Genomic DNA, 72,089 nt, shown 5'->3' with positions numbered 1-72,089 from the left:
GGTTGGGTTCCCCTTCCATCTCCCTCCTTCCCTCCCACATGAGTCATGCCCTCATGACCACAGAGAGCTCAGCATGGCACATTTCCCACACTTTGAGTCAGTCAGTCAGTAGCTTGGACAAGACAAATGTACCATGGTAGGCAGAGTTTTCAGTGAGACCAGGCAGGATACAGCTAGACAGGGCAGTTGCTATGAAAGGGTATTTGATTAAGTTACTGCAGTATGCCCCTGCTCATTATATACATAGTGTTAGGGGTCTCCATCAGCTTGCCTATGAGTGCATTCTTATAAGGCACTCAGCATATATTAAGATGTGACTCCTCACTTCATAGTGAGGCAAATACTTGGTGTTACAGTTTATTATGTAGGCAATTTGTCTGTGTATATTTTGTTTGTTTAATGCTACTGCGATCTGGGGTGTTCTCAATGCCTTGAGACACAGAGGATTAGTGTACGCTGCCTTGTAGTAGATTATCTTCCTTCCCTGGGCTGTGTCATTTCTTAAAGGGGACAGAGCTTGTCTTCTAGGAAGTTGAATATCATATTGCTCAGGAGGAGATAGTGTTCTACAGAAGTGGGAGGATTTTGTCTTGTTGTCTGAAAGGGTGGTATTCTGTAGAACATTATAATCTTTATAATTATGTGTTTGTCATTTGTTGAAACTGTCTCTCACTAGAATGTGGCTGACGATTCTTTCCCAGTTGTTGGAGTTAGTTGTTATTGTAATATTTCCTTGTCTGTGGGTGGGAGAAACAGACTGACAACCTCATGTGTGTAACCTGTTGTTATGACCATCTGGTAAAGGGTGCAAGAGTCTAAAGAGAACCTTGTAACCCATCTTAAGCTTTGTACTCAGTCACATAAGGGATGACTTGGGGGAAGCTAGTCCATTTGAGGTAGCTGTGGGAAGGACAGGGATTTGTGCTCATAACAGAAAATGACGACCTCGCCAGGACTGTTAGAAGCTTCATAGCCATGTGTTGGAGACTGGTGTTTGTTTGTTTCATTGTTCTTTGTTTTCCTACACTTAGTTTACACCATGGAGGGCAAGGTTGGTAGCTGAGGTGACTCATGACCTGAGTCTCCAGCTTCTGCTGGGAGTGGCAGTGTAGATTAGACACAGATTGGTGTCAGGAGACAGAGTCCTACAGGTAGTGCCCACAGACATATAAGTCCTGCTCATAGTACTGGTGGATATTCCCAGACAGAAGGAATGCCTGAGAAGTTGAGATTCAAGTTGAGATGAGGAGAATGGAGCTGGAAGCAGAAGTCAAGAAGAGGAGATTAAAGACTAAGGAGACTAGGAAAGCTAGGAGGCTTGAGGCTGAGAGGGAAGCCAAGAGGCTCGAAGCAGAAAAGGAGGAGAAGGAGAAGGCAAAGATGTATGAGAAAGAAATGAAAACAACTTGAGGCAGAAAGGGGAAAAGGAGGAAGCTGAAAAGAACTGGATGTTTGAGTTGGAGAAGACAATAGCGATAGAAGTTAATTCACCTCATGGCTTGAGAGAGAGGAAGAGAGAGGGAAGGTAATGTAGAAAGCCAGATGGTAAAGAGTTTAAAGTTAATTCTGGAGTTTAATGAGAAAAAGGTAACAGAATGGTTTGGGTCAGGGATGTTGTGTCTGGTGGACATGGCAGGTGCCAGTTTGTCTAGAGTTATATACATTATACTACATTATAGTAGTGGCTGTCAGTAGATAAGTTGGGATGAGTCGGCCTTGTCTCTACCCAGCCCTCAATGCAGACAGACTGGGAGCAATGCAACACAGCACTCCTGCGTACAGAACCCAGCCCATGTGCCATTATTGTAAAAATACTGGGCCATTTTAAAATGTAAACTGCCCCCAAGTTAGTGACTGCCACTGCTTCCAAGATCCCTCAGAAGCCAGTGACTTTGGTTGTGTCTCAGGACCAGGAAGGCAGGGAGTACCGTCCCCTCATCTGTTGTTACCTCATTGGCATCTGTGAGGTTTGGTTTAGACTGGTGTCGTCCATTCTTGTGTCCAGGCACTGTTGAGATTCATGCAGTTGAATACCCTGTCACTGTTTTGAGAAACACAGCAGCACAGCATCATTGATGAATAATAGGAAGAGAGTGGGTGACAGGACAAAACCCTGAGGAACAACACTGTTAATAGATTTAAGAGAACAGTGACTGGTCTACCACAGCAGTAATAGAAGTCAGAAAGGAAAACTTAAGAAGAAGTTACAGAGAGAATACAAGCTGTAGGAGGGTAGTTTGGAAATCAAAGCTTTATGCCAGACTTTATCAGAAGCTTTTCGATATGTCTAAGGCAGCAGCAAAAGTTTCACCAAAATCTCTGAAAGAGGATGACCAAGAATCATTAATGAAAGCCAGAAGATCACCATTAGAGCAGCCTTGATAGAACCTATACTGGAAATCAGATAGAAGGTTGTGACAGTGATAGATGTTTGAGGATAGATTAAAAACTTTATGTAGGGAGGAAATTAAAGCAATAGGACAGTAGTTTGAGAGATCAGAACAATCACCCTGTTTAAGAAACAACTGAATGTAGGCAAATTTCTAGCAAGAAGGAAAGGTAGATGTTCATAGGACAAAGTTGAAAGAGTACGACTAGGTGAGGTGCAAGCATGAGGCCACAGTTTCAGAGAAAAATAGGAGCGGATCCCACCAGGTCCATAAGCATTCTGAGGGCATGGAAAACATCACTGCAAAGGATCTTAATAGGTATCATGAAGTAGTCAGAGGATGGAGGAGAAAGAGGAGCAAGCCCTGAATTATCCAAAGTAGAGTTTTCAGCAAAGGTTTGAGTGAAAAGTTCAGCTTTAGAAATAGATGATATGGCAGTGGTACCATCAGGTTTAAATAAAAGAGGGAATGAATGAAGAAGCAAAGTTACTGGAGATGTTTTTGGCTAGGTGTCAGAAGTCACGAGGAGAGTTAGTTCTTGAAAGATTTTGACACTAAAATTTATTTAGTAATATTCAAGATAATATCACAAGTATACTCTGATTTAAAAATAGTGTTGCTACATTTAGAAAAGCAGCTATATTATTAGCATTTCTACTGCTAGAAGTAACTTTTACTTAGAAAGTAAAGGTTGCTTATAGGAACAACTTCTAGGAGCAAAATCAAGAATGAAAGCACTGTTAGGAGTGATTCTAGTGGTACTTCTAGGAATCTTTAATTAATATGGGCCTACATCTCTTGCCTGGGGAGAGAGAGAGAGAGAGAGAGAGAGAGAGAGAGAAGAGAGAGAGAGAGAGAGAGAGACGAGAGAGAGAGAGGAGAGAGAGAGAGAGAGAGAGAGAGAGAGAGAGAGAGAGAGAGAGAGAGAGAGAGAGAGAGAGAGAGAGAGAGAGCAGGAGACGAGAGAGAGCCGCCCAGTGTGGCAGTATCCTTGCTTAGTGAATGTGGTAACGCTGCAACAAAAAATTCATAAATGGTAATTCACACCAACAGGACGCAGGGTCAGCCAGCCCAGAATCCCACTTTTTCCACAAGTGCCATACAAAGTAATTCTATCCTGCCTCAGTGAGAATGCCCACACATACCTGGTACTCTGTACTTGTATTTCATAATACATTTTACTTGAAATTATTTGAACATGCTAGACATAATATATTATTATATATCTTATTATATAAGACATTCCTGTTATATGGATTTATCACATACACCACAGAATTTAATTCATCAAGTAAAACTTGTGGCTGGCGGCATCAGTTCAGCAATCACCTGCTTAAAGACACCTTGTATTTTCTGCTAATGACTAAAATGTATCTGAAAAAGACACATATACATACCTTTTGGCATCTGTAAGGAATAAATCCAGCTGAACACCAAGAAGTTTATGGCTTTTCTTGCCACACACACACAGCAACAGAGGCATATATATATATATATATATATATATATATATATATATATATATCTATATATATATATTTATATATATATATATATATATATATATATATATATATATATTATACACTGCCATATAAGACACCTTTTTTCCCCCAAAAAATGCTCCAAGAATCAGCTTGCATCTTATGGCCCAATGGTTAGGTTTCAGTAGGCCTATGGGTTATGGTGATTGACAGATTGATTGATACATTTATTGTTGCATTAATAATGAAATACAACAAAGGAGGAGGACGGACCTTGCCACCCCACCCCCTGCGGCAAAAGACTTACAGGGTAGAGTATCAAAAATATAAAAATATAATATACATTACAAGAATATAAGTAAATAAATAAATACAGATATTGCACACCTTATTGCATAAATATCCTACAGTCTGGGAGCAAACGTAGGATATTCCTTGAGTATAGCCCTGAGAGTGGCTGAGTCTAAGAAATGGTCAATGAGGGTATACAAGTCATGTTGACCTTGCAGCCTAAATTTAGCAATGAGGAGGACATTCCGTGACATAATGACGCAGAGTGTGTCCCCTTGGTGCAGCACACAGCACACGGCACATGCCAGGAGAAGCACTGACTTCCTAAAAGTATTTATAGCCTAATCTGAGCCCTCATTGCCACCCTATCATGTGATGCAGTGTGTCTCCCCATAGGTATAAGCACAGCTCTGGGAGACACGTACATAGTGAAGACTACTGCCACTGCCCTCTTATGGCTACAAAACTCCAACTGATCACTAATGCTACTATGTACAAAGTCCTTAATGCTACTCTTAACATAGCCTAGAGTGTATTCAGCACCAGGGTCCACTGCTGTCGTCCTGAAGGGCACATTGCAGCAAGGCAGTCTGCCCTCTTCATTAAGCGGGATACTTACATGAGAGGGTATCCAGGTGAAGTGAACCGTGGCACTAGCACCTTCTTAGGGTGTGGATAAGATCAAGACATTTATTAATTAGATCACATTCCATGGAGGAGGTAGATTGGAGTGCATACAGTGCAGCCTGACTGTCAACAAAGAAGAATACATCCTTACAGAGAGGTGCCACAATATGGAGCACCTCTAGAACAGCATACAATTCTGCCCTAGTGGAGGACATGTGTGCAGGGAGCTGCCTGGAAACCTCAGTGTCAGTGTAGCGATTGGCAGAAATGTAGTCGCGGATGAACAGCCCACATCCAGACCTGCTGCCATTGACTGAACCATCACAATAAACATGAATAGCCTGAACACTGGGGGTACTTGGATAATTTAGTCATGAACATGTCTTGCAGCACATGAGGGAGCCAGTACCTCTTGGGCTGATGCAGTGAGTGAATATCAAACACCGAAACGGTGTTTCGGCTTCATTCTGAACAAGCTCTAGGGGACGGAGCTGGGTGGCACTAAAACTGTACCTAAAATAGGAGCTGCGTAGTCAATGAGGGACCATACAACAGATATATAGAACATCCTTAGGACTGGAATGCCAGCCACCAGGCCCCTGTTTGCTAGCAGCCAAAGTGGCACTAGCCGTGGCAGACAGAGGTCTCAAACATAGTGTACAGCGTGGAGTGACTTCCTGAAACTCAGCTGTACCACCCAGGTACTTGTGTGTATGAACTCTAGGGATGGGAACATTATTTGCAGTGGGCAGACGAGAGACCTTCCCTTTGGCTTGAAATTTGGTTTTACATTCATTAATTACAAGTCCCATTTGAAACACACAATGCTGCTAGTTGCAACAGAGCTAACCAGAGAGTCCTGGGTGTGGGGCATTGGAGGAGTATGTCGTCAGCATAGATGAGGACCTGGGTGCCCCTGCGGGAAGGAACAATGCGCAATTTTGTCCATTAAAACGTTGAAAGGATTAGACTAAGGACTCCACCCTGTGGTGTTCCAAGCTCAAAGACTTCCTCAGAGGAGACTGCACCTTGAAACCAAACCTGTGCTGTTCTATTGTACAAATAGTCCATGATCCATCCTAATAATCTACCTTTGACACCTTTGAGAATGAGTTCCTTTCATAATAACATCTTCGTTGGCCCTGTCAAAGGCACCCTTGAGATCAACGAAAGCTCTGCAGGTAGCATCCTTATTTATAAGGCACTCAACAAAACAATGACTTGTGGAATGACCTTTTAGGAAGCCATGTATATTGCCAGAGAGTACATGGCCCACCTTATATATAAGCCTGTTCAATATTACCTGTTCCATCATCTTACACAGACAGCTGGTGAGAGAAAATGGGGCAAAAGGTGCCATCACCTTTGGGGATTGGGATGATAATGGCTGTTTTTCATGAGTGAGGAAGCTTGCCTGCAGTGAGAGACATGTTAAATAGGTCTAAGAGAGGGTTGTCTACCTTTATCTCCAGGAGGGTATTGAGGATGTCATAGGTGATGCCATCCTTGCCAGGAGCTGTTGACTTGCCCAATTTAACTGCTGAGAGAAGTTCATCATGTGTGATAGGCACACAGGTGTCATCTGTAACTCTTCAGCCAATTGTGGAACATTTTGAACACAGAGAAAGGCAGAAAGCAGCATAAGGTAATATCACAGTCATAATTGTTTAGCGACAGTTATGATCACGGATAAACTGGCGTGATATTTCCTACTCTTCTCTGCTGGTTTGAGCTGCAACTTGGACCAAAGCCTGGTTGAGAGATTAGCTATAAAGTTCAGGGAAAAATGGAGCTTATTGTATTTTTTAAAATATCCTTGCCAAATTATGGGTGCATCTAATATGCCAGGAAATATATATATATATATATATATATATATATATATATATATATATATATATATATATATATATATATATATATATATATATATATATATATATATATATATATATATATATATATATATATATATATATATATATATATATATATATATATATATATATATATATATATATATATATATATATATTGCTGCAGCTGGAGGTGCTGTTGGTAGCACCGTGCCACTGGGTGGTGAAGGTAGGCATTGGCAATGATGCAGTAGCTGCTAGCAGAGGCAGCCTAGAGGGACCAGAAGTTACATGGAAGGTGATTGGTCAGGAAAGCAGCAGTGTGCTGGCCAATCACAGAGGGACTGACCTTATATAAGAAGCTGCAACAGTCCCCATAAGAAAGAGAGCGCTTATTTATTGTCTATGGCACACTGCAATGCCAGATAGAAGTGAAGCCAGGAGAGAGCGAGCACCTGTTTCCTGCCAATGACTTTGACACCAAAAAGAAGTGAATCCAGGAGAGAGAGAGCATCTGTTTCCCACCTACACAACACCTGTGCCAACAGTCTGCAATATGCTCCCCTTGTGTTACACTACAACGCTAGTTGCCCACTGCTGCCACTCCGTGACTGTGTCACGGAGCATGCTGTGAGGATTGTGTGCCCTGGCAGTTTGAGACAGTGAGTATCTGACGCTGAGGTGTATGTGTGACACTTGCATGGTCTGTTACAGTGTGGAATACTAGAGGAGACACTGGTGCGACACTGTTGGCGAGCCATGACTCTGTAGTGTGCTGTGCGGTGCTGCTGTACTATTAAGTGGAACATGCTACCCAGCAATATATATATATATTATATTTGCTGGTGCATTAGATGCACTTTTTTCTTGAAAAAGAGGGTATCTAATAAATACTCCATATCTAATGCAGTCGTGGTACAGATACTTAGGCTTCTAAGCCTATGGCTATGGCAGTGGAGTTGAGGCAGAAGCACACTACACACAAATATTGTTACTACTAATAAAATTCTCTCTCTCTCTCTCTCTCTCTCTCTCTCTCTCTCTCTCTCTCTCTCTCTCTCTCTCTCTCTCTCTCTCTCTCTCTCTCTCTCTCTCTCTCTCTCTCTCTCTCTCTCTCTCTCTCTCTCTCTCTCTCCTTCCTTTTTTGCCCCATGTACTCTCCTTCCCCATATGTCCCTTCCTCTCATTGTTCCTTTCCTCTTTCTTCCTCTTTCTCTGGTCTTAAGCCTCCCTCTCTTTCACTTCCTCTCCCTTTTATCTGGCAGAGATAAGAGACAAGGGAGTCATACCTCACTCTCTCTCCCCTTCCTTCATTCCTTATTATTTTAACTTCATCCTTTCTCACTCTCTCACTCATATACATCTATTTTAATTTTCTATGTCTCGTTCTATTTATCAATTCTCAGGATTGTTCTTACTTTTACAGAGAGAGAGAGAGAGAGAGAGAGAGAGAGAGAGAGAGAGAGAGAGAGAGAGAGAGAGAGAGAGAGAGAGAGAGAGAGAGAGAATTTGAAGTAGGACAAGAGAGAGAGAGAGAGAGAGAGAGAGAGAGAGAGAGAGAGAGAGAGAAAATGGGAAGTAGGACAAGAGAGAGAGAGAGAGAGAGAGAGAGAGAGAGAGAGAGAGAGAGAGAGAGAGAGAGAGAGAGAGAGAGAGAGAGAGAGAGAGAGAGAGAAAATGGGAAGTAGGACAAGAGAGAGAGAGAGAGAGAGAGAGAGAGAGAGAGAGAGAGAGAGAGAGAGAGAGAGAGAGAGAGAGAGAGAGAGAGAGAGAGAGAGAGAGAGAGAGAGAGAGAGAGAGAGAGAGAGAGAGAGAGAGAGAGAGAGAGAGAGAGAGAGAGAGAGAGAGAGAGAGAGAGAGAGAGAGAGAGAGAGAGAGAGAGAGAGAGAGAGAGAGAGAGAGAGAGAGAGAGAGAGAGAATGGGAAGTAGGACAAGAGAGAGAGAGAGAGAGAGAGAGAGAGAGAGAGAGAGAGAGAGAGAGAGAGAGAGAGAGAGAGAGAGAGAGAGAGAGAGAGAGAGAGAGAGAGAGAGAGAGAGAGAGAGAGAGAGAGAGAGAGAGAGAGAGAGAGAGAGAGAGAGAGAGAGAGAGAGAGAGAGAGAGAGAGAGAGAGAGAGAGAAAATGGGAAGTAGGACAAGAGAGAGAGAGAGAGAGAGAGAGAGAGAGAGAGAGAGAGAGAGAGAGAGAGAGAGAGAGAGAGAGAGAGAGAGAAAATGGGAAGTAGGACAAGAGAGAGAGAGAGAGAGAGAGAGAGAGAGAGAGAGAGAGAGAGAGAGAGAGAGAGAGAGAGAGAGAGAGAGAAAATGGGAAGTAGGACAAGAGAGAGAGAGAGAGAGAGAGAGAGAGAGAGAGAGAGAGAGAGAGAGAGAGAGAGAGAGAGAGAGAGAGAGAGAGAGAATTTTAATGCAAAATAAAATTTGTGCACACAACTGTTTTCAAGACTGAAGATGCCAGGAACATTCGATGACTCACTGTTTTGAGGTTGGTCTTTATTTAGAATAGTATTTTGCACAAAATCTGAAGGTCTTTTTTTGTATCTGATGTATAGGATGACCTGTTTTTTGTATTTTTTTTTGGGGGGATGATTCAAGTGCCATCTTATACATTGAGGCATATGGCAATTCATGTTTTTGTTTAACTGTATTTTTTTTTAATCTATAATTAGGTTATTTTCATTCAATTCTATGTTTAGGACACAACATTAACCAATAAGAAAAAAAATAATAAAAATTCACAAGGTGCCACTGTGTGCATATATATGTATATATATATATATATATATATATATATATATATATATATATATATATATATATATATATATATATACACTACTACTATTACTACTATTACAACAACTACTACTACTACTACTACTACTACTACTAATAATAATAATAATAATAATAATAATAATAATAATAGTAATAATAATAACAACAGTAACAATAATACATTATTAATATTGTTATTATATAAGTTTAGTCATTTTCCATATGAATGAATATTCAGTAAAGTTTGTACATCACATTTTTTTTTATCATCATTCTTCACATAATTCTAGTTGTAATATTTTAGTAAATTTTCAAAGCATTAGAATGTGTGAAAATAGATTTACCTTATTCTCTACAACATATTTTTTGTTGAAATATTCAGTGCCATCACCACAAGCTGCCCTACCTCACGACGCTCTCTTCACTTATAAAATCTTTTGTTTTGTTAGGTATAAACTATTTTCTAAAAAAAAAATAAAATAAATAATAATAAATAAAAAAAGTGATACTTTCTCATTAGCTTCAAGTTTTGTTGAACATGTATGCAAGGTAAGAATGTTAAAAGATGGGGGCAGTTTCAGTTGTATGAAGGTGTGTCTTACCTCAAGGAATAATGACATCATACTAAGGAACACAGTGAATCTTATGTGTGTTGTCAGGTTTGGTGCGTAACTGACCACTATTTTGTTTTGGTACATGCAATGTAAACATCATCACTCAGTTTCTTCCTTACTGGTTATTTTTTTATAAATTTTATTTATAAAAAAAATATTATAATTTTATTTTATATAAATTACCAGTAAGTCTGACCTGTTGTGCATAATTATCTAGCAAAAAAGTGCATCTTCCCCATCTCTACAGCTGGGATTGCTGCCAGCAGCAGGCCAATCACTCTTGCCACAATTCTAATTTTTTCTTTCTGTCTATTGACTAAAAGAGAGCAATGCTGTATAATCTCATCCCTCCTACACGCCGGCAAGGTAACTGTCATGGCCACCAAATCTATCACGTTACCTAAATACTCAATACGCGTAGTGGGACATAAAACAGATTTCTCCACATTTATGCAGAAACCTACACTCTGTAACAACTGAATGTTGTCATTCATACAATCAAAACATCTCAGCAAAGAGCTACTATACAGAAGCGTATCATCAATATAACTAGTGATGTTGTGGCTTTTTATGCCTAAGTGTAGAGAAAATTGGCTTCAGAAGTTTTGTAAATAGACGAGGACCATCCGAAAACCCGTTAGGTAGACATGTGAACTGGTAAATCTTATCCAGCCATCTAAAACACAGATATTTTTGTTGTTCCTCTTCAATTTTTACTGAATAATAGGCTTTCTTAAGGTCTATAGAAGCCATATAATCTCCTTGACTAAGCAACTGTAATACTTGTTCAAAATTTTCCATTTTAAAATGAGTATATTCTACATGCCTGTTCAGTTTTTCAAGATTTAACACCATCCTATAATCCCCCGTCTTATTCTTCCTCAGAAAAACTGGTGAAAGTATTTGTTGATCCTGTCCATGTGTCTCTATGATGGCCTTTATCTCTAACAATTTTTTAACCTCCTAATGCATAATCAGTTTATCTTCCTCACTAAAGACATACTGTATATCCTCTCTAAATAAATATCCGATATTAGCTTCATCTATATTCAGATGATAATGTTCCACCATATCCAAAATGAACAGGTCACTTGTAATCACACACCATTTATTGATAAACTTGTGAAGTTGCCCAGCCTCAAATTGTTCTTTCACTTGGGTTAACGCCGGGGGTTATGTTGACCCCGGCCTCTCACAGGGTAGGAGCAGGGTAGGAGCGCCTGTGTTCACCACTGGAGGGCATCCTGCGAAAACCATACGGCTGATATCTGGATGGGAATCCACAGGAGGAGGCCTTGGCAAAAAAGTTACATTGTTTACCTCCACCAAATCTGCCACTGCTTGCAGTCCAAGATGTAGGCTTCTTAAAAGTGAATTTGGTTTCCAGCCTTTCTGCCTCCTCAATATTTCTGTTGGCTCGTGACAGGTCATCCCCAAACAATAGACCCGTCATGGGAGCCTTGTCAGCACACAAATGAGAATATTTGGGATTAATGTCCCTCTTTATGATATGTCGCCTGTTCAAGTTATTTCTGTAGTGGGCATTACCCAATAATGCCAATGCACCATTGAGCATGGCCACCTCATTTGCAATAATTTGGTGCTCTTCATCATGTGCCACCTTATCTAGCACAATAAGCGATTTTACAACAATAGTAGCTGCCTTGGTAATATCTTTTTCCCACTTCCCTTAAGCGGAAGTCTGCCTTCTTTGCCTCTGCAGGCAGCGCGTCCAGGACCTGTGGGTTGCAATCCACTTGAGTTAATGCATGGCAGTTATTTGGTCTAAATGTCACCTCATCCTCTACAATGGCTTTGTAATCTTCCTGCCTCATGCCATTAATAAACAGGTGGTTCACCATTGCAGCAATTTCCTTGTCAAGTTCTTTTGAGACAGTTTCCATGGGTCCATAATTCTTAGCACCTTGTAACAATATACTATCATGAGGAACATCCCTCTGGATTTCCTCTTCCTCATCACTGTCCTCCCTCAGTGGAGTTCTAAATCCAGAAAATCCTGCCTGTGATTCCTGAGAATCAGGCATCAAAGTATTATTTGACACCTACAGGGGAGCATTGTTATGAACTGCTTTTGACTTCACAGCCCTATTTTCCTTCTTAAGCTTGTCCATGTCTTTCTTCAACTCAGTCAAAGCATCCATAATCATGCCCAAAGAAGGCGCAGTGCTGTCTTCACCAGCGTATTTTGGAGAAGGGGAAGGTGACCGAGAGTAACTTAACCTCTCATGACGAGTAGAACGGCTCTTAGATCTGGATCTTTCTTCATGTTTACTCCCCTTGTGTAGTTCCTTTACCTTAGCTGAGGTGCATGGCATGCTGGTAGTTCTGAATCTCTCAGGACTGGGGCAAGCATCAGAAGGCGTCCTAGACATGGCGGCTAATGTTAACAAGATGCCACCCCTTTTAACAGCAGTTCCTTTTATAACCCCACGGGTGCCTTAACCTCACACACAGGGTAACTTTAAATCAAAAACTCCTTCCTTATAGTAATCTGGGAAGTCAAATGCCCCCAGGCTTGTAAATAAGGCAATATTCCTCTTGCCCCAATAATGGGTAACAAGATGGAACCATCTCGCACCTATGTCGGCTCACGAGAGTGCCCAAATATTGTTATATATATATATAGCATAAAATATTTGCCAATAATCCGCCTTATACCAAGTAACGGATATCATGTAATCAATAATCCGCCCTTATACAAGGTAACGGATATTTATAGTCCATAATCCGCCCTTAAATCAGGTAACGGATTCAAATAGGCAACACTCCGCCCTTATCAGATAACGGATATCCATAGGCAATACTCCGCCCTATAATCAGGTAACGGATAACTAAAGACAATATTCCACCCTTATAACAGGTAATGGAAATCATAATACACAATCCAAACAAGAAAACTGTAATATTCCTATCACTCCTCGATAACAGAAGTCGTAACAACAGAACAGGAGGCGGGACCGACATCCGACTTGTGTGGTGTCTGCGTAGTAACTGACTGTGTGGCGAAGTGTAGTGTATCTCATGTGAACGGCACCATCTAGCAGACAAGTGATTTGCCGAAGTAAAATTAGACTGGAGAGAGAAAAGCATGGAACAAGTGGAGGGAAAATAAAAATTTACTTGTAGACTAATTATATAAGAAATAGGAACAAATATGTCAAAATACGCTGAGATGAGCTGAAGAATTACAAAAAGAATGTTGTGGATGAATGTAAAGATCTACCAAAACTGTTTTATAGATTTATCAATGGAAAATTGAAGATTAAAGAAGACATCAGCAGAGTAAAAAGTTGGAGAAGAAAACAGTCAGAGGCCCAGTAGAGATGGCAGAAGTGTTCAACAGATACTTCCACTCAGTGTTTACTAAGGAAAATTATTTTAGGGAAGAAAAGATAACAATAGAAAATGAGAATAGTCTGAAAGAGGTAATAACATCATCATCAGAAGTAGAGATTGTTGGAAGAGCTGGATGTAAGGAAAGCAATTGGACCTGATGGTGTGTTGAACTGGATTCTAAAGGAGTGCTGTTCACAACTAGCCAAAGTGATACACAATATAATCAGTGCCACCCTGCTGGAAGGAAGAGTACCTAAAGATTGGAAATGGGTGGATATTACCCCAAATCACAAAACTGGAAGTAAAGAAGACAAATTAGATCATAGACCAGTATAGATCAAGTGTGGCATCATAGATTTATGAAAAGATCATCATCAAGAGCAGATAGGTGAAATACCTGGAAGACAACAATGTGATAACAAAGAGACAATTCAGATTTAGAGAAGGATGATCTTGTGTAACAATCTGATAAGCTTCTTCTCAAAAGTAATGGACATAGTGCAAGAGACAGACAGACGCACTGACTGCATATACTTGGACCTAACAAAAGCATTTGATAAAGTACCATACAAAAGGCTAATATGGAAATTGAAAAATATTGGACTGGGAGGATCATTATTAAAAATGGATGACTGACTTTTTGACAGACAGAGAAATGAGGACAGTAATCACAGTTGAAATGAGTTCTACAATTATCATTAGTAGCACCATTTATGTTTGCAATACAGTAAAATCCCTCTTATCCAGCATCCACAGGACCACCGACATGCCGGATACTTGAATATTGCCAGATACTTGAATAGAAGTGAAATTATGTCCACAATCACCACCCTACACTCACGCATCTTATTACAACAAAGATCAGCTGATCGCCGTGCCGTGCGTCGCCACCCGCACTGCCACCTCACACTCACCTACACACAGTTGTAGCATTGGGCCTGTAATTGTGACTCCTTCTGATCTTTTCAAGCTGAATCACTCGTATAATACTTTGTCCATCATTTCACCACGATGATACTGCAGTGTGTGATGATTTTCCGCTGCCTTTGGGGTGTCAATGGCTTTCATGTAATCCCGCAACTTTTTCATTTGGGATTTAATGTCATAAATAGTTAATGAGCCCACACCATATTCCGCCATTAGTTGCAGTCTGCTTTCACCTCTCTCTAATCATCGACAAATGTCTACCTTCTGCTTAAGTGTAAGCACAACATGCTTCCTCTTTTCTACAACTTTAGCATTATGAAGGCGTCAGGCGATAAACAGTGCACACGCAGGACTGAGTCACTGAGTAAACACAGTGCAGTGGGCCGCGGGTGGCGCAAAGCAGTGTGCTCTGGTGGCGAGGGGACAAAGTATGCCTCGCGTGGGAATTTTAATTGATTTTATGGGTACACACTGATTTTTTATTGATTTTAAGGCTCAGGGAAAAATGTGCCAGATACTTGAAGCTGCTGGATACTCAAATGCCAGATGAAAGGGATTTTACTGTATATGTAAATGACATGACAAGAGGAGTGACAAGCTACATAAGCCTCTTTGCTGATGATGCTAAGATTATGAGAAAAGTAACAAATAAAAAGACTGTGAAAGTCTGAATCAAGACTTAATTAAGATAAATGAATGGTTGTTGAGATGGAACATGGAGTTTAATGCCAAGAAATGCAGTGTGGTGAAGTTTGGAAAGAGTGCAAAAAGAACAGAAGACAACTACTATTTGGGAAATGAGAAAATTACTTTAAGAACAGAAGAAAAATCTGGGATTAACCAATTCTAATAAACTGTTGTTTGCAGAGCATATTAACAAGATCACTGGAGAAACATATAATATGCTGAGAAACATCAAGATGGCACTCACCTTTATTGGTGAAGATATGATAAAAAAAAACTGATAACAATATGTCCAAGATTAGTGTGGTCACCAAGTATGAAGAAAGATATCAGAAAGCTAGAAAGAATTCAGAGAGCTGCAGCAAAAATCCCTACAAGCCTAAGAGGGTATAGTTATAGAGAGGTTGAAGAGATTGGGTCTGACTACACTGGAAAAAATTAAAGAGGTGATTTAATAGCACTATATAGAATACTGGAAGGGATGGAAAAGTTGGACAAGGATGACCTTGTGATACCAGATACGAGAGGTACCAGAGGACATGGAAGAAAATTGAAAAGGAGTGTTTGCAGAACAGACATTAAGGAACATGGCTTTTCTCACAGAAGCATAGCAGTGTGGAATTAACTTACTGATGAGACTGTGTGTGCCAAGACAGTTCATAAATTTAAAGAAAATTTGGATAAGTCAATATGGAGATGGGACAGCATGAATCTAGTGTGGCACTTATCCTGTATCTCACAACTAGGTAAATACATATTTAATAGTGCATGGATTATTTAGGTATCATTTTGAAAGTTTAATTCAGATTTATCTGTGAATGTTTAAATATTAATAATTCTCTTCACATTTGCCAGAGCCAAGAAGAAATATAATACAGACAAGAGACAATGCATGAAGACAGATGAGGGATCTCCAAACAAGAAGATGGATAATGTGAACACAGCTACTGTGCTCACCATCATTTCTCAAGAGTTAGACTCTTCAGAATTCTGGGAACTGACAGACCAGGAAGTAAGTATTTTCTGTAATATTTTTTTATCTGACAAAACAGAAGTAATAAGTACAATAAAGACCCTTAAAAGGAAACAACCGGAAAAATGTAGTCAAAAGTTTTAATTGAAAACTATTTCACATGATCAGAAAAGTCATAAGATATTTGCCTAACTAAAAACAAATATACAGGAATACAATTATATACAATTATATATATTCTGTATATTAGGAATATACAGAATAATTCCATTGATTATCTGCTGTCTTAGAAATATAATTTTAGCTCTATGCACTTGCAATAAATTTTGGGGAACCTGTTGGTCGCTTTAATTATCTTTTCTTGTTTGGGGTGGCCATGTAGTTTCTCTCTCTCTCTCTCTCTCTCTCTCTCTCTCTCTCTCTCTCTCTCTCTCTCTCTCTCTCTCTCTCTCTCTCTCTCTCTCTCTCTCTCTCTCTCTCTCTCTCTCTCTCTCTCTCTCTCTCTCTCTCTCTCTCTTGTAATATGACTGATAATATTCTTTTATTTTTGGCACTTAAGGCTATGTTCCAAGTACTGTGGTACTGCATGTCCCTCTCACAATCAGGCCACAAACTCGCAACACCAGTTTGTGATCACTATCTCTCAAGCATCTGTCACATCCTCTGCCTCTTGATCAGCTGAGACACCATCTGGATCACAATCAATTGAGATACCTTTTGCCTCTGGCATTAACAGGCACCAAAATTTTAAATCCCTGGCTTTGAGATGTCCTATCTAAAGGATATTTTGCTTGTCATTTCAGAGCAAGTGCTATGAAGACACAATGGAGTTGGATGAACAGGAACATGAGATGGATTTAGGAAATTTAGAATGAACAAGAACGCCTACTAATTGAAAAGATACAGGATGCGAAAGTAGAATTGCTGTGTTTTAACTGGAAAAATCCAGATAGAACTAGATTTTCTGCATCCACACTATTAATTCAGGATTTTCAGTTTACACTTAGGCTTCAAAGAATGCAGATCCCAAACAGAACAAATGGTTATGAGTTGCCTGAGGAGTGCAGAAGGAAGGTGATAGTTTACTCCATCTGAACTGGGATGACCAACAATGTCATCATAGTTGAAGTTGCCACTGAGGACAGTCCAGAGAATTAGGAAGCTGTTAGTAGATCCTGACCTTGATGTGGAGATCATGACTGCCAGAGACATGCAATTGAGGAGTGAAGAGTGGCAATTTAATTTTGTATGTGCAGCAACTCAATGACACTGATCCCTCCATCTCAATCCTTGAAATTTCTGTGTTTGTGCCATTCTGAAAGCATTCTGACTGAAGATCCTTGCAATAACTCCACAAAATGTGGATGGGACTGCTCACTGAAATGACAAAAACAAATCTTGTAAACAGCAAGTTTTTTTTTTCTTTTCTGATGAGAAAATCTTTTGCCAGGATGAGTGCACAACAAGCAGAACAATAGATAGTTGGCTATGTGTCCTAAAGATGTGCCCAGAATCATGAAAACAAAGTTTTCTGTTCACATTGTGGTCTTTGGTGTTGTCAGCAGTGACAGGCATGTTATGCCACACACATCATTAAAGAAGGCCTGAGAGTGAACCAAAATAGAACCAAAAAAGAACCAAGAAGTTCTAGCAACCATAATCAAGCCTTGGAAGTTGCTGCAGAAGACAATACTTGTTCTAGCAAGATTCTGCATCAGCACACAAGGCCAGGAAAAATCAGAAGTGGCTTGAGGATAATTTTTTTTTTTACCATGTTACCCCAGGTATGTTGCCTCTAAACTAACCTGACTACAATCCCTTTGACTATTTTGTATGGAGGAGCAGTTAAAAGGATCACTAAAAAGACTACCCATAACAATGAAGCTGAGCTGAGGTAGAGAATCTGCCAGGCATTTCAAAATTTGTCTCCTAGTATTGTAAAATTCTTATCCTCTCAATTTTGAGATGATCTGATTGTGATGATGTGGTTGATGCTGAAAGAGGCTTTATTGAATAAATTCTGTCAAAAAAAACACTACTTTGCTCTTGTTTCGTTTCTTGAATTTTCAATAAATGTTTTAAAATAGAAAACATTTTTCCGTAATACAGATTTGTGGTGTACATTTGTGGGAATTAACATACAAAATATAAATTAAGAGATCTACACAATGACATACTTAAGAATTGTGTATTGTGTATGTTATGTGTATGATATTACCAAAAAAATCAATCAGTGAAACACCTATGAAGTGGAAATGTAGCTCTCCTTGTGGAAGTGTGGCAAGCGATACACATTTGGGAACTTGGCATCAATATGCATTGATGGCAAGCCCAAGTTATAGTATGTTAGTGGCAGACCTAAGCTTAACTAAGTACCTAATAGTGCACAGGCCTGAGACTGGTCAGAGTACTTAGCTGGAATGTTGACTGGAATGCCCACCTGGAGTAGTAAGTTGAGTGGAGTACAGCAACTTTTTTGTGTGGTAGCTGGAGTGACTGCTACTCACCCCTAAGTGTAACTGCATGAGCCACACTGGGAATGTGCTTATAAAAACTTGGGTCCAGAGTTCTGTTCTTCTTGAGGCCCAGACCCTAGCTGATTAAAAACCCACTGTTTAAGATGGGTTGTTAAACTTCATTTCATGACAATGCCTGTCACCATTTATCATATACCTGTTAGAAATTAATGTTTCCAACAAAGCCCTTCCACTGAGAAAAGTAAATAAATATTTACCATATTTGCCAGTGCACTAGACACTTTTTTCTTGAAAACAAGTTTCTAATAATTACCGTGCATCTAGTGCAGTGGTAGCACAGATGCCTAGGCCTACTGGTGTGGAGTTAACCCATTTAAGCCGATAAAAAATGAAAGTTAGAATTTCATGTTGCTGCTTTGCTATATGCATAATGTGAAAGGAAACTGCAGAAATTTGATAAAAAAAAAACTCCATATGTGCAATTTCTTACATTTTATTGCAAAAAATCTATTGTTGCACAAATGCAACAAGTGGCGGTCCGACCACATTACATGTTGCGTAAACGCAACTGTTAGCATGTACTAACAAAAACATAAGAAAGAAAAAACCCTTGATTTGAACATATATGGGCACTATGGGAAACAAGTTTACTCTTTTTCACATAAAAAAGTCAAAGGAGGGTCCTAGGATACAATTCTTGGCAAGGAAGAAAAATTGAAAAAAACAGATACATTTCACTTTTGATACATGATAATAATTTCTTCACTAAAAAAGAAATATGAGAATTACTTCACTATAAATGAAAGAAAACCAGTGATTAGAACCCCTGGAGAGAGAGAGAGAGAGAGAGAGAGAGAGAGAGAGAGAGAGAGAGAGAGAGAGAGAGAGAGAGAGAGCTATAATATAGTTATCGAAAAAGAAATAGTACAACCTAGATACATTTTCATAGGATTCCGCTGGCCTACATGGTATGATACTGTACTGAACACTTTTGATGCAGGTATACTTTACATTTCTTGCATATGAATACAGTCTGAGTGTTACATAACTGACAACAGCAGCACCTTGGAGGATCTGTCTTCATGATGTGATGCCCAACATTATCATACCATATTTGTGCAGATATACCTGCAACACTGAGAACTGATTGTGATCTTTCTGGGTTATTTGGCTTTTTGCCATGATTCTGTAGCCATTCAGTAGCAGCAGCACATATGAATGACAACATATCCTCTTTGTACCCTCCTTCCCTTGCAAAAATCCAGGCATTATTTACACATACTGTAATCAGGTAAGTGACGATTGGAATGTACCACTTTTTCCCACGAATTAAAAGCCAGTACTGTGCAATATTTTGATCTAGTCTATCAACACCACTCATTTTCCAATTATACTGATGGATGGCATTTGGCATCAAAACATTCATATGTTTCTTTTGAGAAGCAACATAACGTTCAGCCTTCACTACTGGTGATACACCATACTCAGATGATGCAATGGTAACAATGCCATTATCATGCCAGTGTGCTGCAATTATTCCTGATTCAGCATCACAAAAATGTTCTTCAGATTCCTTAGGTAATTTCATAAACTTTGCAGGATTAGTAAATGGGTATTTTTGAATTCGGTTTTTTCTTAGTGTGCCAGTAGCATCATGGCCCCCTCTTTTGATTTTTTCGATAAGTTTGAGTGATGTAAAGAAGTTATCAAAGTAAAGGGATAACTTCTTTATTGGATAATATTTTTCTATAACATCCAAAACATCAAAAACAACTTTTCCACCAAGTCCATAAGCTGCATAACCCTTATTCTTAGCACCATCTTTGCCTTGATAAAACAGATATATCAAAAACATAACCATTTGGATCAGCTGCAACCCATGCTTTATAACCCCATCGCACAGGCTTTCCATGAATGAACTGCTTAGTCAGATATCGACCAAAATAGGGGATCATTGACTCATCAATAGAGATATTACTTGGCCCAAATACTTCCCTGTATTTGAGAAAGTTATCATTCAGGATTTCCATGAACAGAGAAACTCTGCCATACTTGTCATTTTTGGGAAGCTTTGTGTTGTCTGCAGCATGAAAGAACTTCATTATCTCATCAAAGCGATCCTGATGCATGGAGTCAGCAATAAGCTCATTGTAGACATCTGGCTGTCTCTGCAAATGCAGTCTGTGACGTGGAACACAACAGTACCCTGGCACCAACAAAATTCCTTTGAAGGTTTTCATTTCATCACTTGTTAACGTGAATGAATGTTTACCATTCTGGATAGCTTAGTTCACAGTTTGTTTCAGTAGGTGGTCAATTGCTAATACATCCAAGAAAAGCTCAAATGTCTGACTAGGCTTATGCGGAATATCAGCAACTGATGGTTTGCGTGGATAACATGGGACATTTCTCTTTTCTGGGAGATCTTGTGCTTTCCATTTTCTGAGTTTTATTATTTTCTTTTTCTGGGATTCTTGTCCTTCAGCACATTCATCTGCATTATCTTGTGACTCTAAAGATTCTATCACTGCTAAAGCAGTTAATTGTGTTGAAGGAAGATAAGAGATATCCACGCTTTCTTCTTCGCCAGAATCTTCACTGTCACAGCACCATCATTTGCAGGTATGATGTAAAGATCATGTACTTCAGTTTGTTTTACCATTCCACTGGGTTCATCTTCATCACTAACTTCACTCTCGTCAGACATGGTAGGTTTCTCTAGCTCGTCTAGAATGTTGTTCAACTTCACTTTTCTGAAAAAAAAAAAAAAGAGAAAATATATTGCGTAAAATTTGTGTACACAACATGTATGCTGTCAAAAAACAATGCTAGGCTACACATATATATCTATTCACTGCAATTACATGTGCAAAAAGATACTATGCATTGCAAAATAACTACAACAATGAAGAAGCCGGTGCTGATGCTTGCGTTAGCACAACATTGATGAACAACTAGGTGCCGATGGTTGCATTAGCACAACTTTTCTTTGTAATTTTTTTACACAACTGTCATCAGCATCCTATCAAATAAAACTTCGTTGAAAAGGGTTCCTTCATCAAAAGAAACAGAAGATTACTGTGAAATAGATATGAACAAATATTTGATAATGATTTTCTTTACTCATCTCCTTTTTGATGAAGACATCATTTTTCAGAAAGTGGAGCTTTTTTCACTGACTTTTCCCCTAAAATGGTGAGATGTCAGGAATCATATGGATCTTCCACTGGGAGTACTGGATGTCTACTGGCAACAGAAGCAGCTACAGGATGCAGCATGTTGTCCTTTCAGTGTAGCTCAACATCATGTTATAGCTTGTTTCGTGTTGCGTTGACGCAACGAGCAGCGCAAATGGGTTAAAGCAGTAATACACTAAGCACAAATATTGTTACTAGTAATAAAATTCTCTCTCTCTCTCTCTCTCTCTCTCTCTCTCTCTCTCTCTCTCTCTCTCTCTCTCTCTCTCTCTCTCTCTCTCTCTCTCTCTCTCTCTCTCTCTCCTTCCCTTCTCTTCCCTTCCCTTCCCTTCCCTTCTCTTCTCCCCCTTCCCTTTTCTCCTCTTCCTTCTCTCTCTCTCTCTCTCTCTCTCTCTCTCTCTCTCTCTCTCTCTCTCTCTCTCTCTCTCTCTCTCTCTCTCTCTCTCTCTCTCTCTCTCTCTCTCTCTCTCTCTCTCTCTCCCCCCATTCCTTTCCCTTGTCCCTTATCTCTGACAGATAATGAGGAGGGGAGGTGACAAGGAGGGAGGTTTGAGACAAGACAAAAGAGGAAGGAAGAGGAAAGGAAGAAGGGGAGGAAGGAACATAACTGAGGAAGGAGAGTACATGGGGCAAGGAAGTGTAGGAAGGATGAAGAAGGAGGATGGGAGGACAGGGAGAAAGTAGAGAGAATAAATATAAGCAGCAAGGGTGAGGCGTGAATGAAGAATTAGGAGAGAAGAAGTATTGAGAAATAAGTATTCTTTTTTCCTCTCCTCCACTTCTTTTAATTTTTCCTTCATCCATTTCTTTCCCATTTATGCTTCTTTCATCCATTGTCATTCTCAATCAATAAGCAGCAAGGGTGAGGCATGAATGAAGAATTAAGAGAGAATTATTGAGAAATAAGTATTCTCTTTTCCTGTCCTCCACTTCTTTTAATTTTTCCTTCATCCATTTCTTTCCCATTTATGCTTCTTTCATCCATTGTCATTCTCAATCAGTCTCTTTCAACTTAGCAATCCTCAGGATTGTTATTCTCTCTCTCTCTCTCTCTCTCTCTCTCTCTCTCTCTCTCTCTCTCTCTCTCTCTCTCTCTCTCTCTCTCTCTCTCTCTCTCTCTCTCTCTCTCTCTCTCTCTCTCTCTCTCACACACACACACACACACACACACACACACACACACACACACACACACACACACACACACACACACACACACAAAGAGAGAGAGAGAGAGAGAGAGAGTCAGTCACACACACACACACACACACACACACACACACACACACATACAAGAGTAATAGATGAAGTACAAAACAGAGATGGGTGGGTAGATGCAGTGTATTTGGACATCAAAAAAGCTTTTGATAAAGTTCCACATAAAAGACTATTGTGGAAGATTAAACATATAAAAGGACTGAGAGGGACAATGCTAAAATGGATGAGAGACTACTTAAAGGACAGAGAAATGAGAACTGTGATCAGGAACACCTGTTCAAGTTGGAGTAATGTAACAAGTGGAATACCACAGAGGTCAGTGTTAGCACCCATTATGTTCCAAATATACATCAGTGATATGCAGGAGGATTTTACCAGTTATATTAATCTGTTTGCTGATGATGCAAAATTGCTAAGAGTAATAAAGAAGCCCACTGATTGTATAGAGTTGCAAAGAAATATTGTCAAAAATTTATGGGTGGAGCAAGAAGTGAAAATTGGAATTCAATGCTAAGAAATTCCATGTGATGGAATTGGGAAAGAGTAAAAGACCTGCATGGGGACTATAAAATGGGGGAGGAAGTAATAATGAGGAGTAAGGAGGAAAAAGATCTAGGAGTTGGTATTTCAGGATACCCTAACCCCAGAATGGCATAAATATTAGGGTGGCATTTCATTACAATGATAAGGACTATGATGAAAAAAATTATAGCCACTATGCTATGTCCCAGGCTGGAATATGCAGCAGTGGTGTGGGTCTCCGCACATGAAGAAAGACATAAAGAAGTTGGAAAGAATTCAGAGGGCAGCTACAAGGATGGTACTGGAGCTGAGAAACCTAACATACAAAGAGAGGTTGAAGGAAATTGGACTACCAACTTTGCAGGTTAGAAGAGAAAGAGGAGATCTAATAACAATGTATAAAATAGTTAACCACATTGAGGAGACAGACAAGCAGGAACTGGTGTTGCTGGAAGAAGATAAAGCTGGATGGACGAGAGGGCACTCAGAGAAGATCAGGAAGAGTCAGTGTTTGAGAGACGTCAAGAAATACAGTTTTCCACATAGAACTGGATATCTGGAATAGTCTAAATGAGGAGGCTGTTACAGCACCAAATGTGCATAAATTTAAGGAAATTCTGGATAAATATAGATATGGAGACAGGACACTATGAGCCCTGCTCGAACCCTGTATAATAAAACTAGGTAAATACACACACACACACACACACACACACACAGAGTTGAAGGAAAGTGGGTGGGTGGGTGGGTGGGTGGCTGAGTAGGATAGATGGATGGAAGGAGTGAGGAAATGGGGAGGAGGTCAGAAAAGGGAGATGAGGGTCAGGAAAAAGGGTGGTGATCAGGAAAGGGAGAGGGAGAGAATGGGGAGGGGAAGGATGGAAGAGAGAGAGAGAGAGAGAGAGATAGAGAGAGAGAGAGAGAGAGAGAGAGAGAGAGAGAGAGAGAGAGAGAGAGAGAGAGAGAGAGAGAGAGAGAGAGAGAGAGAGAGTAGAGATGAGAGAGGAGAGAGAGAGAGAGAGAGAACAAAACACATATATGCACACACATGGTTTTAGATGTGATGGTAGTACTGTACAGCCCCATTGCTTCATCACACCAGATGTGAGGACAGAACACACACTCTTAGAGAATTTGGTGGAAACTTTTGCTGTTGCCTTAGACCATATCAAAAACTTTTGATAGAATCTGGCACAAAGCTTTGATTTCCAAACTACCCTCCTACGGTTTCTATCCTTCTCTCTGTAACTTCATCTCAAGTTTCTTTTCTGACCGTTCTGTTGCTACTGTGGTAGACAGTCACTGTTCTTCTCCTAAATCTATTAACAGTGGTGTTCCTCAGGGTTCTGTCCTGTCACCCACTCTCTTCCTATTATTCATCAATGATCTTCTAAACCAAACTTCTTGTCCTATCCATTCCTATGTTGATGATACCATCCTATACTCTTCCACGTCTTTTCATAGACATCCAACCCTTCAGGAAGTAAACAGTTCATGCAGGAAAGCCAGAGAATGCCTGACTTTTGATCTCTCTAAAATTTCTGATTGGAGCAGAGCAAACTTAGTATTGTTCAATGCCTCAGAGACTCACTTCCTCCATTTATCAACTCGACGCAATCTAGACAACTATCCCCTCTTCTTCAGTGACTCTTAACTGTCTCCCTTTTCTACACTGAACATCATTAGTCTGTCCTTTATTTATAATCTAAACTAGAAGCCTCACATCTCATCTCTAGCTAAATCATCTTGTATGAAGTTAGGTGTTCTGCATCATCTCTACCAGTTTCTACTGCCCCCCACCTCCATCCCAACTGCTAACTCTGTACATGGGCCTTATCTGTTCATGTATGGAGTATGGGAGAGAGGGGTTCCACTCACACCACTATTTTAGGGATGGTGGAATCAAAAGCTTTTTGTCTTGTCAACTCCTCTCCTCTAACTGACTGTCTTCATCCTTTTTCTCATTGCTGCAGTGTTGCAGCTCTTGCTATCTTCTACCACCAACTACGTGCCTCCCCTCCTCATGTGCCCTTGCTGCACAAGACTTCCTTCTTTCTCTCACTCCTTCTCTGTCTACCTCTCTAATACATGAGTTAATCAGTATTCTCATTCATTCATCCCTCTTTGGTAAACTCTGGAACTCCCTACCTGCTTCTGTATTTCCATCTTCCTATGACTTGAATTCTTTCAAGAGGGAGGTTTCAAGACACTCTTTTTTTTTTTTATTATGATTATTATTATTATTCTATTTGACATTGGTATAGGAATTGGCATCAAGTGGGCTTTTCTTTTTATTAAAAATTTTTGTGTCCCTTGGCCAGTGGCCCGCTCACCTAACACACACACACAGCAGCAGAGGAGCTGACAGGACGTGTTTTTCTAGTGCTCTGCATATAGAAGGACGGAATAACACAAATTGCTCATGGTGGAACAAGATATGTTATGAAGATCCTGGAATACCTAGGTAGTAAATAGGGAAGAAAGAAACAGTACCATGAGTATAGTTATCCCGTCTCTAGCAAAGTTTGGTTTGGTTTGTTTACATTTTGAACAAATATGGCAAAAGGCAGCACCCCAAGAGGTTCATTTGAAGGGTTTTACTGGAGAAGAAAGGGAACTAAATTATAGACTGCAGTGCAGAAAAATTTTGCATATGGAAGAAATGATGGACAAGTTATTGGAGAGAATAAAGGCATTGGAGGAATGCCAGAAGGAGACTGGTAAGGAGTTGGTGACAATTACAGCAAAGTTGATTGAGATGGAAGATAAAAATGAGAAATTAAATGTGGAAAATGACTGTTTAAAGAAACAAATAAAGGAAAAAGTAGAAACTGTTCTGAAAGGAAATGAGGAAATGAAGGCAAGTGTAAAGGATGTGGAAATGAGACAAAATAAGTGGTTAAATGAACTTATATTTGAAGAAGAAACACTAAAGAAAATAATAGAACAACAAGAAAATGAAAAACAAAACCCGAGACAGAAAGTGGTAGTAAATGTTATTAAAGAAGAGAAAAAGTTAGTGAGACACTGTAGAAAAATATAAACAAATAATTGTATTTGGTTTAAAGGAAAAGAAAATAGTAAGCAGAATTCAAAGAGACAAAAAGGAAAAGAACCTGTTGAATAAGTTACTGAAGAAAGTGACCGGTGAAGACAGTCAGGTAGTAAAGCAAGTGGAAGAGTTCCATAGAATTGAAAAATATGAAGAAGAAAAAATGAGACCCATAAGAATAAGGTTTGCAACACAGGTACAAGCAGAGGAAGTAATTAATGGGTCTTGGAGATTGCCTGGAGATGAAGAATATAAGAATGTATGGATAAACAGGGATATGGATGAGACTGAAAGGTTGAAGCAAAAGGAGCTGGTAAATGAGGCTAAACAAAAAAACAAAAACAAATGGAGGTGAAGAAGAATTTTTTTGAAGAGTAAGAGATATGAGGATAAAGAAATGGTACATCAAGCAGTAAGTAAGGTATGTTATACTAATGTAAATGGATTAATGTCAACAAAGATGGAATTAAATGAGTTATTAAACAGAACCGCACCAGATGTTGCTGTATTATGTGAGACAAAATTAAAAAAATGAATGGGGAACTCCTGACATTGGTGATAATAAATATGATTTATGGATGAAAAATAGAAGTGACAAGGGAGGAGGTGGAGTGACAATTCTGACAAAAAAAATGTGTCAAAGTGGAGAAGGTAATAAAAAGTCAAGACATGTCTGAAGTTCTACAAGTCATGATTAGAAGTGGAAATGAATTATGTAAGAGTGCATGTGCCACCTATGACTAATGCTTGGCAAAAAGAAGAGCAAGAAGAGATGTTGGTAGATGTGTTGAAAGGTCTTGAAAAAATAGTGAAGGAAAGTAGTGATATAGTTATTGTTGGTGATTTTAATTGTAAGGAGATAAATTGGGAGACATTGACAACTACTGGAAGTGAGAGCTCATGGAGTAATAGACTGTTAAACTAGGTGGCGAAAAACTTGATGATTCAATGGGTTGATTGTGATACCAGATTTAGTGGAAGAGATAAACTATCAAGACTTGATTTAGTGTTTACCAAGGACATGGAAATTATTGAAACTATACACTATGATAGCCCCCTAGGTAAAAGTGAACATGTGTTGATGGAATTTAATCTGAAAAATGAAAATGTAATCATTGATGAAAATTATAAGGTGAAAAGATTTAAATATAGTAAAGCTGATTTTCAAAAATCTAAAAAATAATTTGCTGCCATGGACTGGGAAGACTTCAAAGATGCAGATGTTCAGGAAAAATGGGATGAATTTATAAGGATATATAACTCTGCTGTGGAGAAATTTGTACCTAAAGGAGAAGCGAGATGTAGAAAAGGTAAAGAATGGTTCAATACAAAATGTAAAGAGGCTAGAAATTGTAAGCTAAATGTTTGGAATAGATGGAAGAAGAGGAAAACTGAGAGCAGATGGGAGGAATATACTGATGCTAGAAATAAGTACATTGAGATAATAAGAATGGAGAGAAGAAACTATGAAAGAGATATAATAGATAAGTGTATAAATGAACCCAAACTATTCTTTAGATATGTTAATGAGAAGATGAAGAAGAAGAAAGGTGTATCAAGATTGAAAATTGAAGGAAAAATCTATAAGAATGCACAGGACATTGCAGAGGTTATGAATAATAGCTTCAGATCAGTATTTACTGTGGAAGGGGAGTTTGATACTGGAAGAGGTAAGTTGGTGAGGAATATACTGAGTACAGTCCAGTCAGTTATGATGAAATACTTAAGATAATGGAAGAACTTGGTGTAAATAAAGCAACTGATCTAGATGGAGTATCAAACTGGATATTGAAGGAATGTAGATAACAGCTGGGTGATAAAATTCAGTGTAATGGTGACATCACTATCACAGGGAAGAGTACCAAAAAATTGGAAGAGAGCAAATATTACACTAATATTCAAAGGAGGAAATAAGGAAAATCCACTAAATTATAGACCAGTGTCCTTGACTAGTGTTGAAGGAAAACTATGCAAAAGAACAATAAAGGAAAGATGGATGGAACACTTGGAAAGAGATAAAGTTTTGGTAAATTGTCAATTTGGATTTAGGAGGGGAAGATCATGCTCCATGAACTTATTGTCCTTTTATTCAAGGATAGTCGATATTGTGCAGGAGAGAGACAGATGGGTGGATGGTGTCTATTTAGACGACTTGAAGAAGGCATTTGACAAAGTACCACAACGAAAATTGCTATGGAAGATAAAAAATTATGGAAAAATTGGAAGAAGACTGCTGGAGTGGATGGAAGATTATCTGGATGATAGAGAGATGAGAACAGTAATACAAAACCAGAATTGATCTTGGCTGAAAGTAATTAGTGGTGTCCCACAGTGTTGGGACTGATAATGTTTGTAATATATGTGAATGACATAAATGAAGAAATAGACAGTTATATGAACTTATTTGCAGATGATGCTAAACTGAAGAGAAGGGTAGAAAATGTAAATGACTGTATGGTACTGCAAGATGATTTATGTAAGATAAATAGATGGAGTAAATCTTGGCAAATGGAATTCAATTTAAGTAAGTGTAAAGTAATGGAGTTTGGTAAGAATAAGAAAAGAATACAATATCATTATGAGATGGATGATGTGAAGTTACAGAAATCAAAAGAGGAAATAGATTTGAGAGTAACAGTTACTGAAAATTTGACTCCAGACAAATACATTGATAAAATAACTGGAGAGAAGATGAATTTGTAAAAAGAATAAGAATGGCATTCTAATATTTAGATCAAGGAATGATAAAAAAGTTGTTGATTTTCACGACAAGACCAAGATCAGAATATGCAGCAGTGGTGTGGTCTCTTCATATAAAGAGGAATATTATAAAATTAGAAAGAGTACAAAGAGAAGTCACTAAGATGGTTCTGGAGTTAAGTAAGTTGACCTATAAAGAGAGATTATGAGTGTTGGAAATTCCTACTCTTGAAAATAGGAGAGAGAGAGGAGATTCAATAAACATCTATAGAATGATAAATGGTATGGAAAATGTAGGCAAAGAATGTTTTAAAAATTTAGACACACAGAGTACAAGGGGACACAATAAGAAGTTGAAGAAAGTTAACTGTAGAAGAGACATCAAAAAGTATAGTTTTTCTCACAGAAGTGTGAACAAATGGAATGAACTCAGTGAAGATGTTGTCAATGCCATAACTGTCCATGCTTTTAAGTCCAAACTGGATAGATATAGAGATGGGATACTTTGAGACTATTCCCCTCCCATAAACCACAACTAGGTAAATACACAGATTTCTTTTTTTTTTTTTTCCCATGACTTTATGATGAAGCATAATATATTTTTTCCCACAAAACATCCTTGTTAACCCTGCATTACTCCCTTGGTGTGTTTTGGCACCCCAGTTTTGCTTAAGTGCTCACAATTCCTAGTTGGCAACCTTTTTTTCTTCTCCCTCCCAATACTCTTCTGACTCATCAAGCATGTGTCACATGTAGTATGGCACAGTTGTGGCTCAGTTTTCCTGGGAGTTAGATGTTTGTTTTGCCTTCTGGGGTGGTCAGTCACCCCAGACTAACAAAGGTATGTATTTATGATTTATATATTCTCTTTTCCCATCAGGAAATGAAAATATGTAGATATAAGTGCATATTATGTATCAGTAGCCTACTCTGTAATATAAATATGGAATAAAATGCTATGCTTACTGATTTTAGTATTTTTTTTATCATTATGTATGGATTTATTATTTTATTTACAATTTATTACTCTTTCATTCTTGTAACTATGAGCCTAGCTAATGTAACATCTTTTCATTTTTTCAGGCACAAGATGGATTATGATGCAGAAATGAAGAGGATTCAGAAGATGTTGGATGAAGTAGAAGTGAGTAGCTCATAAGACAAAGAAAGTGTGGGGAAGGATGTTCCTGCCTCCAACAGTGAAAGTGAAGAAGATTACCTGGAAGAGGATCTGCATGTTCCTGATTTTGAATGTTATGAATCAGACCCAGATGATCTACCAGACCAGCCCCAAAAGAAAAAGGCAAAAAATTGATGGATGGAAGGGAAAAAGATAAAACAACATGATGGAAGAAGAATGTTCCTAAATTGCTATGTCATACCCTTTCTAGCAATGTTATCAAATTTACACCAGAACTAAAAGGACCAGCTCTAAATGCCAATTCTCCTGCAGACTTTTGGGGAGTCTTCATCACGGCAGAAATAATTGGTTTATTAGTAGAACATACTAACTCGATGATCGCTATGCAGAAAGGGAACTATACTCAGCCCTACAGAACAAAAGACACTGATGTTTTCGAAGTGAAGGCATTGACTGGACTGCTTATGTTAGCTGGTACATATCATGTTAGCAGGCTGCACCTTGCTCATATCTGGAAAGCAGATGGTACTGGCATCGAGGTGTTCAGGCTGACCACGTCACTGGATTGCTTTCATTTTCTATTATGTTGTCTATAATTTGATGACAAAGCAACAAGTGAGAAAAGAAAGAAGGTGGATAAGCTTGCCCCAGTTAGGCAAATATTTGAGATGTTTGTTGAAAATTGCAAAAAGAAAAACACCTCATCAGAATTTGTGACTATAGATGAAATGCTTGTAGCCTTTAGGGGCCACTGTCCCTTTAGGAAATATATACCCAGTAAACCAGCTAAATATGGCATCAAATCATCACGTTCTATAATTCAACCAAAGGAGGAATAGATGTGCTTGACATGATGATGGATAAGTATTACGTTTCCAGAAACAGCTGGTGTTGGCCTCTAATTGTGTTCTTTGCTCTGCTGAACATTGTCTGTGTCAATTCGTATGTCCTGTATGCTCACAACCCACAGAATAAACTCAAGCACCGCAGATTCATCAAGAAAGTATGCATGATGCTATTAGAAGACACTCTAAAGAAAAGACTGCAGAACAAAAGGCCAAAAGGTCTCAGAACAGAAATTGCAAGGCTGTTCCCTGAAATTGCAGATGCAACATCCTCAACAAGCTCACAGTTTTTACAATGCCAGGCAAAGAGATGTGTATTTTGTGCCAGGTCAAAGGATCGAAAGGTGAAAACAGTATGTAGCACATGCGGGAAACATGTTTGCAGGGATCACGGTAAGATGACTGTGAGTTGCATAGATTGTGAGAATGTAGCAGTAAGTGGTGAATCAGAGTGAATGTAATGGTATGTAATGAACTCACATTTTTTTTGTTTTCAATTTCAATTCATGGAAATATTTTTTGTTTACTTTTGATGAAAAGAAAAAATGTTTATGTAACAAATTTATTCCTATGTAATGAGCTCACTTTTTTTCTTTTGTATTTCAAGTCATGAAAATTTTTGTGTTTGCTTTGGATAAAGAAACCATGCTTATGGTTTATGTATTAAATTTATAATAATTTTCCTTTCAATAAATAATTATATCTTTAGTTCAATCTTTGATTTGATGTATTTTGTAAGGGAGATTTGCCTATTATGTAATATTTTTTTTCACTTAATATTCATCATATATATTAAAAATTCATACAAACATGTGTATCTTGTGGGTATTTTAAAAGTAAATGTGACCTGAATTTAAGTTTTGGTAATTTTTCCTTAGTTTTATAATTTATTTTATTGTATTACTTTGTATTAATATCAACTTACTATAAGCAACTCAAACTGTTTAACAGGGGTTGTAGATGAATCCTAAACCAGCAGTATGACTATATTTTACATAATAGTAACACTAGAAACATTTTTGTATTGGGGTGTGTAAATACCCCAGGAGAGTACTCATGTTTGGAAACCCCAGCAAAGTAATGCAGGGTTAAATAGGGGTGTGTGTTATGCAGAGGTGTGTCTAATACATGAGTAAATACAGTAATTGATGTCAACAAAAACTCGGAGAGCATCAACAGGTTCTTGAAAGTTCTTTCCATGTTCTGCTTTCATCTCTATAAGTGGTCCAGGCTTGGCTTCTTGAATTAGTCTAGTCTTTAGGTAGCTTATATTTCCAAGGCTTATAAGAAGCATTGCGAGGAGGAGGATTAAATAGGCAAGGGGCAAAAGATTTACCTAAGGAGGAAATTATGGACAAAAATCAATTATACACTTCATTAACAGACAAAAGCAGAAAACTCAAAATCACAATCAATTGTGAACAGGAACTCATTGACTTTGAGCTAAAAAAAATAAAGTGGCACAGTCTAGAGCAGGAAAACATTTAATTACACAATGATCACAATTAGGGAAGGGTGGGAACACATTGGCAGATATCACCAGATCTGTTTCAGCAACAAGAAAAAAATCTAATGTATTGCTATCTTTAATATTAGTGGGCTCATCAGTCCATTGAGCAAATCCCAGGAAGGTAAAACAGTCAAGAAACAGTCTGTCAGTAGGGAATGGAAGAAAGCTAGGCAGCTCTCAATTATTTTACAATGCATCATTATGTTTTGCCATATTATGTGATCAGAATTTCCTTTCTCATCACATACTGACTTTGCACCCTCATCTTCTAGTTTCATGAATTTATGGGTAGCAAATATAAAGAACTTTGATCAGCACCTTGAACTCAATGTCCAGTAAATCAGCCAAAATGCTAAAACTTTCTTTGGTAATTATCAATATGAGTCATGTGGCTCTATTTCCTTTTTTTTCTTTTTTTTTTTTTGATAATCCAATCCCCCTACCTAGTGGGAAAGCAAGATTTTTGGTTGGAGAAAGTTAAACTAGGATTGAATAATGCCTCTTACCAACAAAGATAGGAAGCTGCCTACCAGTGCTGTGATGGGAACTATTGTGAAAAAATCAACACAGGCAACAGAATCATCCTAGAGATGATTTTATCAAAGGCAGTCATGAAAAAAATTGTCCCAGTGACAGAATTGTCCCAGATCCCAATTGTTCATATACTACAGAGAAATGTAACACACACCCACTAACACACACACACACACACACACACACACACACATATATATATATATATATATATATATATATATATATATATATATATATATATATATATATATATATATATATATATATATATATATATATATATATATATATATATATATATATATATATATATATATATATATATATATATATATATATATATATATATATATATATATATATATATATATATATATGTGTGTGTGTGTGTGTGTGTGTGTGTGTGTGTGTGTACACATATACATATACAGTAGGGTACACGACAATGCATGATCGTTATAATGTACAACTGAAATAACACAGTTAAATTTTTACAAATATTTAATTGGAATAACGAACCAAAACTGGCATGATGAACTTGCCACTTGTGGAAGGACTGGAATTTTAATAAAAATTCAATTGGATTAACGGGCCAAAACTGTCAAGGTGAATTTGCCATTCATGCAACCACTGAAATTTTAATAAAAGATTAATCAGAATAATAAACTAAGACTTGCAAGACTAACTTTCCAGTCATGCAAGCTACTGCACACCTATTTGACACCTATCCCTTCCTCCCTTTTTTCCCTTTCCTCTCCTCTCTTTCCTCTTGTCTCAAACTTCCCTGCCTGTAACCTGCCTCCCCCTTATCTGTCAGAGGTAAGTGACAAGGGAGTGATACCATGCTCTCTCTCTCTCTCTCTCTCTCTCTCTCTCTCTCTCTCTCTCTCTCTCTCTCTCTCTCTCTCTCTCTCTCTCTCTCTCTCTCTCTCTCTCATTCATTCATTTTATGTAATATTTTGTTTCATCCTTTCTCACTTTCTCACTCATATACATAATTAATTTTCACTCTCAATCAGTCATATTCTATTTAGCAATCCTTAGGATTGCTAAATAGAGAGAGAGAGAGAGAGAGAGAGAGAGAGAGAGAGAGAGAGAGAGAGAGAGAGAGAGAGAGGGGTAAATGTGACCAATACTTGTCAAAACAGCATGAAACTCATGGTGATAATGTGCAAAACTCGGAATGGTGAGAATTTAGGATTAGGTGTGAAACTAGGGAGGATAATGTTTATATTTGTTGTGTTATCTCAAATGTAGTAGTGGAACTGTGCTCATTTTATTATTTTTTTTCGAAAACTGTGGATTTTTTTGTTATTTACTGGTTCCCAGAAACCAGTTAATTTTTTTATTATTTTCTGGTTCCCTGAAACTAATTAATTTTTTCCCATAGGTTCTTCATTTCCCATAACACACATTTGCCCTAATGAATACTACATTGAAACGATTCATGTTCATTGTCACGTACCCTGCTGTACTTATATTATGTACAGCGAGACAGAGTAGAGATAGCAAGAAGATAGAGAACAGAGAAAGATAAAGAAAAAAGAAAAGAGACAAGGAATGAGTCACTGATGCATCAAGTCAAGCCACACTGTATATTACTATAAACCTTATATAAAATAGAAATTGTCCTTCGCAACTTAATTTCCCCATTTCTCATTCTTTCTGAAAGTTAAAACTAGTGGTTAATAGTGTAGAAGAGTTGCTCCCTCCCATAGTGTAATAAGTTTTCACCCAGCACCTCTAATAAGAGTGTAATAATTTTTTTAAATGTAATGTTCCTTTTAGAGTTAGATTCAGTGGAGGGAAGAAGAGTACGTGGGATGGAATTCACTCCCCAGCTCCACTTCCCCCTTCCCTGCCTCTGTCATGTGCCTGACATCACCAGGGCAAGTCAACAACATTTCCTGTGCATGCAGCTCAGTAGAAGCCCAGATATCATAAGGAGTAGACACTTGGCATAGAGAAAGGCATGTTAAGGTGTGTATAAGGGAGGATACTGTTGATTTATATCTACATGTGGAATGCTGGTATGACGCCTTGTTATATTGGTTATTATTTTGACCCTATGGGAGGTCTTGATTATATTGCTTAGTATTTTCACCCCATGGAAGGTCTAGATTTGAGTGTGGACTGAATGGTGTGTGGCCCTTCCTTAGTTTCCTGCTGTTCCTGCTGGTGGAGAGTGACTCCACTAGCAGTTCTAATATGTCTGGCATCTGCTGTGTCCTTGTGCAGAGTATTGCTCTCCTCCTTCCTGCCTAAGTGCAGTGTATTGTTGTGGATCATTCTGTGTTGTGTGTGTCAAGTGCTACTAATGTCTGGGTTCACAGCTGTGGTTTTCTGGCATTAGAGGACTGTATAATACAATAATTAATAAAATGCTACTGTGAGGCAAGTTGCCTCAGATAAGCTTGTGTGGTGCCAGGGAATTAGTGGTGTAGAAAGCTTTGCCACAGCAGAGATGAGGCTTGTGTGTCCACTAATGACTGCAGAGGTGCCAATGGCACAAGCAGAAGACCTGCCAGTGTCAGGTGTTGATTTTCTTCTAAGGAATGACCTGGCAGGTGAGTCTTCCATCTGTGGCCAGAATCTCAGAGGAGGCATTGGTGGAGAGAATTCAGACTTGAGTAATGTTGTTACTTGCACTAAGGTGAGGTGAGCACCCCAACATCAGGCAACTGCACCCTCTGTAACTCATGGGATCAACTGTAATAAGGCAGGGTCACTGAAAGAAGAGTACAGAGTGGATGTAGATCTGCAGTGAGGGCAGAGTGCCCAGAGGCCTGTCTCACTGCTGGTGAGGATTTGGGCGATCTAGAGTTGAACTTGTCTTGGAGTCATTGTGCTGGGGCTGACTGCAACAGAGCAGAGTTGCCACAGGAGGTACATGACTTTGTTGGGAGTGTTGCCAAGGGTGAGGACAGTGTTTGAGTTAGTTTGTTTGCTGGCTTGCCTCACCCTGCAGAGCATCCTGGTGGTGGTACTCAGTCTGAACCCAGTATGATGTGTCTGGCATGTTAGGTATCACTGCTGAGGGTGTGGAGGTTCCTAACTTTGCTGGGGAAGTAGGAGATTCCTTCCCTGAGGAGTGTACAAGAGATGGGGAGCAAACTACTCCCCTGTCAGGACTAGATACAAGGGTGTTAGCTCACACAGTGAGCCACCCTTGTGATAGCTGAGGCTACAGCTGCTTATGTATCAGAAGAGGATTCTGTCCCTTGGGAATGTGTGGCCCTACTTCTTGCCAAGGCAGGAGAGAGCAGCAAGGAAGTAGAGAGTCAGGAGGAGTTAGTAGAAGATAACAATATTGTGCATAGCTGGTGGAGAAAGGACAGAAGTTTGATGCTCCAGTTTGTTATGCCATCTGCAGTTAAGAAGGCACATGTGAAGGTAGCACATGGAGGCCCAGTAGTTGGCTGATTTAGAGTCACATTGAATCAAGAGCAGTTGTGGCAGTTTTGGTGGCTGGGTACAGCCATGTTTGTTGATTGTTGCCATGTTTGTTGAGCTAGCAAGACTGATTACCTCTTGTCTGGGGTCCCTCTCCCCTGTGTTATGGTGAGTGTTGTTTTCCCTGGTCTGGGGATGATAAGAGATGTTACTCTTTCTTGTGGGAGTTGTAAGAGTGTTGTAACTGGTGCAATGGTATAGCATCAAGAGGCAGTGTTTAGTGAGGCTGCCAGCCATAATGTGTTGCTTGCTGCTCAGAAGACACCCACAGCATTGTTAGGGACTTCATGTGGACAAATCGTTGTTATGTGTCAGGTGTTAGACCTGAGTAGGATAGTATGTGATGATGAGTGCTGTCCTTCTCAAAGCAACATGTGATGTAGGCCATAATTAGAGGGAGAAATGAGAATGCAAAGAGGGAGATGGGAGAAAAGAAGGAAGGAGAGATGAGAAGAGAGATGAAGGGGAGAGAGAGAGAGAGAGAGAGAGAGAGAGAGAGAGAGAGAGAGAGAGAGAGAGAGAGAGAGAGAGAGAGAGAGAGAGAGAGAGAGAGAGAGAGAGAGAGAGAGAAGGTGACACATTCCTTACATGTAGGTAAGCCCACTACCAAGTTAATTGTAAGATTCTCTGTGCTAAGTCACTCTTCTTCCCCACATAATTTTTCCTACTTCTAATTATCCTTTCATTTTGAATCTCACCCAGTAGTTAGCTAAAGAGTTTTCAATGCTCATACCATAATCAGTACAGCACCCAGTCCCCCATAGTTTAGTTACCAAAATTTTCAGAAGAAAAGCGTCTTATTGTACCATGTTAACATCTAATGTGAGTGAGAGTGCAAGGTGGTTGGGCAAGGTTGGGTTCCCCTTCCATCTCCCTCCTTCCCTCCCACATGAGTCATGCCCTCATGACCACAGAGAGCTCAGCATGGCACATTTCCCACACTTTGAGTCAGTCAGTCAGTAGCTTGGACAAGACAAATGTACCATGGTAGGCAGAGTTTTCAGTGAGACCAGGCAGGATACAGCTAGACAGGGCAGTTGCTATGAAAGGGTATTTGATTAAGTTACTGCAGTATGCCCCTGCTCATTATATACATAGTGTTAGGGGTCTCCATCAGCTTGCCTATGAGTGCATTCTTATAAGGCACTCAGCATATATTAAGATGTGACTCCTCACTTCATAGTGAGGCAAATACTTGGTGTTACAGTTTATTATGTAGGCAATTTGTCTGTGTATATTTTGTTTGTTTAATGCTACTGCGATCTGGGGTGTTCTCAATGCCTTGAGACACAGAGGATTAGTGTACGCTGCCTTGTAGTAGATTATCTTCCTTCCCTGGGCTGTGTCATTTCTTAAAGGGGACAGAGCTTGTCTTCTAGGAAGTTGAATATCATATTGCTCAGGAGGAGATAGTGTTCTACAGAAGTGGGAGGATTTTGTCTTGTTGTCTGAAAGGGTGGTATTCTGTAGAACATTATAATCTTTATAATTATGTGTTTGTCATTTGTTGAAACTGTCTCTCACTAGAATGTGGCTGACGATTCTTTCCCAGTTGTTGGAGTTAGTTGTTATTGTAATATTTCCTTGTCTGTGGGTGGGAGAAACAGACTGACAACCTCATGTGTGTAACCTGTTGTTATGACCATCTGGTAAAGGGTGCAAGAGTCTAAAGAGAACCTTGTAACCCATCTTAAGCTTTGTACTCAGTCACATAAGGGATGACTTGGGGGAAGCTAGTCCATTTGAGGTAGCTGTGGGAAGGACAGGGATTTGTGCTCATAACAGAAAATGACGACCTCGCCAGGACTGTTAGAAGCTTCATAGCCATGTGTTGGAGACTGGTGTTTGTTTGTTTCATTGTTCTTTGTTTTCCTACACTTAGTTTACACCATGGAGGGCAAGGTTGGTAGCTGAGGTGACTCATGACCTGAGTCTCCAGCTTCTGCTGGGAGTGGCAGTGTAGATTAGACACAGATTGGTGTCAGGAGACAGAGTCCTACAGGTAGTGCCCACAGACATATAAGTCCTGCTCATAGTACTGGTGGATATTCCCAGACAGAAGGAATGCCTGAGAAGTTGAGATTCAAGTTGAGATGAGGAGAATGGAGCTGGAAGCAGAAGTCAAGAAGAGGAGATTAAAGACTAAGGAGACTAGGAAAGCTAGGAGGCTTGAGGCTGAGAGGGAAGCCAAGAGGCTCGAAGCAGAAAAGGAGGAGAAGGAGAAGGCAAAGATGTATGAGAAAGAAATGAAAACACTTGAGGCAGAAAGGGAAAAGGAGGAAGCTGAAAAGAACTGGATGTTTGAGTTGGAGAAGACATGGATAGAAGTTAATTCACCTCATGGCTTGAGGAGAGGAAGAGAGAGGGAAGGTAATGTAGAAAGCCAGATGGTAAAGAGTTTAAAGTTAATTCTGGAGTTTAATGAGAAAAAGGTAACAGAATGGTTTGGGTCAGGGATGTTGTGTCTGGTGACATGGCAGGTGCCAGTTTGTCTAGAGTTATATACATTATACTACATTATAGTAGTGGCTTCAGTAATAAGTTGGGATGAGTCGGCCTTGTCTCTACCCAGCCCTCAATGCAGACAGACTGGGAGCATGCAACACAGCACTCCTGCGTACAGAACCCAGCCCATGTGCCATTATTGTAAAAATACTGGCCATTTTAAAATGTAACTGCCCCAAGTTAGTGACTGCCACTGCTTCCAAGATCCCTCAGAAGCCAGTGACTTTGGTTGTGTCTCAGGACCAGGAAGGCAGGGAGTACCGTCCCCTCATCTGTTGTTACCTCATTGGCATCTGTGAGGTTTGGTTTAGACTGGTGTCGTCCATTCTTGTGTCCAGGCACTGTTGAGATTCATGCAGTTGAATACCCTGTCACTGTTTTGAGAAACACAGCAGCACAGCATCATTGATGAATAATAGGAAGAGAGTGGGTGACAGGACAAAACCCTGAGGAACAACACTGTTAATAGATTTAAGAGAACAGTGACTGTCTACCACAGCAGTAATAGAAGTCAGAAAGGAAACTTAAGAAGAAGTTACAGAGAGAATACAAGCTGTAGGAGGGTAGTTTGGAAATCAAAGCTTTATGCCAGACTTTATCAGAAGCTTTTGATATGTCTAAGGCAGCAGCAAAAGTTTCACCAAAATCTCTGAAAGAGGATGACCAAGAATCATTAATGAAAGCCAGAAGATCACCATTAGAGCAGCCTTGATAGAACCTATACTGGAAATCAGATAGAAGGTTGTGAAGTGATAGATGTTTGAGGATAGATTAAAAACTTTATGTAGGGAGGAAATTAAAGCAATAGGACAGTAGTTTGAGAGATCAGAACAATCACCCTGTTTAAGAAACAACTGAATGTAGGCAAATTTCTAGCAAGAAGGAAAGGTAGATGTTCATAGACAAAGTTGAAAGAGTACGACTAGGTGAGGTGCAAGCATGAGGCACAGTTTCAGAGAAAAATAGGAGGGATCCCACCAGGTCCATAAGCATTCTGAGGGCATGGAAAACATCACTGCAAAGGATCTTAATAGGTATCATGAAGTAGTCAGAGGATGGAGGAGAAAGAGGAGCAAGCCCTGAATTATCCAAAGTAGAGTTTTCAGCAAAGGTTTGAGTGAAAAGTTCAGCTTTAGAAATAGATGATATGGCAGTGGTACCATCAGGTTTAAATAAAAGAGGGAATGATGAAGAAGCAAAGTTACTGGAGATGTTTTTGGCTAGGTGTCAGAAGTCACGAGGAGAGTTAGTTCTTGAAAGATTTTGACACTAAAATTATTTAGTAATATTCAAGATAATATCACAAGTATATCTGATTAAAAATAGTGTTGCTACATTTAGAAAAGCAGCTATATTATTAGCATTTCTACTGCTAGAAGTAACTTTTACTTAGAAAGTAAAGGTTGCTTATAGGAACAACTTCTAGGAGCAAAATCAAGAATGAAAGCACTGTTAGGAGTGATTCTAGTGGTACTTCTAGGAATCTTTATTAATATGGGCCTACATCTCTTGCCTGGGGAGAGAGAGAGAGAGAGAGAGAGAGAGAGAAAGAGAGAGAGAGAGAGAGAGAGAGAGAGAGAGAGAGAGAGAGAGAGAGAGAGAGAGAGAGAGAGAGAGAGAGAGAGAGAGAGAGAGAGAGAGAGAGAGAGAGAGAGAGCCGCCCAGTGTGGCAGTATCCTTGCTTAGTGAATGTGGTAACGCTGCAACAAAAATTCATAAATGGTAATTCACACCAACAGGACGCAGGGTCAGCCAGCCCAGAATCCCACTTTTTCCACAAGTGCCATACAAAGTAATTCTATCCTGCCTCAGTGAGAATGCCCACATACCTGGTACTCTGTACTTGTATTTCATAATACATTTTACTTGAAATTATTTGAACATGCTAGACATATATATTATTATATATCTTATTATATAAGACATTCCTGTTATATGGATTTATCACATACACCACAGAATTTAATTCATCAAGTAAAACTTGTGGCTGGCGGCATCAGTTCAGCAATCACCTGCTTAAAGACACCTTGTATTTTCTGCTAATGACTAAAATGTATCTGAAAAAGCACATATACATACCTTTTGGCATCTGTAAGGAATAAATCCAGCTGAACACCAAGAAGTTTATGGCTTTTCTTGCCACACACACAGCAACAGAGGCATATATATATATATATATATATATATATATATATATATATATATATATATATATATATATATATATATATATATATATATATATATATATATATATATATATATATATATACACTGCCATATAAGACACCTTTTTCCCCCAAAAAATGCTCCAAGAATCAGCTTGCATCTTATGGCCCAATGGTTAGGTTTCAGTAGGCCTATGGGTTATGGTGATTGACAGATTGATTGATACATTTATTGTTGCATTAATAATGAAATACAACAAAGGAGGAGGACGGACCTTGCCACCCACCCCCTGGGCAAAAGACTTAAGGGTAGAGTATCAAAAATATAAAAATATAATATACATTACAAGAATATAAGTAAATAAATAAATACAGATATTGCACACCTTATTGCATAAATATCCTACAGTCTGGGAGCAAACGTAGGATATTCCTTGAGTATAGCCCTGAGAGTGGCTGAGTCTAAGAAATGGTCAATGAGGGTATACAAGTCATGTTGACCTTGCAGCCTAAATTTAGCAATGAGAGGACATTCCGTGACATAATGACGCAGAGTGTGTCCCCTTGGTGCAGCACACAGCACACGGCACATGCCAGGAGAAGCACTGACTTCCTAAAAGTATTTATAGCCTAATCTGAGCCTCATTGCCACCCTATCATGTGATGCAGTGTGTCTCCCATAGGTATAAGCACAGCTCTGGGAGACACGTACATAGTGAAGACTACTGCCACTGCCCTTATGGCTACAAAACTCCAACTGATCACTAATGCTACTATGTACAAAGTCCTTAATGCTACTCTTAACATAGCCTAGAGTGTATTCAGCACCAGGGTCCACTGTGTCGTCCTGAAGGGCACATTGAGCAAGGCAGTCTGCCTCTTCATTAAGCGGGATACTTACATGAGAGGGTATCCAGGTGAAGTGAACCGTGGCACTAGCACCTTCTAGGGTGTGGATAAGATCAAGACATTTATTAATTAGATCACATTCCATGGAGGAGGTAGATTGGAGTGCATACAGTGCAGCCTGACTGTCAACAAAGAAGAATACATCCTTACAGAGAGGTGCCACAATATGGAGCACCTCTAGAACAGCATACAATTCTGCCCTAGTGGAGGACATGTGTGCAGGGAGCTGCCTGGAAACCTCAGTGTCAGTGTAGCGATTGGCAGAAATGTAGTCGCGGATGAACAGCCCACATCCAGACCTGCTGCCATTGACTGAACCATCACAATAAACATGAATAGCCTGAACATGGGGGTACTTGGATAATTTAGTCATGAACATGTCTTGCAGCACATGAGGGAGCCAGTACCTCTTGGGCTGATGCAGTGAGTGAATATCAACACCGAAACGGTGTTTCGGCTTCATTCTGAACAAGCTCTAGGGGACGGAGCTGGGTGGCACTAAACTGTACTAAAATAGGAGCTGCGTAGTCAATGAGGGACCATACAACAGATATATAGAACATCCTTAGGACTGGAATGCCAGCCACCAGGCCCCTGTTTGCTAGCAGCCAAAGTGGCACTAGCCGTGGCAGACAGAGGTCTCAAACATAGTGTACAGCGTGGAGTGACTTCCTGAAACTCAGCTGTACACCCAGGTACTTGTGTGTATGAACTCTAGGGATGGGAACATTATTTGCAGTGGGCAGACGAGAGACCTTCCCTTTGGCTTGAAATTTGGTTTTACATTCATTAATTACAAGTCCCATTTGAACACACAATGCTGCTAGTTGCAACAGAGCTAACCAGAGAGTCCTGGGTGTGGGGCATTGGAGGAGTATGTCGTCAGCATAGATGAGGACCTGGGTGCCCTGCGGGAAGGAACAATGCGCAATTTTGTCCATTAAAACGTTGAAAGGATTAGACTAAGGACTCCACCCTGTGGTGTTCCAAGCTCAAAGACTTCCTCAGAGGAGACTGCACCTTGAAACCAAACCTGTGCTGTTCTATTGTACAAATAGTCCATGATCCATCCTAATAATCTACCTTTGACACCTTTGAGAATGAGTTCCTTCATAATAACATCTTTGTTGGCCCTGTCAAAGGCACCCTTGAGATCAACGAAAGCTCTGCAGGTAGCATCCTTATTTATAAGGCACTCAACAAAACAATGACTTGTGGAATGACCTTTTAGGAAGCCATGTATATTGCCAGAGAGTACATGGCCCACCTTATATATAAGCCTGTTCAATATTACCTGTTCCATCATCTTACACAGACAGCTGGTGAGAGAAATGGGGCAAAAGGTGCCATCACCTTTGGGGATTGGGATGATAATGGCTGTTTTTCATGAGTGAGGAAGCTTGCCTGCAGTGAGAGACATGTTAAATAGGTCTAAGAGAGGGTTGTCTACCTTTATCTCCAGGAGGGTATTGAGGATGTCATAGGTGATGCCATCCTTGCCAGGAGCTGTTGACTTGCCCAATTTAACTGCTGAGAGAAGTTCATCATGTGTGATAGGCACACAGGTGTCATCTGTAACTCTTCAGCCAATTGTGGAACATTTTGAACACAGAGAAAGGCAGAAAGCAGCATAAGGTAATATCACAGTCATAATTGTTTAGCGACAGTTATGATCACGGATAAACTGGCGTGATATTTCCTACTCTTCTCTGCTGGTTTGAGCTGCAACTTGGACCAAAGCCTGGTTGAGAGATTAGCTATAAAGTTCAGGGAAAAATGGAGCTTATTGTATTTTTTAAAATATCCTTGCCAAATTATGGGTGCATCTAATATGCCAGGAAATATATATATATATATATATATATATATATATATATATATATATATATATATATATATATATAGTATATATATATATATATATATATATATATATATATATATATATATATATATATATATATATACGAGTATATATATATATATATATATATATATATATTTATATATATATATATATATATATATATAATATATATATATATATATATATATTATATATATTGCTGCAGCTGGAGGTGCTGTTGGTAGCACCGTGCCACTGGGTGGTGAAGGTAGGCATTGGCAATGATGCAGTAGCTGCTAGCAGAGGCAGCCTAGAGGGACCAGAAGTTACATGGAAGGTGATTGGTCAGGAAAGCAGCAGTGTGCTGGCCAATCACAGAGGGACTGACCTTATATAAGAAGCTGCAAACAGTCCCCATAAGAAAGAGAGCGCTTATTTATTGTCTATGGCACACTGCAATGCCAGATAGAAGTGAAGCCAGGAGAGAGCGAGCACCTGTTTCCTGCCAATGACTTTGACACCAAAAAGAAGTGAATCCAGGAGAGAGAGAGCATCTGTTTCCCACCTACACAACACCTGTGCCAACAGTCTGCAATATGCTCCCCTTGTGTTACACTACAACGCTAGTTGCCCACTGCTGCCACTCCGTGACTGTGTCACGGAGCATGCTGTGAGGATTGTGTGCCCTGGCAGTTTGAGACAGTGAGTATCTGACGCTGAGGTGTATGTGTGACACTTGCATGGTCTGTTACAGTGTGGAATACTAGAGGAGACACTGGTGCGACACTGTTGGCGAGCCATGACTCTGTAGTGTGCTGTGCGGTGCTGCTGTACTATTAAGTGGAACATGCTACCCAGCAATATATATATATATTATATTTGCTGGTGCATTAGATGCACTTTTTTCTTGAAAAGAGGGTATCTAATAAATACTCCATATCTAATGCAGTCGTGGTACAGATACTTAGGCTTCTAAGCCTATGGCTATGGCAGTGGAGTTGAGGCAGAAGCACACTACACACAAATATTGTTACTACTAATAAAATTCTCTCTCTCTCTCTCTCTCTCTCTCTCTCTCTCTCTCTCTCTCTCTCTCTCTCTCTCTCTCTCTCTCTCTCTCTCTCTCTCTCTCTCTCTCTCTCTCTCTCTCTCTCTCTCTCTCTCTCTCTCTCTCTCTCTCCTTCCTTTTTTGCCCCATGTACTCTCCTTCCCCATATGTCCCTTCCTCTCATTGTTCCTTTCCTCTTTCTTCCTCTTTCTCTGGTCTTAAGCCTCCCTCTCTTTCACTTCCTCTCCCTTTTATCTGGCAGAGATAAGAGACAAGGGAGTCATACCTCACTCTCTCTCCCCTTCCTTCATTCCTTATTATTTTAACTTCATCCTTTCTCACTCTCTCACTCATATACATCTATTTTAATTTTCTATGTCTCGTTCTATTTATCAATTCTCAGGATTGTTCTTACTTTTACAGAGAGAGAGAGAGAGAGAGAGAGAGAGAGAGAGAGAGAGAGAGAGAGAGAGAGAGAGAGAGAGAATTTGAAGTAGGACAAGAGAGAGAGAGAGAGAGAGAGAGAGAGAGAGAGAGAGAGAGAGAGAGAAAATGGGAAGTAGGACAAGAGAGAGAGAGAGAGAGAGAGAGAGAGAGAGAGAGAGAGAGAGAGAGAGAGAGAGAGAGAGAGAGAGAGAATGGGAAGTAGGACAAGAGAGAGGGAGAGAGAGAGAGAGAGAGAGAGAGAGAGAGAGAGAGAGAGAGAGAGAGAGAGAGAGAGAGAGAGAGAGAGAGAGAGAGAGAGAGAAAATGGGAAGTAGGACAAGAGAGAGAGAGAGAGAGAGAGAGAGAGAGAGAGAGAGAGAGAGAGAGAGAGAGAGAGAGAGAGAGAGAGAGAGAGAGAGAGAGAATGGGAAGTAGGACAAGAGAGAGAGAGAGAGAGAGAGAGAGAGAGAGAGAGAGAGAGAGAGAGAGAGAGAGAGAGAGAAAATGGGAAGTAGGACAAGAGAGAGAGAGAGAGAGAGAGAGAGAGAGAGAGAGAGAGAGAGAGAGAGAGAGAGAGAGAGAGAGAGAGAGAGAAATTGGGAAGTAGGACAAGAGAGAGAGAGAGAGAGAGAGAGAGAGAGAGAGAGAGAGAGAGGAGAGAGAGAGAGAGAGAGAGAGAAATGGGAAGTAGGACAAGAGAGAGAGAGAGAGAGAGAGAGAGAGAGAGAGAGAGAGAGAGAGAGAGAGAGAGAGAGAGAGAGAGAGAGAGAGAGAGAGAGAGAGAGAGAGAATTTTAATGCAAAATAAAATTTGTGCACACAACTGTTTTCAAGACTGAAGATGCCAGGAACATTCGATGACTCACTGTTTTGAGGTTGGTCTTTATTTAGAATAGTATTTTGCACAAAATCTGAAGGTCTTTTTTTGTATCTGATGTATAGGATGACCTGTTTTTTGTATTTTTTTTGGGGGGGATGATTCAAGTGCCATCTTATACATTGAGGCATATGGCAATTCATGTTTTTGTTTAACTGTATTTTTTTTTTTTAATCTATAATTAGGTTATTTTCATTCAATTCTATGTTTAGGACACAACATTAACCAATAAGAAAAAAAATAATAAAAATTCACAAGGTGCCACTGTGTGCATATATATGTATATATATATATATATATATATATATATATATATATATATATATATATATATATATATATATATATATATATATATATATATATATATATATATACACTACTACTATTACTACTATTACAACAACTACTACTACTACTACTACTACTACTACTACTAATAATAATAATAATAATAATAATAATAATAGTAATAATAATAACAACAGTAACAATAATACATTATTAATATTGTTATTATATAAGTTTAGTCATTTTCCATATGAATGAATATTCAGTAAAGTTTGTACATCACATTTTTTTTTTTATCATCATTCTTCACATAATTCTAGTTGTAATATTTTAGTAAATTTTCAAAGCATTAGAATGTGTGAAAATAGATTTACCTTATTCTCTACAACATATTTTTTGTTGAAATATTCAGTGCCATCACCACAAGCTGCCCTACCTCACGACGCTCTCTTCACTTATAAAATCTTTTGTTTTGTTAGGTATAAACTATTTTCTAAAAAAAAAATAAAATAAATAATAATAAATAAAAAAAGTGATACTTTCTCATTAGCTTCAAGTTTTGTTGAACATGTATGCAAGGTAAGAATGTTAAAAGATGGGGGCAGTTTCAGTTGTATGAAGGTGTGTCTTACCTCAAGGAATAATGACATCATACTAAGGAACACAGTGAATCTTATGTGTGTTGTCAGGTTTGGTGCGTAACTGACCACTATTTTGTTTTGGTACATGCAATGTAAACATCATCACTCAGTTTCTTCCTTACTGGTTATTTTTTTATAAATTTTATTTATAAAAAAAATATTATAATTTTATTTTATATAAATTACCAGTAAGTCTGACCTGTTGTGCATAATTATCTAGCAAAAAAGTTGTTTTTATGGTGTAGAAGCAGTCATCACTTTGTTTACATGTGCGAAGATGTTTGGGGTTTGATTTAAGGGCCACTGTTGCCATAGACTTACCACTAGCCACTGCGTCAAAGCTGAAGCTTGGCCTTATAAGACACTGGCTCATTATTGGAGACTTTTTTTTTGTATTTATTTATTTATTTATTTTTTTTTTAAGCATGTTTTTTTTTTTTTTTTGCCATCAAATACAGCTCCATGGAGACCTGGGGAAGGATTTCACTGGGTCCCTGCAGCCCATCCACAAGGGAAGCATATTGAACAGCCTGACAAGGGTCTCTCACTGCTGTTACACATGGGGAGGGGAGAAACACACAAGCTCTTGCCAGACACACTGTTTATTCACCAAACTGCACAGGCACAGCTTACAGCACCTGACTGATACTTGCATACCACAGCAACTCTACATACACTCATTGTCCACACACACTCACTATCCTGGCACTCAGTATCACAGCAGGGTAGAGAAGGCACTTCCAACAGCATGGAGGTACATACAATGGTGCTGGGCAAGTCTGTCACATAGTGCAGTCTCACTTCCCCTCTCAGTGCAGTTAAGCAACAACTGCCATCCCCTCAGGCAAAATGCACTTATCGAAATGATAATTACTCCCAGGCGAGTTGTATTATGGGTATATCGGTCTCCACTGACGATGGAACTGTGTGGGAAGCTTATGACTTTGTTCTCCTTATCGCAGTGCGGCAGCCATGTCGGAGTCTGGTGAAGCGTCCTCTGCCTCTCGATCCCCTTCCCCTCCTGCCCCATGTGCCTTCTGTGGGCCTTCTCCTCTCCCTGGGTCCACTGTTCGCCCTCAAGATGACGACGACAGGCACAGGGATCATTCATCTCATCGCTTGAGTGGGAGGCATGGTTGCGTAAGATTACGTAACAGTGCTGACGCACGTGTTTCCCGCGGCGCTTCTCCTGCTCCTCCCCCTTGGTCAGTTGTGTTGGACGCCTTGGCTGATTTGCGGGGTGAAGTGGAGGCCTTGCAGGCAGACAGACGGCAACTACCACCCCCTACTGGGTCGGCGCCGGTGACTGTGGAGGACAGTACTCTGGGGGGCTGGGGTTTGTCGCCTCCTTGTTCTGCCACTTTTTCTGGTTTCTCGGCCAGGATGAATGAGGATGAGGCAGTGTTGATGCCTGCCGCCCCTGCTGACAGCACCTTAATTCAGGGCACTAAGGCCTTTGGTCCTTCTGACACGGTGGTTGCTGACATTGACAATAGAGTGGCAGAGATGGTAAACTTTCTCTTTGATAATGGTATGAGAGAGGAGGACTACAAGGCCATGTGTGAGGACGATGTTGTCAAGAGGCCTAATAACTGCCATGCTCTTGCGCCAGTGGAATGCAACCCACAGGTGTTGGAGGCCCTGAAGCTGGATGCCAGGAAGACAGACTTCCGCTTGAAGGAGGTAAATAAGGACATCCTGCGGGCTTCAACCATTATCACCAAATCCTTAGTGGCACTGGATGATTTGGCTGAACAGGAAGGTAACCCCAAGTTGGCACATGAGGTGAGCATGCTGAATGGTGCATTGGCATTGCTAGGCAATGCCAATCACAGGAACAATTTGGCCAGGCGTTTTGCCATGAAATGCGAGATAAACTATAAATGTGCTCATCTTTGTTCAGATAGGTGCCAATTACTCGCTTTCTGTTCGGTGACGATGTGTCCCAGTCTGCCAGACAAATTGAGGAAGCGGAGAAACTGCGGAGTAAGTTCTCGCAGACAAAGCCTGCCTTTACTAGCAAGTTTGCAGGTAAACGCCCTGGTGGATATTGGAACAAGCCTGCTAGTAGGGGATATTACGCCAGGTTCCAACCCTACGGGCAACAGAGGCATGGCTCCAGGGCTGCCCCACGACTGCCTTCCACTCGTCAGGATGTGGAGCCAAAAAACTCCAAGGGCCGGGGCGGCCGCAGCAGACAGCCCCAGTAAACTTACAGGCAAGTGCATGTTTTGAAGCTGGCAGACTTCACTCTTTCCTGCATGAGTGGCGTAAAATTACCAGTGACCCTGTCATTTTGGATATTGTTCAGCATTGCCACCTTGATATTGATGTCGATAGTATTCATCCTTTATTTTTTAATGATTTGGAATACAGGTTCAACATTGTGCAACAGGGGATAATTTCTGGAGAGATCAAAAAACTTTTACAGCTTAAAGTCATTAAAGTCACACACAAACAAACTCAGCAGGTTATCTCTCCTATTTTTTTGCGAGAAAAGAAAAACGGGGAATTTCGCCTGGTTCTTAACTTGGAGAGGTTAAACAAATACATACCATATAAACATTTTAAAATGGAAAATTTTGAACAGGCCATCAGGCTCATCAACCAGGGTGATTTTTTGGCTTCTGTCGATCTCAGGCATGCTTATTATTCTGTTAGGGTTGCAGATGAGCAACAACGATTTTTATGTTTTACATGGCAAGGTGTTATCTATCAATTCACCTGCCTCCCTAATGGCATTTCTGAGGGACCTCGGCTTTTCACCAAACTGATGAAGCCAGTATTTGCTACTTTAAGGCAGGAAGGATACACTATCACCAGCTTTATTGATGACATTAATTTGCAGTAACTCTTACTCAGGATGTCTTCAGGCAATTCAGGCCACCATTTCTCTGTTGCAGAGGTTAGGCTTTTGTATCAATATGGAGAAGTCTGTTCTCACCCCCACACAATGTATTGAATACCTAGGCAATGTTATTAACACCAAGTTCATGACTGCCTCTTTACCTGAGTGTAGACTAATCAAAATTCGCCAAGGATGTGCAGAACTTTTGTGTAAAGATGTTGCCCCCATTCGAGAGGTGGCCAGGGTGATCGGCCTCATGGTGGCTGCGATCCCAGCAGTGGAGTTAGGTAAACTTCACTACAGGAAGTTGGAGGGGGGAAAAATTGCCGCTTTGAAACAGGAGTATGGTAATTTTGACAGGCCTTTGAATATTACTGCAGACATGAAACTAGACCTTTCCTGGTGATTAGACAATGTGGACAGACACCACAGACACATTTTTAGGCCAGGTACTGACATCGACTTATTTACTGATGCCTCCAGCCTTGGTTGGGGGGGTCATTTGGGGTGTCAGATTACAAGTGGTACTTGGTCCCTGGATGAAAAGGAGCTTCACATTAACATCCTGGAGATGAAAGCCATTCTATTCTCTTTGCAAGCATTTGAACATGAGCTGGAAGGTAGACATGTTAGAGTTTTTTGTGATAATACCACTGCCATAAACTATGTCAATGAAATGGGAGGCACAAAGTCTAAGTCCTGTAATGATGTTGCTACCCAGATTTGGGATTGGTGTCTGGAACATGACTCATGGGTTACATGCTCGCACATACCGGGGAAGGACAACACCTTGGCTGATGTAGCCTCTCGCAAGATTAATGACAGACATGAGTGGAAACTCGACTCACACATTTTTACTACCTTGTGTAATGTTTTTGGGACACCGTCCATTGATTTATTTGCCTCAAGGCTTAACAAACAGGTTAATACATTCTGTTCGTGGTTGCCAGATCCGGAGGCTAAATATTTTGATGCTTTTTCCTTGGACTGGTCAAACTTTGATTTGTCTTACATTTTCCCCCCATTCTCATTAATTGCTAGGTGCCTTCAGAAGTTACGTGCGGAGCAAGCACGAGGCTGGATGGTGGTTCCTCTGTGGCCGTCTCAGTTTTGGATGGGCATGCTGCTCCAGTTGCTAATAGACTTCCCACGTTTGATAACGAACAGGAGGAATGTTCTAACACACCCGTCCACAACAGATCCACACCCCATCATGTCCCACACAAGGCTCATGGCATGCCTTCTGTCAGGGAAAACTTGCAGAAACGAGGAGTTTCGCCGGCAGCTGCGGACATCATACTTGCCTCCTGGAAACCAGGTACTGAGAGGCAATACCGCCCACATGTCCAGAGGTGGTCGTTGTTTTGTGGTAGACGGAATGTCGATCCCACTTCTCCAACTGTAGGTCACATTGTAAATTTTTTGACGGAAACCTTTGACAGGGGTGTGGGTTATGAGTGTGTGAACACTGCGAGGGGTGCCCTGTCTTCTCTCGGCATTGTGGTGGATGGATGCAGGGCAGGAAATCACCCTTTGGTCATCCGATTCATGAGAGGGGTTTTCAATCTTAGAACTCCTCAGCCCAGGTACACTGACACTTGGGACGTCCAACCTGTCTTAGAGCAACTAAGGTCCATGTTCCAAAACTGAGACGGCCACAGAGGAACCACCATCCAGCCTCGTGCTTGCTCCGCACGTAACTTCTGAAGGCACCTAGCAATTAATGAGAATGGGGGGAAAATGTAAGACAAATCAAAGTTTGACCAGTCCAAGGAAAAAGCATCAAAATATTTAGCCTCCGGATCTGGCAACCACGAACAGAATGTATTAACCTGTTTGTTAAGCCTTGAGGCAAATAAATCAATGGACGGTGTCCCAAAAACATTACACAAGGTAGTAAAAATGTGTGAGTCGAGTTTCCACTCATGTCTGTCATTAATCTTGCGAGAGGCTACATCAGCCAAGGTGTTGTCCTTCCCCGGTATGTGCGAGCATGTAACCCATGAGTCATGTTCCAGACACCAATCCCAAATCTGGGTAGCAACATCATTACAGGACTTAGACTTTGTGCCTCCCATTTCATTGACATAGTTTATGGCAGTGGTATTATCACAAAAAACTCTAACATGTCTACCTTCCAGCTCATGTTCAAATGCTTGCAAAGAGAATAGAATGGCTTTCATCTCCAGGATGTTAATGTGAAGCTCCTTTTCATCCAGGGACCAAGTACCACTTGTAATCTGACACCCCAAATGACCCCCCCAACCAAGGCTGGAGGCATCAGTAAATAAGTCGATGTCAGTACCTGGCCTAAAAATGTGTCTGTGGTGTCTGTCCACATTGTCTAATCACCAGGAAAGGTCTAGTTTCATGTCTGCAGTAATATTCAAAGGCCTGTCAAAATTACCATACTCCTGTTTCAAAGCGGCAATTTTTCCCCCCTCCAACTTCCTGTAGTGAAGTTTACCTAACTCCACTGCTGGGATCGCAGCCACCATGAGGCCGATCACCCTGGCCATCTCTCGAATGGGGGCAACATCTTTACACAAAAGTTCTGCACATCCTTGGCGAATTTTGATTAGTCTACGCTCAGGTAAAGAGGCAGTCATGAACTTGGTGTTAATAACATTGCCTAGGTATTCAATACATTGTGTGGGGGTGAGAACAGACTTCTCCATATTGATACAAAAGCCTAACCTCTGCAACAGAGAAATGGTGGCCTGAATTGCCTGAAGACATCCTGAGTAAGAGTTACTGCAAATTAATGTCATCAATAAAGCTGGTGATAGTGTATCCTTCCTGCCTTAAAGTAGCAAATACTGGCTTCATCAGTTTGGTGAAAAGCCGAGGTCCCTCAGAAATGCCATTAGGGAGGCAGGTGAATTGATAGATAACACCTTGCCATGTAAAACATAAAAATCGTTGTTGCTCATCTGCAACCCTAACAGAATAATAAGCATGCCTGAGATCGACAGAAGCCAAAAAATCACCCTGGTTGATGAGCCTGATGGCCTGTTCAAAATTTTCCATTTTAAAATGTTTATATGGTATGTATTTGTTTAACCTCTCCAAGTTAAGAACCAGGCGAAATTCCCCGTTTTTCTTTTCTCGCAAAAAAATAGGAGAGATAACCTGCTGAGTTTGTTTGTGTGTGACTTTAATGACTTTAAGCTGTAAAAGTTTTTTGATCTCTCCAGAAATTATCCCCTGTTGCACAGTGTTGAACCTGTATTCCAAATCATTAAAAAATAAAGGATGAACACTATCGACATCAATATCAAGGTGGCAATGCTGAACAATATCCAAAATGACAGGGTCACTGGTAATTTTACGCCACTCATGCAGGAAAGAGTGTAGTCTGCCAGCTTCAAAACATGCACTTGCCTGTAAGTTTACTGGGGCTGCCTGCTGCGGCCGCCCCGGCCCTTGGAGTTTTTTGGCTCCACATCCTGACGAGTGGAAGGCAGTCGTGGGGCAGCCCTGGAGCCATGCCTCTGTTGCCCGTAGGGTTGGAACCTGGCGTAATATCCCCTACTAGCAAGCAGGCTTGTTCCAATATCCACCAGGGCGTTTACCTGCAAACTTGCTAGTAAAGGCAGGCTTTTTCTGCGAGAACTTACTCCGCAGTTTCTCCACTTCCTCAATTTGTCTGGCAGACTGGGACACATCGTCACCGAACAGAAAGCGAGTAATTGGCACCTTATCTGAACAAAGATGAGCATATTTATAGTTTATCTCACGTTTCATGACAAAACGCCTGGCCAAATTGTTCCTGTGATTGGCATTGCCTAGCAATGCCAATGCACCATTTAGCATGCTCACCTCATGTGCCAACTTGGGGTTACCTTCCTGTTCAGCCAAATCATCCAGTGCCACTAAGGATTTGGTGATAATGGTTGAAGCCCGCAGGATGTCCTTATCTACCTCCTTCAAGCGGAAGTCTGTCTTCCTGGCATCCAGCTTCAGGGCCTCCAACACCTGTGGGTTGCATTCCACAGGTGCAAGAGCATGGCAGTTATTAGGCCTCTTGACAACATCGTCCTCACACATGGCCTTGTAGTCCTCCTCTCTCATACCATTATCAAAGAGAAAGTTTACCATCTCTGCCAATCTATTGTCAATGTCAGCAACCACCGTGTCAGAAGGACCAAAGGCGTTAGTGCCCTGAATTAAGGTGCTGTCAGCAGGGGCGGCAGGCATCGACACTGCCTCATCCTCACTCATCCTGGCTGAGAAACCAGAAAAAGTGGCAGAACAAGGAGGCGACAAACCCCAGCCCCCCAGATTACTGTCCTCCACAGTCACCGGCGCCGACCCAGTAGGGGGTGGTAGTTGCCGTCTGTCTGCCTGCAAGGCCTCCACTTCACCCCGCAAATCAGCCAAGGCGTCCAACACAACTGACCAAGGGGGAGGAGCAGGAGAAGTGCCGCGGGAACCACGTGCGTCAGCACTGTTACGTAATCTCACGCAACCATGCCTCCCACTCAAGCGACGAGATGAATGATCCCTGTGCCTGTCGTCGTCATCTTGAGGGTGAACAGTGGACCCAGGGAGAGGAGAAGGCCCACAGAAGGCACGTGGGGCAGGAGGGGAAGGGGATCGAGAGGCAGAGGACGCTTCACCAGACTCCGACATGGCTGCCGCACTGCGATAAGGAGAACAAAGCCGTAAGCTTCCCACACAGTTCCATCGTCAGTGGAGACCGATTTACCAATAATACAACTCGCCCCAAAAACGGGTAACGAAGTTGAAGGCACTGTACCTGCGTAACAAGTATCGTGGCCTTATCTGAAAGAAAACAGCAAAAACTTGGGAGACCGTATGACCCAGAATGACCGTGTCTGCCCGACGCGGCGATCAGCAAACAATTGCCGGCAGCGCGTGACGCACTCTCTCTCTCATGGGAAATGTCCGCCCAGCAGATAGGTGATTTTGCCGAAGTAAAATTCAAAATTATCATGGCGACTCCTACACCAGCCTTAGAGTCCCCATCTGGGGAGGGGACCACAAATGTCCCCAGGTCAGACTGCTTTTCTGATATTGACCCTAAGTGTCTTGATACCCCACCTCAAGTTTTTCTTCATTAACTTCTGCAACATTTATGGTCTTAGATCTAATGTTCAATCTGTAGAATACCAGCTCTCCTCTACTAAACCTCATCTTCTTTTCCTCACTGAAACATGTGTCTGAGGCAACTGACAGTAGCCCCTTTTCTGTTCCCTCCTACTTTCTCTATCCTCATTTTCAATCCAAAGCTGGATGTTGCATTTATGTGCGCAACAACTTAACCTGCTGTCATGCCCACACTCTTGAATCTTCTGAGATTTCCACCATCTGGTTATGACTACAGAGTCACTCTCAAACTAAATTTATCTGTGCTGTATACCTCTCACCTAACTCCTCGGACTATAAGCAATTCTTCAACTACTTAACTTCCAAAGTGGAGCACATTCTGACTCTCTTCCCTTTTGTGGAAATCTCCATTCTTGGAAACTTCATTGTTCACTGACCATCCTGGTGAACTAGCCTTCAACTTTGCTATCCTCCATGACCTAGAGCAATTGGTGCAACACCCTACTCGTATTCTTGACCGTCTTGGTAATACGCCCAACATTCTTGACCTTTTTCTAACCTCTAATCCTGCTCATGCTGTCACTCTCTCTTCTCCTCCGATCACAGTCACATATCTATATCTTGTCCTATCGCTCCTCAGGATCCCCCTATGCAGAGGTGCCTCTGGCATTTTGCCTTTGCCAGATGGGAGGACTTGAGGAGGTGTTTTGCTACTGCTTCTGTGTCAGAGACCCATCTCTATGTGCCAAGCACATAACAGAAGTGATAGTGTCTGGCAAGGAAGCATACATTCCTCATTCTTTTTCTCAACCCAAACCTTTCAAACCTTGGTTTAGCACAACCTGTTCTCATGCTATATATGATAGAGAGGCAGCCCACAAAAGATACTTAAGCTTTCCATCACCAGAATCTCATGCGGTTTATATTTCTGCCAGGAACCATGTCAAGTCTGTTCTCCAACTAACCAAAAACTTCTTCATTAATAGAAAGTGTCAAAATCATTCAGGATCTAACTCCCCTCATGACTTCTGGCATCTAGCTAAAAATATCTCCAGTAACTGCTTCTTTCCCTCCTTTATCTCAACCAGATGGCACCACTACTATCACATTTATCTCTAAAGATGAACACTTCACTCAAACCTTTGCTAAAAACTCTCTACCTTGGACAATTCAGGGCTTGTTCCTCCTTCTCCTCAACCCTCTGACTACTTCATGATACCTATTAGAATTCTTCACAATGATGTTTTCCATGCCCTCGCTGGGCTTAACCCTTGGAAACCTTATGGACCTGATGGGGTCCCTCCTACTGTTCTCTGAAACTGCACCTCTGTGCTTGCACCTTGCCTAGTTAAACTCTTTCAACTTTATCTGTTAACTTCTACCTGGCCTTGCTGGAAGTTTACCTACATTCAGGCTGTTCCTAGATAGGGTGACCATTCAAATCCCTCAAACTACCATCCTATTGCTTTAATTTCCTGCCTACCTAAAGTTTTTGAATCTATCCTCAACAGGAAGATTCTTAAACATGTGTCACTTCACAAGCTTCTATCTGATTTCCAGTATGGGTTCCATCAATGGTGCTCTACTGGTGATCTGGCTTTCCTTACTAAGTCTTGGTCATACTCCTTTAGAGATTTTGGTGAAACTTTTGCTGTTGCCCTAAACATATCAAAAGCTTTTGATAGAGTGTGGCACAAAGCTTTGATTTCCAAACTACCCTCCTACGGCTTCTATCCTTCTCTCTGCTACATCATCTCAGGTTTCCTTTCTGACCATTCTATTGCTGCTGTGATCGACAGTCACCGTTCTTCTCCCAAATCTATTAACAGTGGTGTTCCTCAGGGTTCTGTGTTGTCACCCACTCTCTTCCTATTATTCATCAATGAATAATACTGCTGATGATACCACCGTGCACTTTTCCACATCTTTTCATAAATGTCCAACACTTCAAGAAGAAAACATTTCATGCAGGGAAGCCACAGAACACCTGACTTCTGATCTTTTTAAAATTTATGATTAGGGCAGAGCAAACTTGATACTGTTCAATGCCTCAAAAACTCAATTCCTCCATCTATCAACTCAACACAGCCTTCCAGACAACTATCCCCTCTTCTTCAGTGACATTCAACTATCTCCCTCTTCTACACTGAACATCCTCAGTCTGTCCTTTACTCATAATCTAAACTGGAAACTTTACATCTCGTCTCTAGCTAAAGCAGCTTCTATGAAGTTACGCGTTCTGAGACATCTTCGCCAGTTTTTCTCACCATCTTCCCAAGCTGCTAACTCTGTACAAGGGCTTTATTTGTCCATGTATGGAGAATACTTCACATGTCTGGGGGGGGTGGATTCCACTCATACCACCCTTCTAGACAGGGTGGAATCAAAAGCTTTTTGTCTCAACTCCTCTTTAACTGACTGTCTTCAGCCTCTCTCTTTCATCACCACAATGTTACATCTCTAGCTATCTTCTACTGCTATTTTCATGCTAACTGCTCTTCTGATTTTGCTCACTGCATGCCTCTCTTCCTCCTGTGGACTTGCTACATAAGAGTTTCTTATTTCTCTCACACCTATTCTGTCCACCTCTCTAATGCAAGAGTTAACCAGTATTTTCAATCATTCACCCCTTTGTCTGGTAAACTCTGGAACTTCCTGCCTGCTTCTGTATTTCCACCTTCTTATGACTTGAATTCCTTTAAGAGAGAGGTCTCAACACCTCAGCCTGCTAGAGGTGGCCAAAGTGGTGATGCAGGGCTTCCACCACGGTGCTGTATAATGCCCTATGGGCCAGCATCAGGTGCCCCAGGACTTCTACTGTATACATAAATGGGCAGGAGATTTTCTAACATACAGGTTTCATTAAATGAGATGGCTATTTCAGCATTTATTAACTTCTTTAAGATATTTTCTTTATATCTTATGATTTTCCTTTTCTCTTTTGTAATTTGGTTTATGACTTCACTGAAGCTGGTCATTTTTCACTAGATCACAATTTCAGGTTTCTTAATCCTTCTTCAGTAGTAGTGTGTTGTAGCCAAGGTGGGTATGGTTGTAGCCACTGCATGGCCAAATATTTATTCAGTGGCTCATGGGTTTACCCTGGCTCACAAGCATCACTGATTGGCTGACTGCTCACTGCTGCTGAACTCATTATACAGTGGCTGTGATTGGCTGTTTCTTTTCATGCTTGGCGGGGCTTGAAGGATGTCAGCTTGTACATTGAATTCAGGGCTGGATTCTCTGATGTACAAGGCTTCTAGTATTGCAAGGCACTTTGCATCAGTACACGTCCACAATTTTGGTATTCTCTTCTAGACATCGTCTTGTGATCTTGATGATATGTTGCTGCTGTAAGTGTTTCTTAGGGGCCGGATGATAGGTGGCAGGTGAGGCATCAAGACAGCTTCATTGTCATCATGCCAATGTAGGATGAAGGGAGGGCTTCACTGTTTCCTCAATTGCAAGTGAACCTACATATAAGATGGGACTTTTGGGTTGTCTCTGTTTCCATGAGGGGATTGTTTCTGAGCAGGAGGTGGCTGGTATTCTTATTCTTATAGTATATTTGGCAGTTAATTTTTCTTTCCAAGTCAGTGGGCTTCATGTTTCTTTTTGCTATTTGTATGATAATCCTCTCCTTTGTATGCAGTAGAGAAGGCACAGTAATGTTGATGTTGGGTTTTCTTGCATCTTCAGAGGAGCAGGAGCTATGCTACTTATCAGTGATCTTTTTAGTGAGGCAGATGATATTCTTTTCACTGAAGCCATTGTTAATCAATACTTGCAATACCTTTTCTATTTCTTTATGTACTTGCTGCCAAATATTGCAGTGTGTGAATGCCCTGAGGATGTAGGCATCAATGGTAGAGCCCTTGTATCTGTCAGGACATTTGTGCTTTCCATTAAGACAGTGTCTGGGATTAGTAAGTTTGGTGTATACTTCTGTATTAAAGGATTCTTGCTGCTGTATATATGTACATATATGGTAGCCAATCCTGTGCTCAACATTTCAACAAAGACAGTTGAAACCACATACAAAGTAAGTCAAGTAATCTATTATGAATTTATGAGCTTCATCTGCTAGGCTGCATCTGCTAGGCACAACACATCTCTTCACTACTATATAGCTGGTAAAGATTTGTTTTGTTTACTGATCATATTAAATAAATTTCACTTTTGAATCCATGAGTTACTACTGGCCTTTTCTATCACGTTTGTATATCTGAATTTTTTTTATTTAAGAATTTTGATCCCAGTGTTTAGGTCAACAGAACTTGATCTATACTCAAGAAAATACAGTTTATATATATTTAGTGCATGATACAGTAACATACACTATTCATACCAGAAAATATGATACTAGTGCTTCTGTTGGTAGCCATGGAGATAATTTTTCATTAAAGAAGCCTGCCACCATCCACTTTCGTTTCAGCCATGAAGAAAGCAGGATGGAGTCCCAACCGCAGCAGGCTGTCTCCAGCAATGACACCCTGGTGCTGGTGGGGCGAAGGGCCAGCCCTATAAATTCCCTAGAGCGTGAGCACCTCAATAAGCTTGTACGGAATGAAATTATCTTAGCCAATGAGAGCACAGATGGGAAAGTCATGGCCATGAAAAAATTAGCATGGGAGAGGGTTGCCCTCCATTTTAATGCAGCTGGATATTGTGAGAAGAGAACAGTATATCAGCTGCAAAAAGTATGGGAGCGCATTAAAGGAAAGTAAGTATGTGCATGCGATAGACCTAATTGAATATAGGAAAAGAACCCCATAGGGCTAGTCAGTGCTCCATATTGTTCAGGACAGAGCTTTGCAGATTTAAGTTAGTGTATCATAAGGCTAAAAGCTATGTCTGATTTTGATATTTATCATGAATAATAGATATTATTTTGACTTGATGCAAGTTGAAGTGAAAAGAAAATACAATACAATAATCCCATAACAATGAAATACCTTTTCTTATTTATTTATTTTTTTAATGCAGGGCTAAACATAAACATGCTAATGTCAAATGTAAATCATGTAAAACTGGTAGTGGTGCAGCTCCTCCTCCCATCCCTGAAGCAAGTGCCAATAAGGTGCTCACCATTCCAGGCACATAAACTGATGACATTGGCTGTGATTTTGACAGTGATGCTGTCAGATGTAAGCTTACAGTTGTTTCTTTATTTGAATAATTTTTGACTTATACTGGATAGTTTGAGATGCATTATTGTTTATAGTGAATTATTAAAACTGCATTTAAGTGGATTAACAGCACTGTAAGTTTGGTCTGCTGTTTTCTTGGTTACTGGAGTTTCCATATGGATCTCCACATCTGTCATGGAGATTCAAATTGTATTGTTACAGACACTCATTTCTACATTTTCATTTGCACCCACATGTTAATTCTATAATACATTGAATATTAACTATGAATATCTGCTCCCACCAATTATGCAATCATTGACTGCTGTTGTGGTGTAGCAGTTAGGACCAATAAAAAATTCTAGGTTGGGCTTAGTGCTCACTTTTATTTGTCTGATCATGTTACATGCAGTTTGAATATCTTTTCACTGATTTCATCTTTAGCCAAGAGACATTCTGTGATGTTATCAGTCATCTTACATATGTATTCCTTCATACTGCCAACACATTCAAATGCTGATATGTATGAATTTAGTTATCCAGAATTAGTTTGTATTATTATTACCTAAGATTACTTGTATTTTTGCAACTACCATTATCTTTACATTAATTTGCTTCTGATTGCAGCTGTCCAGAGAAAAGAAGCAGTGCATCCTGTAACTTCATATAAGGAGATCATACCACAGGAAGAGTAGGTGCTAGCTACATGTGGGTACTCCAGTATCTGGATGCACCACCTCCAAATCCTTGGAGATGCCAACATCTTTACCCAAAGTTAGTGTACAGAATCGTGCATTATTACTTTTTACAGAATGAATATCATTGTACAATAAGGTCCCAGTTTATATCAAAGTTAGATCCCTGGAACATGACAAGCCAGTTTTGACTACCACCTGAGTTTATGTACTTTTCATTCTTGTCATCAAAGTAGATATATTGTGGTATTTTCAACAATTTAATATGTCTTTCATTTATATAAGTATGATCTCATGATATACTGTAATGTACAGTGAGATAAGATTATATAAAATGAAGTAGTAAGAATGCATGAGAAAAGAATAATGAGAGAGAGAGAGAGAGAGAGAGAGAGAGAGAGAGAGCAAGACTTAGATGCATCCTGGTCACGTACATATTCAGCCTGAAACTCCTAAGAGATTTAGCTGCGCAATTACTTAATTTTACACTATAAATTTCCTTACTTCCCCTTTTCCATTAAATTTGAGACTCAGTATTTAGAAGAATTTCTCTTGACAGTGAAGTAATCAGTATTCATCTAGTCTCTCTAATTTAATCAGTAGAATTTTTAGAATCAAAGACCGCATGGGGAACAGTGTGTGGGTGGGTGTCCATGTGTGTGTGTGTGTGTGTGTGTGTGTGTGTGTGTGTGTGTGTGTGTGTCACACTGCCCCCACTTCCTTGTACCCCCTCCCCTTACTGGCAGAGGGAGAGGTGCGTTTTCCACAGTCACTACCCAGCACTTGAATGGAACAAACATACTGAGACATGTTCTAATATTTGACAGAGACTAGGAAGGGATAACAGTTAGTTGGTTTTAGTTGCCTTTAAGGGGATAAATGAGTCATTACCGGTCCATTTATATAGAATAGGAGTCTCCAAAGTAGTCTACCAGAGACTACTTTGGAGACTCCTATACTCTGGGTATGGTGTGTGTATAATACACACCATACCCAGGGAAGTGACTCCTTGGCTGCATGAGTGTGCAGGCCAAGCTCTCACAGTGAACAGTGAATGACCCTCCTGTGTGTTCGTGGGCACTCTTTTGTAGTAGTTTCTTGTATCCCTTGTTAGTGACCCTGTTATGTTCTAAATGCTACTGCTGCCTGATGCAATTCAGCTGCAGAGGACTTGAGTAATTAGCCATGTAGTGAACTTTACTCCCTCCTCAGGTCCTGATAAGGCCTGGCATCCAGGGGGCAGTAAACGACACTACTCGGCTTGAGGCCATAACATGCCGTTGGACAGTGGGAGGATTCGTCACAGAGAGTGGATGTGCATTTACACAATTTACACATGACCCTGTTCTGTGGCAAGACCACCAAATGAACAACCCATACACCCAAGTGCCACCAACATCACTGTGATGGCACCCACTGTCACCAGCACAACAGATGGCAAAAGTTGGCACATTATCAGATAACATATTTTTTTACTTTAAAAGAAAAGTTGCAGTTAAAGTGATGTAATACTACATAGATAATGAAGAAAATTTGTACAATCTCCTTTTCATATATCCCTCTCTACATCCTCCAGCCAGAGAGGAGGAAAATCTAATATAATAATAATGATAATTAACAACAACTAGCCATAACAAAAGCCTTCCAATTTAGTTTTATTGACAGAATAAAATGCTTTTGTCTTCAGTGTTCTGCTGTCCACCACACTATAGCATGTCGCCACTGTTGTGGTGGGTCACAAGGCACAGCCAGTCATCTGCCACACTACTCGTGCAGGCTTTCTAACTCACCCTGCCAACATACATTTTCTTCCTTGATATTAACATGCACATGCATTTTCATTAATCTCACAATAAGATTTAATTCTTCAAAATTTTGTTACAGGTCACAGGACATTTAAAACCAGTCAGCTGTGACGCTGCTCACACATGCTCACCTACCTCCTCAGTCATTCATCCTGCCAACATAAATAAAACTCTTAACATTAACATTCATGCACATTTTTATTAATCTTACAATAAGATTTGAATTATAGTAAACTTTATTACTGCTAGATTATATCAATCATTTACAAATGTTAAAGAAAAAAATACCAGCTGCATTCCTATCTTTAACATAAATAAAAATAATTAGTAGAATCTCTGACTAATCAAGGAAAAGTTGAATTGATGTAGCACATACCTGCTTTTGTGTTGAAGTTGGAGTCAGAATTGCCTCTAGAGATTCTGGGTCTAAATCTAAACTTCAAGCTGGTGTTGAATCTCAGAATTTAGATGATTCTCAGGAAGGGGATGATTCTTTAGATGGAGAATAGAATTTGGGATATGGTTGAGGCATAGTTGCTGTATTTAAAGATTGCTTGGCAGCATAATGCTTCATCTTGTAGATTTGCCACCAACTAGATACCACATATTCCATTCCTTTGTAAGCTAGCAAAACATTCAGTGTTGGGATCCTGTTCTTCAGATTCATCTGTTATTTTCTTCAGGGATTCTAAAGGATATGCCACTTTTAGTGTGAACTGTTGCAGTGGTTCTGCCTCATTTTTATCATCCTCCACCTGTTTCCCAACTGCCATCAGATCTTCATTGCTCAATTCCTTATCTTCATATTCAAGAAGCTCATTTATGTCAGTTTAATTAATGTCAAGATTTAAGTTATTTCCAAGTATACACAGCTACACTTAGCCTCATGTACACTTTCATAATCAAATCCTTAAAAATCTCTAAGATTAGGGCACACATTTTCCATGCACCATTCCTGTTTGACCATGTCACTTTAGACCAAGACTTTCCTCTTTTTTTCATACCACTGTAAAAATTGCAATCTTTCCAGAAATCCATGAGATTTTTTTTTTTCCCTCCATTTTCAGTTGCACTGATTTATGAACATGACATAAGCTGAAACCGACATAACTTGAGACCTTACTATAGACATACACTGATAAGGAAAAGCATTGTTATTGTTACTGTTGTGCTAAAATTAACCTGATTATGGGATATTTAGTTTTAGTAATCCTGGCTTTCATTATCTTGCTTGGCAGAGCCAGCTGACAAACACACCTGTGCTCCGAGAGCCATCAACATCCCAACACAATGTATCCAAAGGACCAGAGGATGATGCCAAAATAACTCATGAGTATTGAGTTTATTGAACCTTGATGAAATCTGTTATTTAAACTTTATATTTCATGTATATATTACATTCATATAAATGAGTACCAATTAACACCCTTTGTGACTGCTGGCATCTAGCCATATATCTATATCAATCTCTTCTTCATCTTTCCCTCCTCTGTTTCAATCTGAAGACACCACTGCCATCTCATCTACTATTTCTAAAGCTGAACTCTGTTCAAACCTTTTGCTAAAAACTGTACTCTTGATGATTCTGAATTTGTTCCTCCCTTTCCTCCACCATCCTACTATTTCATACCTCTTATCAAGATTCATGCTGGCTGTAATCCATGGAAAGTGTTTGGACCTGATGGCATATTTCCAATTGTTCTCTAAAACTGTGCCTCTGTGTTTCCACCTTGCCTGGTCAAACTCTCTCACCATCTACCTTTCTCTTTTTGCTGGAAATTTGCCAACATTCAGCCTGTTCCTAAAACAGGTCACTGATCTAACCCTTCAAACTATTATCTTATTACTTTAATTCTCTGCTCTTCTAAAGTTTTCTAATCTATGCTTAACAGGAAGATTTTTAAACAACCATTGTTTCCATTCTACCAGTGATCTTCTGGTTTTTCTAACTCAGCCTGTTTTAGGAATTTTGGTGAAACTGTTGCTTTAGACATATCAAAAGCATTTGATAAAGTCTAGCTTAAAGTTTTAATTTCAAAACTGTCCCCATACACCTTCTATCTGTCTCTGTACCTTCATCTCAAGTTTCCTATCAGACTATTCTACTGTTGCAGTCATTGTTCTTCAGTGTGTTAATAGTGGTGTTCTTCAAGGCTCTGTTCTGTCACCCACTCTTATTCTATTACTAATCAATTATCTTAGCCAAACCTGTTGTCCTATCCACTCCTATGCTAATGATATTACTCTACACTATTCCTCATTTTATCTTAGACATCCAACCCTTCAGGAATTAGGTAATTCATGTAGGGAAGCCACGGAACACCTTGACTTTGGCTGAGTAAATTTAATGGTATTTAGTGCCTCAAAACCCAATCCTTCTATTTATCATGACAATACACCCAAAGTTGGAGCATGCTACATTCTTATGGTCTCCACATAGGAAGAAAAATAGAAGGAAATTGGATAGAATATAGAGGACAGCAATGAAAATGGTCCCAGAACTGGAGAAGAAGACTTATGAAGAGATACTGCAAGAAATGAGATTAACAACATTGGAAGAGAAAGCAGAATGGGAAGACTTGATAACAATGTACAAATTAATAAACCATATGGAAAATATAGATGGACAAGTTTTGGAGATGCTTGTAAATGAGGGAACAAGATGTACGAGAGGACATACAAAAAAGATTAAGAGTAAATATTTCAGTTTCCTGAGTTGAAGCACTGATCCTTGGAATAGATTAAGTGAGGAAGTGGTTACAGCTATCAGTGTGAGCAAATTTAAATAGAAATTGGATAATTGTAGATATGGAGACAGGACAAATGAGCTTTAGCTCAGACCTTGTACAATACAACAAGGTAATTACCAGAGCTGGGCACTCTGGTAAATACCAGAGCAGGTCATTTCAGCAATTGCAGGTCATTTTTGTTTGTGGATTTGCATTTGTGGCAAAATCCCCACAAATTTACTTTTGCAAATACAAACATACCCACAAACCACATGCAAGCTGAAACTTGTTTTGGATTGCCAAAGCTTGCCATATCTGAACTGTCAAGTTGGCAACTAGAAGCTTCTAGATCAGGCCTAATGTTGCCAACTTAGCACTTTTGACGCTAAATATAGCGATTTTCATAATAATCTAACGCCAAAGATTTAAGTTTTTTATTCCATAACTAGCCTCCTTTTTTGTTCTATTTAGCGCCATACTTCAAAATATTCACCTGCAATTTAGCGCCTTTTTTTTCTTATGCTGGTGCCTTGCAAAATTTTTTGTTGGCAACTCTGCATTGTTGCTGCTGCCCTGCACACGCCTCCTTCAATCCTTCTCCACATTTCCAGCCAGTCTGCTGTGTCAACTCTATTGTTATAGTAAACATTTTGGGTGCCTTAAGTAAGTTAAATTTTTTGCATTTATATTATCAATTTAAATATTACTGTGACTCAGTGAGTGTCCTGAATTAATAATTTAACTTATTTAATGCTTTTTTCCACTGTGCAAGTGGGTAGCCCAGGCAGGGCACAACCTAGGTAACATAACATTAAAATAACATTAAAAATAATAATGATAACAATGAAATAAAGTTAATCAACATATCTATTTATTTATCTATATAATAATTGATGATCTGTCCTTTTAAGTTGTTTTAACTTTAAGTTGATTTTAATGCCAGTGATTTTACCAAATTTCCATCTGGACCATAGTGCATCATCATGAATGAGGACAATTTCCCTGGCTTGTGACTATGTTATACCTTCCTTGGCTATTATACACCTATGGGACTCCCTCAGTGATAAAAGATATTTTGAAACCCACCTTTTCTACAAATCATTTAGTAACTTGTTCATATAACTGATCCTTTCTTTTAAACTATGTGTGGAACCATAGGATGGATTGGATATTTCCTCTAATGTAAATTGATTAGGAAAAACTTTAAATCATCTGTCTTTTAATAATTAAGGAGTTGTGGTATTGATTTAATGTCACTATTTACATAAGTTAAGGGCCTATCATTTATAGTGGATTCTAACTGTAATATAATAGTGTATAGTTCATCAAATGTGACAAAAGCCTTGTCAAGGACCTTTCTTAATCCATTTTTTACTGTTCCTATTAACCTTTCCCGTATGGCACCAAACCAGGGGTTCAAGCTAGGATGAATTTCCATTTACAATTAACTGAGGTCAAATAATTTTTATCTGAGGGTCTAGCATAATTTTCTTGATGTAATTGGCAGCAGTGATGAGTGATGAAGGTTGTTACATTGTCACTTAATATAAGTTGTGGTTGACCCTGTCTGCTTGTGAACCATCTAAAGGCACTGAGGAAGTTTTGACTTTTTAAATACAATACCAGTTCTAAATATATGGGTGTAGTGGTAGTTTTTTTTTTGTTATGTAGGAAGGACACTGGCCAAGGGCAACAAAAATCCAATAAAAAATATGCCCACTGAAATGCCAGTCCCATAAAAGGGTCAAAGCAGTGGTCAAAAATTGATGAATAAGTGTCTTGAAACCTCCCTCTTCAATGAATTTAAGTCATAGGAAGGTGGAAATACAGAAGCAGGCAGGGAGTTCCAGAGTTTACCAGAGAAAGGGATGAATGATTGAGAATACTGGTTAACTCTTGCATTAGAGAGGTGGACAGAATAGGGGTGAGAGAAAAAAGAAAGTCTTGTGCAGCGAGGCCGCAGGAGGAGGGGAGGCATTAGGGTTTCCTGTTTTTGGGATTTTATAGCATCCCGGGATTCCGGGAAAAATCAAGACATTTCCCGGGATCCCGGGATTTCCCGTAGCAGATAATGTTTGCTAATACTCCTTCTCTATCGTAATTCGTAAATGAACCTCAGTAGTACTTTTTTTTTTTTTTTTTTTTTTACAGTAACAGGAGCGACTCAAGGGCACAACAAAAGACAGAAAAAATACGCTGTTACTTACCCTGTGAAAGTGTGAAATAAGTATTTTTAAATGACATAGAGTTTCCTAATACGTATAGAATATGAATTTTTGCATATTACCATATCCATATAGAAGCTTGGCCAGTAGCACTGGCCACCTCCACTGACCCCCATCAAGCCATCTTGCTCCACAAGACTGTAAACTACACAGAAAATGAAACTATGGAATAACTTTTGCATATATTCAATAACATATGTAAAATAATTTGAACACCATATTCCACAAAACCTAAAAAGTGAATAAATAAATAAATAAATAAATAAATAAATAAATGAAAATACTGAAAGTTCCGAAATGCCCTGAAATTAAAGAAGAGTAGATATTATCTGGTATTTTCCCAGTGTATTTGAATAAAGCTGAAGAAAATGAAAATTCCGTAATGCACATACAAAATCATAAAAAGAATATTTGGAATTTAGGCCCAACTTTCCAGACATGGTAAACGAAAAGAGGGAAGTGGGACTTTAAACACCCAATGCTAGAGTATGGAATGGCCTGTAGATTAAAAAAAAAAAAAAAAAAAAAAAATCACAGCTGCAAATGCAGTCATACACCCTAAGAATTATTTTTGAAATAACTCTTCAAAAAGCACAAACAGTCAATACTACGATCACTGAGCTTTGATCTTAGTTTGGTAATAAAAAGGCCAGCTGCTGAAAAAGCCCTTTCAGATTCAACTGACGTTGGTGGTACAGAGTTGAGAGCCTGGAACAATTTTTCTAAATTCTGTGTTCTGTCCCCAGTTGCCTCAAATACACTGAATTCCTTCCCAATGTAGTTACATTCACTTCTCTTTTTTGTACTTTGTGTCTGAATCTGATCTATGGCTGCCATAGATCTATCAGTGAGTGAGCTTTGTTGATTTACAGATGTTTCCACATTATCACTAGTTGTAGCTTCTTCATCACTTACTTGAAACAGTCTTCCTAACAGCTGTTTAGCTGACTCCACGATGGCAGACTTACGGGGTAAAGCTAATGGTAATCTTTCCTCACAGCTGTTATAAGCCTTACCACAATGCAGGTATTTCATAAGGCCTACGAGAACCGCACTCCTCCTTTCATTTATTCTGCTATAGAGAGAATTTTGCAGCTTCATTGAAAATTATGACTTTTGTTCATTCAATTCTTTCAACATGAATGAAAACACACCTTCAGCACTAAGAATAGTTGTACCTCTGCATCCCATCCTCTCTGCCCCTAGTTTCACTGGTTGCAGTGCTGTTACTAAGTCATTCAGCACTTTTAATTCCCCATTTGTGATGTTCATTTCCATATTACAGTCAATCATAGCTTTAGCAACTGAGTTTTTTACTTTGAGAAATCGCTCTAGCATGTCTAGCAAGCTGTTCCACCTTGTCTTTGAGTCGAGTTTTAGCATCAGTTCTTTGCCATATTCACTAACAACATACATCTGCAGCTTCTCATTTCTTGTGGGTGATTTTCTAAAAATCTTTACAATTTTCCTGACTTTGTTGATGGTGACAGACAAATCTATGTTCCCTACTTCATCATCTTCCAGATCCTCTAACCTAATATTTTCCAAATCCTCATCTGATACCACCTCTATCATACTACTCAACTCTTCTTCCTCTGGCACAGCTTCCACATCATCAGCTTCCTCTTCTTGGAGATGGGTAACATTTCTCCTTTCCAAACTAACTAAGTTACCATCTGTTTTCTTGTAAAGAACATCACAAACAGCAAGATGTATTCCATGAGCATAACACATGTGATGACAGGTCTTAATCAGTTTGCCAAATTTAACCATGACGCTGGCTCCATCAGTTACACATGCAACTACATCTCTTTCCAAGTTTACCTGAAACTCGGCTAACTTATTCTCAACTACCTCAACTGCAGTCTCTGCTGGTAGTGAACCTGTAATTCTAGCCATTCCTAGATTCCAAAAGGTATCACTAGTATGTAAATTTATGTTCATGTATCTCTTGTTTTTTAGTGAAGTATACTCATCAAGAGATAATCCAAACCTAACCCCAACATTCTTCCTTTTGTTAATATCAAATATCACCCTTTCTTTTGCAACATTGTACTGCTTATGTACAAGATCCATAACAAGAGTTGGACTTTGAGGCAATTTGTATCCCCTTGCAAGCATTGATGTCTTTATGAACTCACTCTTGGCAATGGCATTTATGGAAAATCCATCTACTGCAGCTAGCTTCCCAACGATTTCTTCCTTCGTCTCCTCCTTTTTCAAAAAATCAGTCATTTTCTGTCGCACAGAATTCCTCTTCACCTCACTCGTATCTTTATCATGAGACCTGTCTGAAGGACGTTTGAGATTTTCTGTTTTTTCAATTGAATGTTTGCTCTTGAGATGATGGATCATACCACTGGTAGACCATCCTCTGCACTTTATAACTGCATGACACTTTTTACATCGTGACGATTCTTCACATTTAAGTTTTTCAAAATATTTCCATGCATAAGACTCAGTACTGGTTGTTGCTTCTGCCTCGTCTGCCATTTTAATGGTTATGTAGTGTCAGATAATTCAGTAAATCACCTGAAAAAAAAAAAAATCATTCTCTATATTCCCTATAAGGATGTTGTTGTCACAATAAATCATATCCATGTGAGAGACCCCGTATTTGTAGTCTGTAACACGAAAATTCAATAACGAACTCACATTCAGAGACACAGTTATGAGGAACAGGCGACTTATTTTCTAGTGTTTACACTGTATTATTTCAGGCTCACCCCACCGAAGTAGAATTATGGTAAGGACAAAGGAATGAGGATATTAGCAATCAGCATGAAGCAGGCCACAGGAAATAATTTCACATTACACAATTAACACACGTTACACACCTTCACGCAGGGATAGAATAGAACAGACTAACCTGACTCAGCGCCAGAAGCCCACCAAAGCAAAGAAGTGTACGAGAACGGTACGTGTCGTCGCTCGTCAGCTGATTCAGCTCATCGCTGTCTCGCTTCCAGCCCAGGCATCTCTCTCTCTCTCTCTCTCTCTCTCTCTCTCTCTCTCTCTCTCTCTCTCTCTCTCTCTCTCTCTCTCTCTCTCTCTCTCTCTCTCTCTCTCTCTCATACATTTTCGTATTTTTTAGCTGACATAAGAAAAAAATAATAAAAAGAAGTTTCCCGGGATTTCCCGGGATTTCACATATTTCCCGGGAAGGAAAAAAAGCCCATTTATGGCCGGGATCCCGGGATCCCGGGATCTCGGGATCCCGGGAAGGAAACCCTAGGAGGCATGCAGTTAACAAGATCAGAAGAGCAGTTAGCATGAAAATAGCGGTAGAAGACAGCTAGATATGCAACATAAGAGAGAGGCTGAAGACAGTCAGTTAGAGGCGAGGAGTTGATGAGACGAAAAGCTTTTGATTCCACCCTGTCTAGAAGAGCAGTATGAGTGGAACCCCCCCAGACATGTGAAGCATACTCCTTACATGAACGGATAAGGCCCTTGTACAGAGTTAGCAGCTGGGGAATGAGAAAAACTGGCGGAGACGTCTCAGAACGCCTAACTTCATAGAACCTGTTTTAGCTAGAGATGAGATATGAGGTTTCCAGTTCAGATTATAAGTAAAGGACAGACCGAGGATGTTCAGTGTAGAAGAGGGGAACAGTTGGGTGTCATTGAAGAAGAGGGGATAGTTGTCTGGAAGGTTGTGTCGAGTTGATAGATGGAGGAATTGAGTTTTTGAGGCATTGAACAATACCAAGTTTGCTCTGCCCCAATCAGAAATTTTAGAAAGATCAGAAGTCAAGTGTTCTGTGGCTTCCCTGCGTAAAATGTTCACCTCCTGAAGGGTTGGACGTCTATTAAAAGACGTGGCAAAGTACAGGGTGGTATCATCATTATAGGAGTGGATAGGACAAGAAGTTTGGTTTAGAAGATCATTAATGAATAATAAGAAGAGAGTGGGTGACAGGACAGAACCCTGAGGAACACCACTGTTAATAGGAGAATTAGGAGAAGAACAGTGACTGTCTACCACAGCAGCAATAGAATGGTCAGAAAGGAAACTTGAGATGAAGTTACAGAGGGAAGGATAGAAACCGTAGGAGGGTGGTTTGGAAATCAAAGCTTTGTGCCAGACTCTATCAAAAGCTTTTGATATGTCCAAGGCAACAGCAAAAGTTTCACCAAAATCTCTAAAAGAGGATGACCAAGACTCAGTAAGGAAAGCCAGAAGATCACCATACTGGCGATCAGATAGAAGGTTGTGAAGTGATAGATGTTTAAGAATCTTCCT

General features: G+C 39.9%; 2 protein-coding genes across 11 annotated transcripts; both read left to right on the top strand.

Annotated features, from left to right (window-relative positions):
• Positions 1 to 12,471: 12,471 nt before the first annotated feature.
• Positions 12,472 to 31,837, top strand: LOC135114909 (uncharacterized). 3 transcript variants are annotated; one of them, XM_064031171.1, is made up of 3 exons: positions 12,472 to 15,750; positions 15,860 to 16,016; positions 16,781 to 17,388. In XM_064031171.1, the coding sequence occupies exons 1-3, from the start codon at positions 15,695 to 15,697 to the stop codon at positions 16,850 to 16,852; spliced, it is 285 nt and encodes a 94-aa protein (XP_063887241.1). In that variant the 5' UTR covers positions 12,472 to 15,694; the 3' UTR covers positions 16,853 to 17,388. The 3 variants fall into 3 exon arrangements, with proteins under 3 accessions (XP_063887241.1, XP_063887240.1, XP_063887242.1); XM_064031170.1 differs by having other exon boundaries at positions 16,537 to 17,388; XM_064031172.1 differs by lacking the exon at positions 16,781 to 17,388 and adding an exon at positions 30,227 to 31,837 and having other exon boundaries at positions 12,474 to 15,750.
• Positions 31,838 to 34,800: 2,963 nt separating this feature from the next.
• Positions 34,801 to 67,727, top strand: LOC135114908 (uncharacterized). 8 transcript variants are annotated; one of them, XR_010275704.1, is made up of 5 exons: positions 54,349 to 54,854; positions 59,696 to 59,983; positions 60,247 to 60,407; positions 61,017 to 61,163; positions 64,128 to 67,727. XR_010275704.1 is itself a non-coding variant. In XM_064031169.1 (4 exons), exons 1-3 carry the CDS (start codon positions 35,149 to 35,151, stop codon positions 60,362 to 60,364), a joined length of 414 nt encoding a protein of 137 aa, XP_063887239.1. In that variant the 5' UTR covers positions 34,801 to 35,148; the 3' UTR covers positions 60,365 to 60,407; positions 61,017 to 67,727. The 8 variants fall into 8 exon arrangements, 4 of the variants coding, with proteins under 4 accessions (XP_063887239.1, XP_063887237.1, XP_063887238.1 ...); XR_010275703.1 differs by having other exon boundaries at positions 62,297 to 67,727; XM_064031169.1 differs by lacking the exon at positions 54,349 to 54,854 and adding an exon at positions 34,801 to 35,156 and having other exon boundaries at positions 61,017 to 67,727.
• Positions 67,728 to 72,089: the final 4,362 nt, after the last annotated feature.

This window comes from Scylla paramamosain, chromosome 28 (assembly GCF_035594125.1).
Source record: "Scylla paramamosain isolate STU-SP2022 chromosome 28, ASM3559412v1, whole genome shotgun sequence".
NCBI lineage: Eukaryota > Metazoa > Arthropoda > Malacostraca > Decapoda > Portunidae > Scylla > Scylla paramamosain.
Note: the sequence above shows the minus strand (reverse complement) of the source record. Positions and strands in the feature narration are given on the sequence as shown.

Bases quoted from the DNA above. Each gene is read 5' to 3' on its own strand.
- LOC135114909 (XM_064031170.1), top strand. From the start codon at position 15,695: ATGGAGATGGGACAGCATGAATCTAGTGTGGCACTTATCCTGTATCTC. The intron at 15,751-15,859 runs GTAAATACATAT...CACATTTGCCAG, and splicing joins ATCCTGTATCTCACAACTAG to AGCCAAGAAGAAATATAATA. The intron at 16,017-16,536 runs GTAAGTATTTTC...TTGGCACTTAAG, and splicing joins GGGAACTGACAGACCAGGAA to GCTATGTTCCAAGTACTGTG.
- LOC135114908 (XM_064031165.1), top strand. From the start codon at position 54,688: ATGATCCCTGTGCCTGTCGTCGTCATCTTGAGGGTGAACAGTGGACCC. The intron at 54,855-59,695 runs GTAAGCTTCCCA...CTTTCGTTTCAG, and splicing joins GCGATAAGGAGAACAAAGCC to CCATGAAGAAAGCAGGATGG. The intron at 59,984-60,246 runs GTAAGTATGTGC...TTTTTAATGCAG, and splicing joins TGGGAGCGCATTAAAGGAAA to GGCTAAACATAAACATGCTA.